Genomic DNA, 72,089 nt, shown 5'->3' with positions numbered 1-72,089 from the left:
GTAGTCAGCGTTTTGGGGTGATAACAGGGGGGTGATGGTTAGAAGAATGCAGGTGGTCTGACTGTTTAAATGATGTTACATGGGTGAGTATAAATTGCCATTACAATCTCATTGTGCAGCATGGGAGCTCTCTGCTTATCAGGAGAGCTGCAGCTGGTCAGACTTGCATTACATGCTGCGTGACTGCCCGATCTGTGTTGATGGTACCAATGTTTATGCTGTTGCACGTCGGACGGATATGAGAAGGCAGCAGTGGGCGTCCTTATGCCCGGTTGTGCTTTGGAAAGCATTAGCATATTTTAGCAACTGCGATCCGTGAAAGAGTGCAGTTGCAATTGCATTATTGTCTGTCTCTGAATTAGGCCTTATGTTCGGATTTCATAAACTGCATCTTATTGGCTATCTGGCTCTCATGCGTTTTGGATAGCCAATAAGATAAATCTGAACTTATTTGCCGAAAAGAACCAAGTCAAAACTGAACCTCCCATCTCTAATTGTTACTACTGTTGGCTGTGATAAAATTATAAACAACATATTGTTATTAATATCATTTAATACCATTAATATTTTATAACAATACGATCAGATGGTAGATGATAGAGCATGGGAGAGAGCAATAGAGAACTTTAGGGAGAGTAGTAGGAAAGTGAGTATAGCAAACTGTACAGCACAATATTAGTAACTTGTGAATTGATACACGTTGGCATGGTTGTGGCACGCTGACCATGACCAGATTGAGCCTATTTAGTATTAATTTTTGGGGTGCCCTCCCTCCCAGAGACATTAATTTATTGCCACGCACACATCTGCCTGTGTTGGGTGCTATAGTGGAAATACGTTCCAACAAATCAGGATGAACTAGCTGATCACGGCACAGTGGAACAGTAACTTGAAAATGGCATCCCGATGCTGGGGTACAGTTGTTTTCTCATATAACCAAGCTTGAGGCAGGGCCAAATTTATTTTTATTTGACCAGCCAAATGGCAGTGGTCGCGCCTTCCCCTAACACTCACCTGGAGGCCACGTAACCCTGCACACAATTGGGTTTTATTATTTGCTACTTACGACCCTTGAGTATGATGTGATGATACTGTATATACCAAATAGAATAGTAAAAGTTTTATCAAAATTGGTTCAGTAGCATTTGATTTACTCAGAACAAACAAACAGATAGGCAGACAAAAATTTTACAATTGCAGACAAAATTATAATTATGGATTGATATTAAAACAAGCTTTTTTTTTTTTTTTTTTTAGAAATTTGAGTATTTGGATAAAATAATATGATTTCTTGTACAAAGTGTGAGATAAGACTATTGTATATAATGCAAATTAGTTGATATCTGCCATAATATTTTAGATTTCAGTGGCAGAAGTGTTAATGTAACAGTCCATTACTCTGCCAGCATCTTCCTACAGATCTGTCCCATAATTACGGATGTTACTTCGCCCCATAAGCTTCATTTACACGAATTTGTGTCTAATGATTTCCCCCGGCAGTGTTACAAGCTAAGAAAGGGACTGAAGTGAAAAAAAGGCATCATTAAAATCTCCTCTTTTAATGAGTCAAAATATATTTGCATTTAACCTCTCACAGTGCAGATGCACCCTGGCAGTTCATACATGTGTACATCAGCATATCATGGGTTAACAACCATCTGCCCAGCCTATATGTTTGCTACCTCTGTATCACATGACCAGTTTCCATCTTGCCCCCCTTCTTCTGACACCCCTTCTGTCTCTCACATTACTCTGCCATCTCATTTTCAACTATTGATCCATTTCCTCCCACTGCCCTCCAGCCCGGGGACTCTCTGTTCCGCTGACACCAAGGAAATGTATGTGTTTTCTCCTTACCTTGCAGGGGTGAAAGGAAACCTTCTGGAGTGATACACAAGAATATATGACAGCGTTCTTTATTGTAAGCATAATACAAAAAAAGTACAAAGCAAAATATGCAAGTTCTTTGTAAAGTTTGGTTTCATGGGCATTAATTAAGTTTTTATGGCTGACCTACCAATTTCTTTTGTCACAGATGTTGACAATATTAATTTAAGTATTACATGGGTTCTACGTTTTTTCTGTTTGATTACTAAACCCATTTTGCTTTATGAACTATTGAGTTTTCTTCTCTTTTCCTGACACTTCTATTTACCTTTCAGCTTTCAGGCCTCGCAAAATCAGCATGAACAGCCAGTTTTATGTCCGATTTGAACATATGGGTCAGAACGTAAAAGCCTGAAAATTGTCAAAAGTCACATGTTTCTAAGAATTCTCAAGCGATTTGTGAATTGTCACATAAAGATGCCTCACCGCAATTCGCTGTCCCAATTTTTCCAGTGCTCGGAATAGAAAATGTTGGATGTAATAAAAAAAACTAGCCAAAATAATAGAGATCCACTTGCAACTATCTCACATGGCCAGTGATGTGTGGTGAGGTCAATGGCTGGGGAGGCACTGGCTGATTAACACCCCCCCTTAAAAAAACAACAATGTAGGGTTCCCTCTATATAACAGTAACCGGCACCAAGCTGAACCAGCCAGGTGGATAATGCCATAGCAGGGCATACACTGAGTGTGGGGTCACACTGCCATCACATTAACCACCCTTAAACTAGTCAGCCCAGGACTGGAACTCAGAAAGTGGGGATCCCAAAAAAATAAATGGCGTCCCCCCTCCCGAGCAACAACCAGCACTGGGCTAAAAGCCCAGTGCTATGCCCTGGTGGCAGTGGGTGGGATGTTCATTGTATAACATTGTTCTTTACAGGTGACCTACAGCAAGCCTGCCCCAGCATGCCGGCACTTGGAGAACCACAAGTGCCTACATGCCTGGACATTAAGGGCCCACTGGCACATGTAGTCTGCCTGTAAAGAAAATATTAAAATAAATACGATACACTTTAATATTTTAGTAAAAGTTTATTATACAGTATCTTCTCCTGGGGGGCGGTGTCTTTTCAGCTCTTTTGCATGGCCGCCACCTCCTTAGGGCTTCTGGCATCTTCACCTGGGGGGTGGCGGCCTTTAAGCTCTTTTGCATTGTCCCCGCCTCCCCAGGGCTTCCGAAGTCTTCTGTCTTCGGGAGCTCTTGCACGTTCCCTCCCCATTGGCGGACTGCAAGCCGCTGCCTCGCGCTGGCTTATAAAAGCCAGCCGAGGGGGTGGGGTGATGACATTGCAAGCTGTGATTGTCTTGCGGTGGCCATCTTGAATTTCAAAAATGACGCTGATGCACCATTTTTGAAATTGGCACAGTTGCTGAACTCTGCAGAATGGCTGGCAGGGACTGGATAATCTTGGATCCAGGCCTGCCGCCATGCCAGCTACATTCGCCATGTGCCGCCATCACTAACGCCCGCACCTCCGCCAGGTCCCGCAGCCGCTAATGCCCGCACCTCTGCCTTGTCCCCGCCGGAATGGGATTGAAATGCCGGCAGCTGTTTAGCCGCCAGTTCAAATCCCGACAGCGGCTGTCCGACAGGATCAAGATCCCAACAGAGGCAGGTAAGTACCCTAACCCCCCCTGTCCCCCCCTAACACTAACCTTCCCCTAGTGCCTAACCTTAACATACCCCCAGGGGTGCCTAACCCTAACCCCCCCTTACCGCTCCCTAAACCTAACCCTCCCGGGTGGTGCCAAACCCTGACCTCCCCCTGGGGATGCCTAACCCTAACCCTCCCCACTAGGGGTGCCTTATCCTAATCTCCCCCCCCAAACCTAACCCTAACCCCACTAGACTCCCTAATCCTATCCCCCCCCCCATGGCTAACGCTAAGGGCGCCCCAGAATTACCTTAGTTCGGGATGTTGTCCTCTGCGTTCCGGTGTCAGGATTATGATAGGCATCGATATTTCAACACCTATCATAGCTCCCTAGCCGGAATTCCGCTGTTGGGATTGTGACCGGCGGCCTTGCGGCTGCCGGTCATGACTACATTCCCTCCCCGCCGCATACCCACCCAATGATGACAGCAGATCCGTTCACTGGATCTGCTGTCCAATCACATCTGCCTGACTGACACGGGTGTGTTTTTATGAAATCACATCCCTGTCAATGAGGCATTTGTATAGGAGTCGCTTTTCCCTATATTTTCAATGGGCTTTTGCAGCCCATGAATGGCCTTGCCCCCCGCTTCCCCTGCATTTTTTATATTCTGAGTAGCAGCAGCAGTCTGCCTTTGGTGGGGAAACCCCTCCTGGAATTTGCACCAGTCTGCGGGGTGTTTACAGCGCCCCCTTCCCAGTGCACAGCAAAAAGGTGTTTTTGCATGGTCCAGTCCCCCTCGATTTTACCATGCCCTCTTTCCCTGGGCCCAGGCTGGTTCTGTACGGCCCTGCATACATCCGTGATCCTGACTTGGCAAAATGGAAACCAGATGCATGATTGTGACTTGCTCAGTGAGAAACCCACATGTGAATGACAGGCTAAAGGTGCATACACACGGGACGATCTGTACCACCAACGAAATGAAAGATATCTTTCAGTGAGTCATCGTGCCACATCTCTGAACATGCAAAGTTGACGATATCGTCCAGATTGGCCTGCATGTATGGACGATCATAGATATCATTATCGTTCATACGGGAATGCGCATCGTTGGTATTTCACTGAATAAAAATGACCGATATGAATGATATATCGTTGAACGATATCGTTATCGTTCATATCGTAACGATATATCTGTCCATGTGTACGCACCTTAAGGCAGTCATTGTTTACCAATGCATTAGCTTTGTTTTGATTATTTGGAACATACAGTACTGCTTCTAAACAATAATAGCAAAGTCGCTATAATGCTAAAGAATGACTACATTTGTCCCATGGATTTTCGCACTACCAGCTCAACCATCCAGCACTAGTGCTGATTGCACTTTGGTGCGGAAGAAACAAATTATTTTATATAATTTATTATTATTTTTTTAAAAGCCACAAACCTGCTGGAATAGGCCATGAACATATGTGAGTTTTAAACCTGACACATATTGCCAGTAGCTTGGCTTCTGAGTCTCCATATTGGACAGGTTTAACTATATGGTATTCAGGTCTAACTATATGGTAATCAAGCCAAACAGCCATATAGTATGGGACACTATTAATGTAGTCGTCTGATGATCGCATCCATCATTCCTGACTGAAATCTGATAGATCAATGAGGTATTCAGTATTGGCAGTTGTTTTGGGCCATACACAACTATTTTTGGCCAGTTAGCTCTACATTGACCATTTGGCGATTGAAATTACAATGTACAGTATTTTGTCATCTTGAAAAGCAGATCTACAACAACAAAAGTAATAGCAATAATAATAATAATATTGTAGCAGATGTGTAAGGTGAGAAGATGGTGAAATGCAAACATTACCACTATACATTACACAGTGCATCAATGCGCAAAATCAAAGCTCTTAAAAAAATGACAACAGCTCTAAGACATGTAGAAACTAGATATGTTTTAAGTATATATGCAAATGACCATGTACAGTCAGGTGCATAAATATTGGGACATTGACAGAATTTTCATATTTTGGCCTCTATTCACCACCACAATAAATTTGAAATGAAACAAACAAGATGTGCTTTACCTGCAGACTTTCAGATTTAATTTGAGGGTAATTACATCCAAATCAGGTGAACGGTGTAGGAATTACAACGGTTTCTATATGTGCCTCCCACTTTTTAAGGGGCCAAAAGTAATGGGACAAACTAAACAATCCTGAATCTAACTTTCACTTTTTAATACTATGGTAGAATGTAAATATTTGCACCTTACATTACATACAGTATATAGGCGGGGAGAATCTATATAAAAATGATGTCATCAAGTTGGAATGTAATGGCATTGATATGAACTTCCATAGGGGTATGGCATAGCACTCATCTACAGTTTCCAAACACATCTCTTATTTCTCATACTTACTCATACATACTGCACCAACTCATGATGAAAACACAGACACACATGAAAATCACCCAACATTACAACATTATCCCATACTTACTTAAAAAACCAGGTGTGCTGAGAAAACAAATTGGCATACTTTTGAAAGTACCAGCAGCTCTCAAAACAGGTTCTGCACCTGCTAATAGGACAATATATACAAAAAATATGGGAGCGCTTGTAGATTCAAGAGGGACCACACAAATTAATTAAAACATTTATTAAATGACAAACATGTAAAAATAGTAAAATGATATCCACAAATACGATGCACACTAGAGATCATGGAGCAAATAGATATAATGTAGCATATTAGACCACTTGACGGCCTTTTCCTTGTAGATCTGCAGTCTGCAGTGATTACACTATAGTTCTCTATAGGATGTGTGGCTGTGGGGCAGCAAGAAAATTAGCAGGGGGTACACGGACGTAATAGTATGGAAAGTCACCTGTATGATGTGCCAAATATGGACGTTTGTAGACGATCAGACTAGTACCTGATGTCACGCCGGGATCTGTTCCAGACGTGGACCAAGCGCGTAGCTGGTATAGCTGGTTACAAACAAGGCAAAGGGAGACATGGCCACCGGCTGATGGTGATCTTTTCCTGAATGTGAAGACTGCAGGTTTCCGTGTGAAACTTTATGCTTGGAGCAGAGCCGCGTGTGCGTGCTTTCTCTCTGAGCGCACCAGAAGGAGACACAATGTCCGCATGCAGAAGCCGTGTCCAGCATGCTTAAAGTGTTGTCGCTTCCCAATGGCTCCAGACAAGCAGACCGTGGGATAAAATATCTGTGTGCAAGGTATAAATCCTTAACGCGTTTCTCCGGGGTTATACTATTCCCGGTTTCATCAGAAGGTGAGTATTTGGCACATCATACAGGTGACTTTCCATACCATTACATCCGTGTACCCCCTGCTAATTTTGTTGCTGCCCCATAGCCACACATCCTATAGAGAACTATAGTGTAATCACTGCAATACTGTAATACTTGCTTACTTTCCCAGGAGTCGCGAGGAGGCTCACGATTTTGTCGGGTTACCCCCCTGCAGATCTCCCGCATCCTACCTACTTCCTAGTGATGGGGAGATTTTCCAAGAAATTTTTGGGTCCGTAGGGAGGAGGCAGGGCTAAATTACACAAATCGCGTGGTTTTACTGTAAAGGAGGTGGGGTCTAATGACTGCTATCATCTGGCCCTGCCCCCAGAAGTTGAAAGCAGCAGGTCCTCTCCGGCTGCTCCCGGAAAAGACAACTGAAAAGTTGGTAAGTATGCATTATCCACAACCGAAAATGTATAACCGTATAGAAGAAAGGAACACTGCCCACAGGGGTGTACAGGTCAAATGCAGAGAAAAAAAGAGAGTACATCCCAAAAAGCACAAAAGTAAAGATAAAAAGAAAAAGGTAATCTATATAAAAAAATCAAGAGCTGAGAAAAATTACTTTATCATGTTGGTGAGCGCATGCATGTCAGCCCTGACATGCACAGTGCATACCTATCACCAAGTTATATTCATTTTGTTTTTATATACGTACTCTGATCAGCACTGCAACCCTGCCCCATCCCTCTATACAAATACACATTAAAAAGAGCAAGACATAGGAGGGTGAATAGAGAGAGAGAGGATACAGAGTAGTAGGAGAGAAATAAAGAGGGGAACAGGATAAGAGAAGAAGGGTATCACAGGGAGAAACAGAATTAGATGAAAACTGGGAGAAGGATAAGAAGAGGTGGGGGAGCGCCATAGAAAAAGAGTGAGAGTGTGAGAAGAAACAAACCCAGGCGGTGCTGGGGACAACAGCTAGTTTCTAATAAAAAGGTTCCATGTCATTTGACAACTATTGTGTTTATTTTGTAATGTTATAGTGGCACTTTTGTATAATGGTGCTGTAGTTTAAACGCTGCATGTTAATTTCGTTATTATTTTACTAGTAAAATCCAGCTCCCGACCCCATCACCCCTTTCCCCAAACCCATCCCACTGTTTATTTTATCCCGCCCCTGTTTCCAGCACACTGTGGTCCTTTGTACTAACCAGCTAGTCTGTCCGAACGGACCCCGATAATTAATGTCCTTACTTCCTACGGCTGCCAGAGCAATTCATCATTGCTCCGGTGCAGTGACAGCTGATGCGATGTCAGCTGCCTCCGCTAGCGGCTTCACTGCTCCTTTTCGGGGCAGCGAATCCTTTCACTGCTCATGTTGGATGGGAGTGATGGGAGTGCGCATGTGCGACCTACAGGTCACGCATACGCACAAGAGCCCTGACGTCCAGCGGAGGGCCTCTTCGCAACTCGGACCTTCTTCCCATAGGGAAGCAGCGGGTTGCGATCATGCTCCCGCAGTCAAGCTCCAAAAATATAATATTTTCGGAGCTTGATGAATACTGTCCCCATACTAGTGTGTGGGGACAGCGGGCCATTCTGCAAGAGGAAGGTAAGTAGGAGATCTCTGTGATATCGCCTGCATTACCTTCAGGATGAATGGCCCGAACACTTTATTTTCACAATTGCAGGTGAAATTGTGCATTTTCACCTGCTTTTGTGAAAATTAAGTGATGATGTATAGGCCCCTGTGTTTCCTTTCTAAACTCATACTTTACTAATTTGAGGTCAAGTAAAACAAATTTGACTTGAGAATGTTTTTATTTGCTCAAGTTTTTGAGCTACACTAATTGCGCTATATGTACTTCAATAATATAGTCATAGTGAAAAGCAATTTTAAAATAATCAGATATTTGCATGATACAACATAAATAACAATCAAGTCAATCGATATCATATAAGAACACAAAACAAAACAACATACAGCAACCGAAAATACTATCTCAAATAGTTGCCTATTCATGAGGGTGTATGCCTACAATGACTTAGCATTCCTGTATTCAGGTTTGCCAACCTATATATTCTCTTGATGCCAAAATTCCCTGGTATTTAACAAAATACGCCTACATCATCATAGATGGGCTGTATCTCTGAACCCAGAGCTAACTGAGAGTTCGTTCTTCTCTTGCAGAAATCATTTAGGGCTCTATTTATTAACATTATTTTTACTAAAATAAAGTGAAAAGGGGTGTTTTCACACCCTTTTCACATTATTTTAGTATCACCTATAGTTATTACAGGGCAATTGGAGTAGAATTCGTAAAATTCCACTCCAACCCCTAAGTATCACTTATTTTTAGTAAGCAGATCACATTTCCCATAATTGTAATGGGAAATGTGATCCGACCAAAGTTACTAAAAATAAATTGTAAAAAAATACCGGGGAAAGTCCTTTGATAATAACGCCACCTGGAGGTGGCGTTATCCAGGGTCTCCCCCAGTTACCGGACTCCTACTCTGCTCTAAAAGGCAGAGCAGAGCCTGGAGCAAGTCCCAGTGATCAGCTGTGTGATCTAAACAGACCACACGCTGATAAGCTGCAAAAAAAAAATAGTCAAAAAAAATATTCACTTACCTGGCTCCAGGGACCGGTGGTCAGGGCTCTGGTGATGTTCTCCCTCTGGTCAGCTGGTCTCCCATGCTGCACTGCGGCCCAGTCATCAGGTGATCGGGTCCCAGTGTAGTATGGGATATCAGCTGACCGGAGACATGGAAGACATCACCGGAGCACCGATGACTGCAGGTAAGTGCTATTAAGGGAGGGTGGGGTTGCGGTGGCAGGGCTTAGTGTTGGGGGCGGGGCTTAGCGGCGGGGGGTAGCAGCGGTGGCCGGTCGGCGCATGCGCGGGGCACTAGTCACAGTATTTTTTTGCGAAAATATCGTGACTAGAGTGTGGAGGGGATTCGCAGGGACAGAGCTTTCTCGCAAGCTCTGTCCCTGCAAGGGATTTGTAGTAAAACCCTGTGATATTGCCTGAATTCGCAATGCGTATTCAGTCGATAATATCACACTACAATCTGCATTACAAATGCGGATTGTAGTAAATAGAGCCCTTAGTAGTAACTATTTCCACATTGGAAACATTTTTACTGATGCTCAGTTATTGTACACTCCTTTTTTCTTGTTATTTGAAACCTGCAAAATACAACAAGGTGCAGGCTATTTGTACCTGACCTCCTGGACAAGTGGCCTGATTCTGAATGCACGCAAATCGTACACATCGCAGTCACTTTTCACCAATGGCTGAATGAGAGTTACTGGGTGGCAACTGGGCATTCACACGTAAGAGAATTGTCTCATGGGCGTGTTACAGGTGAGTAGCCAGAGTTGCAACCTATGCTGAGTGGTGCATATGGATTGTGCACGCCATTTTCAGATTAATCGACTCCACCTAGCATGGGGCAAGTGTAATTACTGTTAGTGTCATAACAGAGTTTTCTTGCACCGGGAACTACAGCACTGCCAGGAGAATCCTTAGGACGCTCCAGGCGACTGCACATGCTGCAGGGTGCATGTCTGGAGTGTCCAAAGTACGATCCGGGCGGCACTGCAGCAGCGATTCTGGCTGCAGGGATCAGTCACCCGACTAGCCAGATGCAGGAGCCGTGGGATAGAAACTGTGCCGTCCACAGAGCTCTGTGCGGCAACACCGCTCGCACACAACTAGTTATGGCCCTGAGTGCTGTTACTAGTGATGATGGCTGTTATCTCGGCTGGAGGTCTGGGGGCAATGCGATTGCATAGATGCATCTCAGAATATGGGCAGATAGACACATAAGACTTACGATTAAAGTAGGCTTCTGAAACTGTAACCACATTACGTACACCTCTCCATCAGATGCTGTGTCTTCATTATTGTCTGTTTTGTTGGAGGTTACCACCATCTAATTATGAGATGGCTTTCCTGCATCCTGCTCTCCCCACAGCTCATACACATTGTTGTGGCGAGCAAAAGATATGTATTAATCCTGAATTTTATTTTTTCCCCCTGGACTGGATCATGGCAGCGGGCACCATTAGGTTATTACCGTACATGCCGTTAAAGCACAGACAATCTGTAACCTAAAAAAAAAAGAATCAAATCCTTTCTCATCAAACTTTTTTCTGCATTTAAAAACATACAATTTTTAGCTATCATTCTGTATGTTCCGGTCAAAAAAGGAAAAATTAATGGTAAGTATTATTCTCTAATAGCTCTACACTGCAGTGGGAACCAATGTGATTTTACAACACAGTTTCATAATAAAACAAATGAACAAGAAAGTTGTGATACATTTCAGTGATAAATGGATGTAATACATTGTGATGAACACTAACTTATGCTGTAGGCAATGTGATCTGGAAACTGTATGCTCAGTTCTGCAGTTTCAGTTGCAGCTCTGGTAGATGGAGCTCTGAGACTGGCTGTGATGGTGTTAGAGGGAGATGATATTGTTGCTGGTAATCCATTGTACAGCACAGGTAGTAGTTCCTCAAGGAAACACAGGACCAGATACCTTTATTTTTTTTTTTCAACAAACAAAATCAAACATACATCAAAATAACATGACACCATATGCTGGCCATACACGCTACAATTATCGGGGCGATCCGCCTGATATCGGCGGATCGCCCCGATAATTGTAGCGTGTGTGCGGGCGACCGAGGGTTAAATATTGCTCGGTCGGGCATGCAGGATTGTCCAGCATACCCGTCCGATGAGATATTTACCCGGTAACTGTCGGCCGCATCGGGCAGTGTATGCACAGCGCGGCCGACAGACAGACATTTCCTGTGTTCCTTCCTACGGAAGGAACAGGGAAATGTCTCCTCCCCCGGGGGCGGAGCGCGGATGTCGGGCTATACACTGTGAGATTTCTCTCACAATGTATGCCGGCGACATCTGCGGCTGGCTGCCGGCCAGATAAAATGTCTGTCGGTCTGACAAACATTATATCTGGCTGTGTATGCCCAGCAATAGTAATAATAATGAGCCAGATTCTCCATTAATAAACATAAGTACAAAAGAGAAAATTGGAATCACATGACATGCCCCACACCAGTAGCCAACCTTGTCTCCGCCCAATACTCACTCCACCCAAATCATCTCATTGGATTAGTGGCCAAAGAAAAGTAGGAGTGTCCCGCGGTTTCTAATTTTCAGTGTGCTTGTACCTTAGACTCAATAGATTCTAGAATTGGCACAACTACTGAACACCAATAATAGGCAATCAGTGCTTTAGTCACTATTAAAATATGTCCTATCACATACCTATCGCCAGAGGTGATATTCCCTTGGTATACATATAATAGTGCCAAAAGGGGATTCGGAGCTCAAAACACAGACTATAAATACCCCAGACTGATCAGTCATTTACTTGTAGATGGACACAAATTTATTTCATTGGAGTACTCTCTCGCTATGCATGCTGTAAGTGGCGGGATGTATCGCATGCAAAATACGATGCATGATACATCCCACTCGCTGACTGCTTTGTGCAGTAGAGTTCAAGCAGCACCACAATCCCAGTTGCTGCCTCAGCCTACAGACAAGTTCAGTGAAGACCAGAGAGTCCTAACGCCGCCATTTTACCGAAGAAAGTGGCAATGATCATGAAAGTGCACAGAGGCATTGCTGTAATTAGTGCTATTTGTAACAGATAAGTTATAAGTACTGAAATAGGTGCACTATAAGAAAATGTCCCCAATTGTCCAGCACATAGAACGAGGTACGCTATATGAAAATGGCTGTTTATCTCCTACACTGAAGACTGATGTCACCAAACAGCTATAAAAGAAAGGTATCTACGTCTGCTTTGGGGTGAGTCATAGTTGCAACATCTGTGAGAACTTGGGAGACTCCCATATTGGGAGACCTCCCAGGAAGGTAGGCTAACCTCCTCAGTGCCGAAACAGGGCTCACTGCCGCCTCCGCCACCAAACGTGATGTCATGTGACAGGGCGAGGACCGCTAGCAATAAAGTACTGAGATGCCAGGACAGTTCGAGCAGAACTGCAGAAGTGGTATTGGCTGCAGGGTGTCTTTCTAGATGCAGGAGCCGTGGGATAGTGACTGTGTCGCTCATAGGACCCTGCTCCCTGGGTTACGCTCCCTGTATTCTCTAACTACTGACTCAGCACAAGGCATGTGTTAAAAGTAATTTTTAAACGTTAATCTAGTTGGCATTGTAAAAAATTGCTGCTTGAAATCTTAGTGCTAAATCACTGAATCCTCGGCACATTGCAAATCTCGCACCTTATTACGTTTGGGCCTCTGTCAGTCTAATATACCTTACCTATGTTGCTTATTTGTTCTGGAAACTTGAGCAAAGGATTTACATTTTTCTATTTTTATGTCTGGTTTTCCTTCCATAGTCAACACACGATGGCCTCTATTTACTACAATTCGCATGTAAAATGCGGTTGCAGTGTGATATTTTCGACTAAATTCGCATTGTGAAATTAGGAAATATCACATGGATGTAACATCCACATACAGGAACAGAGCTTGCGATAAAACTCTGTCCCACTTTGCACACTTCTCATGGTATTTTCTCAAAAGAAAATACCGCTACCACTCCCCTGTGACCCACCCCCCTCTCTCCTCCGGTCACCTGGTCGCCAGAGCTCCTCGTCTGTGACCCTGTTCAGCTGTGCTGTAAAATGTCGGTTTACAGCACAGCTGACTGGGATCACAATGCAGGAGCTCCAGCGACTAGCTGTCCAGAGGGGAACACTCACTGATCACCGAGGTGTCAACTGTGGGAGAGGGGGTGCGGGGGTCCCTGGGGAGAGGTAGTAGTAACTGACGCATGGCTTGGAGCAATTTTTCACAAGTAGTACTCCAATTACCGTTTAATACATTCATGTGATACTAAAATAATGTGAATTTTAGTAAAAATAAAGTTAATAAATATTCCCCTATGCAGGGGCTTAGGGAGGACGACCATGCCCGGGTATAGGGGGCGTGGCCTAGCTACAATTTTTTTTTGCAGCGCCACAGAGGGCCCAACAGGCATAGGAGACTGCCAGGGCCGGCCCTAGGCATAGGTATTTTAGGCAAATTCCTAGGGGCACCTGGAATGCCTAGGGGCAGGGCCGGCTCCAGGCATATTCCACCTGAGCGGCCGCACAAGGGCGCCACCTACAGAGGGCGCGCCGATTTTCTGCCGGCATTATCCCTGGCTGTCACTGTCATGCTGGGCTCTGCTCAGCCCACCCACCCCGCTGATGCTGCTGCTGCGCTTTCGCTACCACTGACATTGGAGGCCTGGACGAGGTGAAGAGGGCGTCCGTGGTGCGGAGAAGACTGTAAGTGAATGCCGCTCATGGCTCATCCCCCCATCACATCATGGGCTCAGGCTGGATGCTGGCACTGGCAGCCAGGCTGTGTGTGTGTGTGTGACTAATGTGCTGGCGTGCTGCACCCCACCACATACATACAGCCTGCCTGTCAGTGCCAGCAGCCAGCCAATGAATAAAAAAACAGTGCCAGCATCCATTCAGTGACGGGAGAGGGCTGGGGGAAGCACAGCTAGTGAGGCTCCCCCCAGCCTGACATTATTTGGAGGCGTGCCATGCAGGCACGCCACCAAATAACGCTGCATAGGGGACGTGGCCTACGGTAATTAAATGACAGGCGTCGAGATCCCGATGCCTGTCATTTTACCTAAGCCGGGAGCCCAAAACCCGGCTTACCAATCGAAGGTAAGCCGGGCGCCGGGTGCGGACAGCCGCAGGGGGGAGGGTTAGGTTAGGGGCTCCCTGGGGGGGACTTAGGGTTAGGTACCCCCCGGGAGGATTAGGTTTAGGCTAGGCGAAGGGGGGGTTAGGGTTAGGCACCCCCAGGGGGAGGTTTGGGTTAGGAACCCTCCCCCGGGAGGCTTAGGTTTAGGCAGCGGGGAAGGGGGGATTAGGTTTAGGCACTTAGAGGGGGGTTAGGCACTTGGGGGGGAGGTTAGGGTTAGGCACCCCTAAGGGAGGGTTAGGGTTAGGGGGGGTTAGGTTAGTTTATACTTACCTTTAGAGCAGTCAGGATCTTCACCTCTGCCGGGCTTCAGCTGTCGGGATTTGAACATCATACCGATCCCGTCCGAGGGGTGATGGGTGCTATGCTGTAATCTGTGCTGTGAGGGGTGCTGTGCTGGTTGAGGGGTGATGGGTGCTGTGCTATGAAGGGTACTGTGCTTGGTGAGTGGTGTTGTACTGGGAGAGGGTTGCTGTGCTGAGAGAGGGGTATTGGGTGAGGGGTGATGGATGTTGTGATCTGTGCTGTGCTGGGAGAGTGGTGCTATACTGGGTGAGGGGTGCTGTGCTGTAATCTGTGCTGTGCTGGGAGAGTGGTGCTGGGTGAGGGGTGCTGTGCTGTAATCTGTGCTGTGCTGGGAGAGTGGTGCTGGGTGAGTGGTGTTGTGCTGTAATCTGTACTGTGAGGGGTACTGTGCTGGGTGAGGTGTACTGTAATCTGTATTGTGAGGGCACTGTGCTGGCTGACGGGTGCTGTACTGCAATCTGAACTGTGAGGGGTACTGTGCTGGGTGAGGGGTGCTGTAATCTGTGCTGTGAGGGGTGCTGTGCTGGGAGAGGGGTGCTCTGCTGTAATCTGTGTTGCTAGAGGTACTGTGTTGGATGATGGGTGCTGTGCAGTGAGGGAAGAGGAGTACTGTGAGGGGAGAATGTGCCCTATAGAATGCCTTCTGAGGTGGGGGTATAAGGAAATTTCCCCTAACACCTGTACCTTTTTCTTTAGTTCTAGCAGTTTGCTGTGAGGGGAGAGGGGTGCTGTGAGGGGAGAGCCTGGGATTATCTGATGGGGGCACCAGCCAAAATCTTGCCTAAGGCACCTAATTGGTTAGGGCCGGCTCTGGAGACTGCTGCTGCAAGGGATCTGTGGGAGTGTCATTGGCATGTAGCTAAGGATCTGTGAGAGTTGTGCTTATGGAGAATGCAAACTTGTTTCAGACGAATCTCTTGCACCTGATGATGGTTATGGCGGATGGAGTGAAATCAATGGGCGGCTTGGCTCCCCTCTTGAAGCCACGTGGATTCTCGCATTGACTGTATGGCATCTCGCAATAGCATAATGTAGTGCATCTGGCTTCCGCGACCTCATAAAAAGTAACTTCAACTCAGAATCAGCCCCATCTGTCTCTAAAAAGACACTAATAAACTTCAATCCTAAAACTAGACTTCGGTTAGACCCAGTGGTCTTTAAATAAAACTAAGTTAATGAGCTTCAGAGCATACGGCCTGATTCAGAGATGTATGCTATAGCACAGCTGCTGCTTCTCTTTGTACGCTGTGCTAAAGTGTGCAAAAATTGTAGGAGGCGTCTTAAGTTAAAAGACAATCACTGCCGGCTTCTCTGATCCTATGATACGTCAAAGATGCAGCCATCAGATCAACTGCATGGGCCATCTGACATTTGAGTAACCCTAAAGCTGGCCACACATCTAAAGATTATCTGTCCAACCAGCCAACTAGTTGATTGGTTGGAATGAAAATCTGGTAAGGTATACAGTCAGCAATTTTCTCCCAAACGCTGGAAAATGGACCAAAACTGTTGTTTGAACAAATAGTTTAGATCAAACATTTAACAAACTTGTCTGAATGACCATTTTCATCTGTTTTCTGGCATTTAGGAGCAAATTGCTGATCATCATTTACTCCTATTCCTTACCAGATTTTCATTCCAACCAATCAACAAGTTGGCTGGTTGGATGCAAGTTGGTCTAGTGTGTGGCCAGCTTTAGGTTACTCAGGATGTCTAGCAAAATCACGCTGCCAGGGTCAGTGAAGCTGCGCCCATGGACGTAGCCACTGGCTTTGGCACACTTAGAAAATGGGGCTGGCAGACCCCCATTTTCTGGAATGATCTCAGTCACCGTTCCCAAATGCTGTCAATCATGCTGCTACTTTGGGGCATTGCGAGAAAAACAGACACAAAAACAGATCTGAACATGCGCAGTGTGGCGCCTGCACATGCACAGATCTTTAAACATAGGAGATTTACATAAATATCCAATTTACATAAATCTTGGAATGAGGCCCACTGCCTGTTGGACAGCATTAGTATAAAAGCAACCGTGCACATTGTTTTGAGAGGGAATTTCAGACACTACACTATATATAGTGGCATATATTTCAGTTATTGGGTTTTAGACTCAGTTTCTTACAATTACAAAATCTTATTGCTGCTTATTGAGGCAATATGAAATTAAGGAAGCCCTGATGTATCAAAAAACACATGCAAAGACAGGGACTCTAAAAGGAGCCTGCCCCAGTGAAGTGTTATAAGTGAAGTGATCGCTAATGCGGGACACTGGGCCTGATACTGACCTGCTCGCAAGCGCTGAGTGCTCGCAAGCGGGTCGATGGTGCCCAAGTGCGCATGCGCACGACGGAGGTGGCTCCGTCGTGCGCATGCGCGAGACCCAAATAACGACGTCCAAGCCGTCGTTATGGTTCTCGCACCAAAGGGGGTGTGCTGTCGATGGTGATTGACAGCACGCCCCCTTTGGTGGGCGTGCCGGGGTGTGGCTGCCCAGACGGAGGCGTTCCCATGGGAACGCCTACCGTCTGGGTCCGGCCCCACTGACATCACTAGTAATGTCAGTGGGAGTGCCAAAAGCACTCCTGGGCTTGCGGCAGCGAGACCCTACCGCAGGGTTTCATCGCAAGCCCGATGGTCGCGATGGTCTTGACCATCGCGACCATCATTTTGGCCGCTCGCTATAGCTGTGGGTGGTCACACACAGATATGCGAGCGGCCAGGAGGCCGCTCCAAAAAGGAGCAGGGACGGCCCTGATTCAGAGCGAATGCTCTGTCAGAGTGTCCGGCTCTGAATCAGGGCCACAGTCTGCTGACCACCATTGCTGGGAAGGGATGGCATTAGTTACTGGATCCAAGCTCTAGAATGCAAGTTAATTATTACATGAGACAAATTCAGTAGTCTGGTTAGGGAAACATACATTTATTTGAAAATCAGCAAAACGATTTAACTATTGCTTTTCTTTGGGATGTCTGATTAAAGGCATACTTATCTACTCTCCCAGAAGTTTCGGGAGGCTCCAGAATTTTCGGGTAGCCTCCTGCAACCTCTGAATAGTGTCCCGATCTCCCTCATCCCACCCACTTCCTAGTGAAGTGGGCACGATGGGGAAATAATTGCTTCTCCCAGAGAGGAGATATAAAAAGATGGCAAGTATGAATAAAGCTGGTTCAGTGGAAGTAATCTGATCAATATTATATCTTGTAAACCTCATTATTGCCTGTAAAATATCATGTTCATAGGTTTTTTAATTGAATGCCTTACATTACACGTGTCTGTTGCTTGCTGTCAATGTTAGGAATTTTTGGTAGTTGTTAGAGGAGGAGCATGACAAGAGCTATTGCTTTGCCTCGTCTAGTTTAATTTCTATTATTTGTCAAAGAGACATGTTATTTAGAGAGCCAGATGCTGCTGGGTTTTCTAAATGTGAGGCATTATGTACCAAGTGCTTGCAGTAAGGTGTGTTAGCTCCGAATTCCTCCTCATGCTAAAGATTCATGTATGCATAACTCGGTCTCTGGACCAATAAAGCCAATTTGCCCGGTTGCTAATTAAAGTTGCTTAGTGCTATCACGGATGACACTTACTATTATCAGTTTAAGGGATAAAGCCAAATAGAGAAATGTGTGTATATTAGGGGTGAGCGGGTTCGGATTTCTGAAATCCGAACCCCCCGAGCCCCCCCGATCCGAGGCCAATCCGAGTCAGGCACGACTTTTCCCACCTGACTCGGATCTGAAATCGAGGCAAAACGTCATCATGCCGCCTTCCGGGTCTCGCGGGTTTTGGATTCTATATAAGGTACCCGCGTCGGCGCCATTTTCTCACTCGGCTGTGGACAGTGAAGAGGGAGGGTGGGAGTTAGGGCTGGCTGGGCTCTGTAGTGTAGTGTAGTGTAGTGTTGTGCTGTGCTGTGCTGCTGTTGTCCATAGGGGCTGTGTCCACTCCTCCAAAGTCCATAGGGGCTGGCTGTGTTGTGCTGTGCTGCTGTTGTCCATAGGGGCTGTGTCCACTCCTCCAAAGTCCATTGGGGCTGGCTGTGTTGTGCTGTGCTGTGCTGCTGTTGTCCGTAGGGGCTGTGTCCACTCCTCCAAAGTCCATAGGGACTGGCTGTGTTGTACTGTGTTGCTGTTGTCCATAGGGGCTGTGTCCACTCCTCCAAAGTCCATAAGGGCTGGCTGTGTTGTGCTGTGTTGCTGTTGTCCATAGGGGCTGTGTCCACTCCTCCAAATTCCATAGGGGCTGGCTGGACTGTGTTGTGCAGTCAGTTGTCCATAGGGGCTGTGACCACTCCAAAGTCCTGTGCAGTGTCCCAGTCCTAAAGGGGTGCTGTAGTGTTGTCCAGGGGGTGCTCTGTCCATCAGGGGTGCTCCCCCCAAGTGCAAAAAAATAAATATTTTTTCTGTGTTTGTGAATTGTGTGCGCAGTAGCCGCACGTGCATCAACAAAGTAGCGCCAAGCGTGCGCCTGTGTCCCATAAGTAAAGGGCCGGCTGGCTTGTCCATTTAAAGGGTGCTGTAACCCCCAAAGGGCACTCCAAACAATATAAAAAAAAATGTTTTTGTGTTTGTGAATTGTGTGCGCAGCAGCCGCACATGCATCAACAAGGTAGCGCCAAGCGTGCGCCTGTGTCATAGGTAAAGGGCCGGCTGGCTTGACCGTTAAAGGGTGCTGTAACCCCCAAAGTGCACTCCAAACAAAATAAAAAAATATTTTATGTGTTTATGAATTGTGTGCACTGTGGCTGCACGCGCATCAACAAAGGAGCAGCGCCAAGCTGTCTGTTAAAGGGTGGTGTAACCCCCAAAGTGCACTCCAACAAAAATAAAACATTTTCTTCTGTGTTTGTGAATTGTCTGCACTGTACGTGCATCCTCAAAGCAGCAGCGCCAAGCGTTCGTCTGTCAGTTAAAAGGTGGTGTAACCCCCAAAGTGCGCTCCACAAAGAATAAAAAATTCTTCTTTTTTTTCTGTCTTTGTGAATTGTGTGGGCTGTAGCTGCACGTGCATCAACAAAGGAGTAGCGCCAAGCGTGCGCCTGTGTCCCATAAGTAAAGAGCCGGCTGGCTCATTTCATAAAGGGTGGTGTAACCCACAAAGTGCACTAGTCTCCAACAAAAATAAAAAAAATTTTTCTGTGTTTGTGTGCGCCTTAGCCGCACGTATATATCAATATAACATAAATGGAGGACCAAACTTTCTCCGATAAAAATAAAATAGGGAAAGATCAAGAACCACTTCCTCCTAGTGCTGAAGCTGCTTCCACTAGTCATGACATAGACGATAACATGCCATTAACGTCGTCTGCCAAGGCCGATGCCCAATGTCATAGTAGAGGGCACATACAATCCCAAATGACAAAGTTCTGGAAAATGACCTTGAAAAAAACATTTAAATCATCTGAGGAGAAACGTAAACTTGCCAATATTCCATTTACGACATGGAGTGGCAAGGAACGGCTAAGGTCTTTCCCTATGTTCATGACTAGTGGTTCAGCTTCACATGATGATGGAAGCCCTCCTCCCGCTAAAAAAATCAAACAAGTTAAGCTGGCAAAAGCACAGCGAAGAACTGTGCATTCTAAGAAGATATCACAAATCCCCAAGGAGAGTCCAAGTGTGGTGGTGGTTGCGACGCCTGACCTTCCCAGCACTGGACGGGAAGAGGTGGCTCTTTCCACCATTTGCACGCCCCCTGCAAGTGCTGAAAGGAGCACCCACAGTCCACTTGCTGATATGCAAATTGAAGATGTAACTGTTGAAGTACAACAGGATGAGGATACTGGTGTAACTGGCGCTGAGGAGGAAGTTGGCGAGGAGGATGCTGATGGTGATGTGGTTTGTTTAAATCAGGCTCCGGGGGAGACAGTTGTTGTCCGTGGGATGATACAGCCCATCACGGTCATGCCTGGGCAGAAGACCAAGCATTCCACCTCTTTGGTCTGGAAATATTTTTATCCAAATCCGGACAACAACTGTCTTGCCATATGTACCATATGTAAAGGTGAAATAAGTAGGGGTATGGACGTTAACCACCTAGGAACATCCTCCCTTATACGTCATCTGCAGTGCGTTCATAAAAAGTTACTGTCAAGTTCAGAAACTTTGGCTAAGACGTAAGTAGTCCAGGGACACCTTAATCCCTTTGTCCTTTTGTATCCAAGCGCCTGCAAACCACACCGTCAACTCCCTCCTCATCAATTTCTTCCTTAGTCAGGATCAGAAGTAGTATTGCAGGCCATGTCACTGACTGACTCTCCTATCCGGGATTCCTCCGGAGGATCCTGCTTTGCTATGCCTACTGCTGATGCTGCTGCTGTTGCTGCTGGGAGTCGTTCATCATCCCAGAGAGGAAGTAGGAACACCACTATGTTTACTAAACAATTGACCCTCCAACAGTCCTTAGCGAGGAGGATGAAGTACGACAGCAGTCATCCTGAAGCAAAACGGATAACTGAGGCCTTGACTGCTATGTTGGTGTTAGACGTGCGTCCAGTATCTGCCATTAGTGCAGTGGGATTTAGACAAGTGATGGAGGTAGTGTGTCACCGGTACCAAATCCCGTCTAGATTCCACTTCACTAGGCAGGGGATACCGAGAATGTACAGAGACGTCAGAAAAAGTGTCCACAGTGTCTTTAAAAATGCGGTTGTACCCAATGTCCACTTAACCACGGACATGTGGACAAGTGGAACAGGGCAGACTAAGGACTATATGACTGGGACAGCCCACTGAGTAGATGTATCGCCTTACGCAGCAACAACAGCAGCGTCACCAGTAGCAGTATCTCAGAAACGCCAGCTCGTTCCAAGGCAGGCTACGCTGTGTATCACCGGTTTCAGTAAGAGGCACACCACCGACAACCTCTTAGAGAAACTGAGGGAAATCATCGCCCAGTGGCTTATCCCACTTAGACTTTCCTGGGGATTTGTGATATCTGACAACGGCAATAATATTGTGCAGGTATTACATCTGGGCAAATTCCAGCACGTCCCATGTTTTGCTCACACAATAAATTTGGTGGTGCAGAATTTTCTGAAAAATGACAGGGGCGTGCAGGAGACGCTTTGGGTGGCCTGAAAAATTTCTGGCCACTTTTGCCATTCAGCGACTGCGTGCCAAAGACTGGAGCGCCAGCAAACACTCTTGAACCTGCCCAGCCATCACCTGAAGCAAGAGGTTGTGACGCGGTGGACCTCAACCCTCTATATGCTTTAGAGGATGGAGGAGCAGCAAAAGGCCATTCAAGCCTATACATCCACCTATGACATAGGCAAAGGAGGGGGTATGCAGCTGACTCAAGCGCAGTGGAGAATGATTTCCGTGTTGTGCAAGGTTCTCCAGCCCTTCGAACTTGCCACGCGTGAAGTCAGTTCAGACACTGCCAGCTTGAGTCAGGTCATTCCCCTCATCAAGCTTTTGCAGAAGCAGCTGGAGAAACTGAAGGAGGAGCTAATACGGAGCGATTCCGCTCGGCATGTGGGACTTGTGGATGAAGCCCTTCATTCGCTTTGCAGGATTTGAGGGTGGTCAATCTGTTGAAATCAGACCACTACATTTTGGCCACCGTGCTCGATCCTAGGCTTAAAACCTCTCTCTCTCTCTGGTCGACACAAGCCTGCAGAGGTGCAACGACCTGCTGATGAAAACACTGTCAGCTGAAGCGGAACGAGACACATCAACAGCTCCTTCTTCATTTTCTCCTGCAACTGGGGCTGCCAGGAAACAACTTAGGTATCCTAAGCAACACGCTGACGGTGATGCAGGGCAGGCAGGACCAAGTTTGGACATCTGGAGGACCTGGCAAAAATTTCTGACATGTCTACTGTCACTGCATATGATACTGTCACCATTGACAGAATGGTGGAGGATTACATCGGTGACAGCATCCAAGTAGGCATGTCAGACAGTCCATACCTGTACTGGCAGGAAAAAGAGGCAATTTGGAGGCCCCTGTACAAACTGGCTCTGTTTTACCTAAGTTTCCCCCCATCCAGTGTGTACTCCGAAAGAGTGTTTAGTGCAGCCGGGAACCTTGTCATCGAAATGCGTAGGAGGTTGCTTCCACAAAATGTGGAGAAGATGATGTTCATCGAAATGAATTATCAATTCTTCCAGGGAGACCAGCCTCCAGAACATACAGAGGGACCTGTGGTGGTGTATTCCAGCGGGGACAAATTAATACTCTGTGAGGATGAGAATGTACACAACACTGAAGAGGGTGAGGAATCGGTGGATGAGGAGGATGAGGATGGCATCTTGCCTCTGTAGGGCCAGTTTGTGCAGGGACTGATTAATTGCCAGCTTGTTTTGTGGGGGCCCAAACGAACCAATCATTTCAGCCACAGTCATGTGGCAGACCCTGGTGCTGAAATGATTGGTTTGTTAAAGTGTGCATGTCCTGTTTATACAACATAAGGGTGGGTCAGAGGGCCCAAGGACAATTCCATCTTGCACCTCTTTTTCTTCTTTGCATTATGTACTGTTTGGGGCCTAGTTTTTCAAACTGCCATCCTGTCTGCCACTGCAGTGTCACTCCTTGATGGGCCACGTGTTTGCGTCGCCCACTTTTGTTGCTTAGCATAGTCATCCAGCTACCTTGGTGCAACCTTTTGGCCTAAAAACAATATTGTGAGGTGTGAGGTGTTCAGAATGACTGGAAATGAGTGGAAATTAATGTTATTGAGGTTAATAATAGCATAGGAGCAGAAAAACCCACAAATTCTGTGATTTTAGCTGTTTTTATGCTTTTTTTAAAAAAAAAATACAGATCCAAAACACAAAACCCAGAACCCAAAACACGGAAGGGTGGTTTTGTCAAAACCAATCCAGATCCAAAACACAAAGAAAGATCCAGATCCAAAACCAAAACACAAAACACGAAACACGACCCCTAATATATATATATATATATATATATATATATATATGTATATATAATGTCCAAGGGTGGCACTCCCAACAATCTGTGTGCAAAGGATCAGGTGCCCTCCAATAAAATACAACAGCAATTGTCTCCAAATATATATCCAGTCAGGCGGCACTCCGAGAAAAAAGACATTGCACAGGTATGTGAACTAATCACCAACGTTTCGGAGCCATTTATTGCCCCATCATCAAGGTCAAAAGATATACACATATTATGAGCAAATTTATACTCACATATGCCCGGGAACAGGTCGCCGAATGATGACGTCTGACCACCTGACCATCACATCGGCATCTGTAACAGCCGCGTCAGCGCTGGGAGGAGGGGAGCCACCCGCAGCAAGCGTTCCCATTGCCCGGGCAACGCACAGTCGCGAATCTGTACAAATTTAAAAACAGAGAGAATACACTTTCAATTTAAATACAAAGGCTGAACATTAAAAGGCACAGTAAATGCAAAAAATTGCAGTCTAATAGTACAAAATAGGACAATTGATAGGCAGAAGAGAATCACATATAAACATAGAGTAAACACCAAAAAGGATAAGCATAAGTTTAAGCACCAAAAAAGATAAATTTAAAGCCAAGAATACTTTGGTCAAGGCATAAACATGTTAATAGCAGGGAAAACACCTGATAAATAGTGACTCAGTAGAAATTACCATAATTTGATCGTAACTACATTTAGCACAATATGGATGTAAGAATCAAAGTAATAATGACAGACCAGTGGGTACTTAAACACACAGATTGTGTCACACAGTGGCGCTAAAGATTAAAAGTACTTTCCAAGTTCTTTAATACAAGCCAATTCCCAGAAGAATTCTGTTTCTCAGATGGGGAATATTGCTGAGATTTCTTCCATATATTAGATATCTCAAAGAGAAGAGGATAAAAAGACTAATAGTGCAATATTGTCATAAAAATTAATCACACATTTATTTATACATAACGAACTCACATTTAAATATGAAAAAACCAGCATATATCACCAACTGGTGAATTCTTTAGTGGTCCACAGAATAAAGGTGTTTGTGATAGTATCCATACAGCTTCTGAGGAAGAACCTAACGGTTTGAAACGCGTTAAGCTACTTAAGGATACAAGGACTCCGCAGGTGGTGGTGAAAAGCTGGCAACCCCCGGTTTTTGGAACTCTGCTGCAGGTTTCCGGGACATGCTGTGGAAGACCTAAAACGAGTGAGATCTAAGGGGATCCTGGCAACACCTTTATTCTGTGGACCACTAAAGAATTCACCAGTTGGTGATATATGCTGGTTTTTTTATATTTAAATGTGAGTTTGTTATGTATAAATAAATGTGTGATTAATTTTTATGACAATATTGCACTATTAGTCTTTTTATCCTCTTCTCTTTGAGATATCTAATATATGGAAGAAATCTCAGCAATATTCCCCATCTGAGAAACAGAATTCTTCTGGGAATTGGCTTGTATTAAAGAACTTGGAAAGTACTTTTAATCTTTAGCACCACTGTGTGACACAATCTGTGTGTTTAAGGACTATTATTAAGCTTGGTGAAGGCTTACTCTGTGCCACACGGGCAGCTTGTGATTTGTATTGCGCACTTTTTGGATTAATTTTTATTTTCTTGAAGACCAGTGGGTACGTCTCTAATGTACATACCAAGAGCATATAGGTGTTTAAGTACCCCCGAGAGGTTTCTACAGGAAACAGAATAGACCAAGGTTCTCATTGAGACCTCTAGGTGCCAAAACATCCAATCTGAAAACCAGCGTGATTCACACTGGAGTAGCATAAGTGATCTATCACCCCCACGGAGGGGTTTAGGTATGTGATCTATGATCATGTAGCGTAACATTGCGAGATTGTGTCCACAGGTGGAGAAATGACGTGCCACCGGTTGGTCACTGCCGCTAGTGGTTATGGCAGCATGAATGGCCGACCTGTGTAGCGCCATCCGCTCCCTTAAGGTTCTATCCGTTTTCCCCACATATATGAGTCCGCAGGGACAAGTAATTACATAAATAATAAATTTGGTGGTACACGTTACAAGGTGACGAATATTGATCTTACGTCCGCTATACAGATGGTGAAAGGTGTCACCCACAGACAGGGAGTGGCACATCAGACAATTGAGACATCTAAAACATGTCTAACTGTGTAACTGTTCCCTGTCAACTCTACTCATATCCGTCTTGACAACAAGGCATGATACAAGTATTGTGTCAGCTCAAGTCAGGATTTGTGCCAACAATGGGCCATAATGTCCTGACAGAATTCCTAATGCTGTCACTATGATTCTGAAAGTGATTGACCCAAGGCAACCTACGTTCAATCATTTCCCTTGGTTTTCTAGATTTCAATAACTGTGATCTGGGAAAGGCAAGAGCTTTGTTCTTAGCCTGCAATAAAACATCTTCAGCATAACCTCTCTCACGGAACTTCATATACATTAGTTCCATCTGTTTCAAAGCAGTAGCTTCATCGCTGCAAATCCTGCGAGACCGGATAAACTGAGAAAAAGATAGGCCGTATTTTAATGGTCTAGGATGACAACTCCCATAATGTAAAATTATGTTCCTATCAGTAGGTTTACTGAATAATTAGGTAACTAGTCTACCCTCGACCAATCTAAGGTTAACATCCAAGTAATTAACCGTAAGTTTATCGATATTGAATGTAAATTTTATGGGACTTGCAGACTGGTTATGTTGTTCCATAAAACTGAGAAATTCATGCTCAGTGCCAACCCAAATAAGAAAAATATCATCTATATATCTGGCATAGAATAAAATTCTGCCAGATATATAGACGTCCTGAAAGAATATTTCATATTCTGCCTGAAACATATAAGCATTAGCGTAGGATGGGGCCACACTTGACCCCATTGCTACACCACTGAGTTGCAGGAACAATTTATCCTTATGCATGATAAAAAAATTTGTGAGTATCATTTCTAACAAATCAATTGTTTCTAATGTTCAACCTTTGTATTTAAATGTCATAAGTGTATTCTTTCTGTTTTTACATTTGTACAGATTTGTTCGAAGCTGTGCATTGCCCGGGCAACAGGGATGCATGCTGCGGGCGACTCCTCTCCTCCCAGCGCTGATGCGACTGTTACAGATGCCGATGTGATGGTCAGACGTCATCATGCGTCGACCTGTTCCCGGGCACCAGACGGCGCAAGTCTCATGCGGTGATATGTGAGTATAAATTTGCTCTAAATATGTGTATATCTTTTGACCTTGATGGTGGGGCAATAAATGGCTCTGAAACATTGGTGATTTGTTCACATACCTGTGCAGTGTCTTGTTTCTCGGAGTGCCGCCTGACTGGATATATATATATATATATAATGTATATTTCCCTCTATTTGTATATTTGTATGAACCAGAGCACAGCTACAATGACATTCTATGTTACACACACATGTTCAGATTTGGGCTTAAGTTCCTCTTTCTACATCTCTATTAAGTGAAACTTGAGTTCTATTCAGATGTGCAGAGGTCAAAAATAGACACATGAGATCCGCACAGAAAGAATGCTCCTCAGCATATATCATTATCACATATCTTTATCCTATTGTGACCATCAGAGATGATTCCTGAGTTAAAATTCTCTAAAGACTTGCATATATAGTCTCCTGTAACCACTTTCCTTCATCTATTTAGAAAGACACAATTCTTCAACTGTCTCAGGAGACTTTTTTTGTAAAATAAAATATCTTCCAACTATCATGCATTCCAATACCAGTGTCAGTCGTCATTCTTTGGTGTTGTGGCTGGTTGGCTTCTGTGATCTGTACATCCCTGTATTATAGTGTGTGATGTATAGGTTAATCATATGGGTCTTTACTTAATAACCGTTTCTTTTTCCTAGGAAAAACTATTCTTGTATTTATTTTATAAAGGCATATACCTGATATACAAAGGCAGTATACGAGGAAAACAGATCTAAAAAGGAAAATAAATAAACTCATTTTGCAGTTGATGAAGATAATGAAATAACAAATGGGAAGGGCTTAGATCTGTTGTTTATTTTTCTGATTCAAAATTATATGCACTGTACAGCACATTTTCAATGTATATTTTATAATGATGTTCAGTGAAATTTATATGGATATCACAACTATTTTTCCATAGAGTGAGCTAACATATTGTGAAGTACAATTAAATATAAATTATAGATTGCAATAAAACAGTTATTTCAAAGGATGGATTGTACTGTAATATGGAACCTTGTCGCTGGACCCTAATGTAACCCCAATGGTTGTTGTAGCCCACCAGTATCAGTGAAGGGGTTAATGTCAGCTACCGAAAATATATAAATATATATCACATCACATCGATGCAATACATAGTGATGTTTTTTAGCCATTTATGTACACTTACCTGTCTGGTGTCGTTCTCTGGTAAACAGCTCCTCCGGAATCCCATGCTAGGGGTGTGCGCCGACCCCCGTGTTTTGGTTTTGGATCTGTATCTCCTTCAAGGTTTTGGATCTGCATTTGGTTTTAAAAAACCTCCCTTGCATGTATTGGTTTTGGATCTGTATTTTTTTTCCAAAAAATGATATAAACAGCTAAAACCACATAATTTGGGTCGGTTTTTTTCCTACAGTATCATTAACCTTGATGCCAACTATTTTCAGGCATTTCCAACCACCTCACAGCTCACAATATTGATTTCACTACTTTTCACCAATAAAGGCCAAAGGCTGCAGTGAGCTGGCTGGCTAAAATAAGTGACAGAGCAGCGGCACAAACGCACGGCAGTTTAAAAAAATATAGGACATCTATGAAACATTGCCACAAAGCAGTGGCAGACAGGATGGCAGTTTAATAAACTATAATAATGTCAGTTGGCATGCCACAAATTGTGCAAAATGTAAAGAAAAGAGGTGCAAGATGGAATTGTCCTTGGGCCCTCCCAAACACTCTTATGTGGGATATCAAAAAGGACATGCACAGTTTAACAACCAAGGACTTTAGTGACAAGCACTGAAACTTTCGTGGCTGAAGTCCTTGGTTTGTTTGGGCCCTCACATAACATTTTTTTGAAGGACTACCTTCAATTATTAAGGAGGAGGTTGATAATGAGGTGGTGGAGATTGCATGTGCTGGTCCAAACTGCTAGTAGCTAATACTGGACTGCTTGTTATTAATTTACAAATTATTATAATTTTGTTAAACAAAATGCATGAACTCGCTGCAAATGACATAACAGGGAGGAGGTGCCTAGATGGTTAACGTCCCTTCCTCTGCTAACTTTGGCTTTACAAATGGTACAGATGCCTTCACAACTGTTGTCAGAATTTAGATTAATATAATTCCATACCCAAGATGTGGCTTTTCTGGCTTTCTTTTTATCACGAGCAAGAACTGCTGCCACTGGTGGCTGATTTACGCAAACAAGATCCTCATCATCAACATCCTCATTAGCGTCCGATAGGACACAAATTTTCCCCTCATTCACCTTTTGCACTTCCTCCACACTATCATCCTGATTTTCTATTATTTCACCACCTAATACTAGCACAGCCATCATGGCGTCAGTGATCCGCTGTGCAACTGGGTGACAGCTGTTATACTTACTTCCTCTATCAAAGGATTGTTTAGTAGTCAATTATTTTTTTTTTAATTACTACTAGTAGTAGTCTTCATGGTCCCTTCCTGGGATGAATATCCACCCCCAGCAGCATCAGCAGCAACAGGTGTAGCACCCAAGGATCCTTCTGAGGAATTACGGATAGGAGAGGAGTGGGTCATGCTTATGAAATTGGATGCAGCAGGACTACTTCTGATCATGATTGAGGATGTTGATGATGCAAGTGTTGGTGGTGGAGATTGCAGGTGCTTTGATCTAACAGAGAGAAGGGAGCAGCTAGGTGACGCTGCACTGATTGTTACTTTTTTAGCCAAAGTTTCTGAATTTTGCAAACCCTTTGGAATTTGATGAATGCACTGCAAGTGACGTAACAGGGAGGAGGTTCTTAGATGGTTAAGGTCCTTACCTCTACTCACTCTTGCTTGGCAAATGTTACAGATGGCTTGACAACTGTTGTCTGGATTTGGGTGGAAATAATTCCACACATGAGAAGTGGATGTTTTTGTCTTTTGCCCCAGCATGACAATGGGCTTTTTCATACCCAGGCAACAACTGTCTGATTTGCACAAACAACATCCTCAGCATCAACATCCTCATCGTCCTTGTTAGCGCCATCTACAGAAATATCCTCCTCATCCTCCTGCTGCAATTCCACAGAAGCATCCTCGATTTCTACGTCAGCATGTTGATTTGTGCTGCTCATCCCCACATTTGCAGAGGGCACACAAATGGTGGAAGGAGGATCCTTTTCAAGTACAGTATTAGAAAGGTGAGGCTCACATATGGCAACCATGAACACACTTGGACTCTCCTTGGGGATCTGTGACTTTTTTGAGCACACAGTTGGTTCATGTGCCTTAGTGATTTTTAGTGATTTTTTTTGACACTTCTACAGGGAGAAGGGCTTATATTGTCATAAGATGCAGAACCACCAGTCATAAATAGAGGCCAAGGCCTTATCCTTTCCTTGCCACTTCATGTAGTAAATGGCATATTGCCAATTTTTTGTTTCTCTGCAGCTAACTTAGCTTTTTTTTTTACTTTAACACTGTAAAACATTGCTTGTTTGCTTTTAAATGCCCTAACTTAAGACCTTGGGCATCAGACTTCATAGATGACGTTGACAGCCTTGCATCGTCATCATGACTGCTGGCAGCAGCTACAAGACTGGTATGTGGTTCCTGCTCTCCTCTCATTTGATCGTCTTCCATATCAACAAACTTACACTGTGGTCTGACCGGCCGTGTCACCGAACAATATTTTTTTTAACACTGGGGAAGAGCACCCCTGAATGAAGCAGCAGCCCCTTGATGAACAACACAGACAGCACCACTGCCGAGCGTGGGCAGACCACCTGCAGAGTCACAAATACATGGACAATAAACTGCTGCAGTGTCACCGAACAATAATAGCGCAGCTAAGTTGCTAATGCACACACACGCACAAACAAAAAAAGAAAGAGAAAAAGCACTTTTATTTTTTTTTACACTGGGGAAGAGAACCCCTAATTGACAGAGCACCTCCCCTGGACAACACCACCCCTTTATGGACTGCAGTCCTAGCCTGATGGACAAAAACACAGCAGCAGCCACAGTTAATTGACAGGACAAGTGACACAGCAGCTGCAGCACCCACTGAAGGAAGCCTCACTTTATATACTGCAGCCTAAGCCCCTTATGGACAACACAGCAGCAGCCTTCAGCCCAAGACCCCGACTGGACACACACACTGAGTGACTGACAGTGACTACATGTCTGCTAGCTTCTCTCTCCACAGCCCGAGTGAAAATGGCGCAGATCGCGGGGACCTATATAATCTAAAAGCTGCGAGAATCCGACAGCGTGAGGATGACATTTTGCCTCATTTTAAGATCCGTGTCACGTGGGAAAACCTGAGCCGGTTTTGGATCCGACTCGGAATTGCAATGTTCGGGTGGGACATCTATAGTCTGTACACTTCATCAATAGACTCACCAGGGGCGGGATGCATGACACATTGCACTCGGGATGCGATCCATCCCCCCCAGTTGGTAACACTGGTATGCATGACGATCACCGCAAAGGAACGATTATGTTTCTCATTGTATAACACTTATGAAATGACATCAGTGTTTACTTTTAACACAAAAAATATCTTTGTTGCATAAAAAATGAATATGTATATGTTTGGAAATATGTTGACCAGTTGGTGTTCAAGGATATTCTTACGTGCAACATAATGGCACTTTCTATGTGAACATTCTTCACTGTGCTGGGCAGTAGGAAAGCAGAGAGATGGTGCATGGGATAAAGTTACCTTTAATTTCTCAAGCAGTAAAGTAGTTTTTGCCAGCTATATAGCCGAGATGTAGTTAAATGGCTGGCGGACAGGATGCCGGCCGCCGAAATACAGACGCCAGCATCCCATCACCGGAGGTAATGCCGACACCGATATCCCGAAGTACAGCAGGATACCAGCGTCGGCATACCGTACGTTGGAATGCAGAACGTTAGGACACTGGTAAGTACAGCTCTGTTCCCAGGGATCGAGGGGTTAGGTTTAGTCACCCCCGGGGGAGGTTAGGGTTAGGCCCCCCCCCAGAGGGTTATGGTGCGGGAAGGGGGGCTTAGGGATAGGCACCACTGAGGGCAGGGTAGGGTTAGGCACTAGGGGGGAGGATAGGATTGGGCACCAAACACGGAGGGTTAGGGTTAGGGGGGGGAGAGGGGTAGGAATAACCTACTTACCTCCCCTGTCGGGATCTTCAGCCTTCGGGCTTCCATTGTCGGGATTTGAACCTATTCAGCCGCCGTTATATCATACCCATTCCATATAGCCAACATCTTGTTATAAGACAAGGACAAAATGGAACAGACAAACAGGCAGGACATGCCAATACATATATTTGCATGTGCAAATTAAAAATAAATAAATACTCAGCTTAAACAATGGCTAGCTTGTAATTGTGTTGACCCAGGTTGGGGAAACAAAGTGAGTTGTGGCAGCTTACAACTCACGGAAAATTAGATAGATTAGGCATCCACACCGAACGCTAGTTACATGGGGATGTAAATGACATTTACCCCTTTCCCGTTAGCTGACAATGGGGAACAGGCATATGTGTTTAATTGTTTCAATTTCTTCAAGAGTCCTCAAATATCACACTGCTGGTTGTTGTCCCTCAATATTAGTGATAGGCCAGGGTCATGACTTTACACAGTGCAAGATGCTAGAAGTCCTGACGGAGGCCGTGTCCAGTCTAGACCAGTCTAGAGAATCAGAAAGGGTCCTGGTTTAGTGCCAGGGGGAGTCTGTAATCATTGTAGTTGTTCGCGAAATGTCCTTATCTGTTCCAGATGCCTAGTTTTTTTTACCTAGCTGCTATTCCTATCTTGCAGCCTATTGCATAGAGCCAATGGAGACTTATTCATGCTTTTGATCCATAGTTCACCAAGTACCCAGAACTTGTCAAGATCAGGGGCATATCTACCCATTGGCCAGGATGGCACTCGCCTGGTGCGCCAGCCAAGGAGGGGTGCCGTCCGGTGGTGCAATTCACGGCCAGGGGATAGAATCAGTATGGGACTGCCAGCACTGGAAGCCCGGTTACGCCCCTGCCTTTTACCTACAGTAGATGTCATTGTCTAGAGCCGGGTAGCTGCTGCTGCCGCTTTCTGGAGGCTCCCTGGTAGACACAATGAATAAAGATTTTGTTTTTTTTTACACAAGGCATGCGTGATATCATGATGTTGCTTGTGCCGCATCGCTGCACTGAAGAGGAGCCGACTGCAGCCAGAAGATGTGGTAAGTATGTGTGTGGGCTGCGGGGGCTGGATGCAGCTGGCCCAGGGCTGTAGAGACAGAAGGGGGACTGGCTTGGGAGAAAGAAGGAGGCTGGCTGGGGAAATAGAGGGAGGCTGGCTAGGGAAATTTAAGGAGGATGGCTGGGGACACAGAAGGAAAATGGTTGCGGACACACAAGGAGGATGACTGGGGACACACAAGGAGGATGGTTGGGGACACACAAGGAGGGTGGCTGGGGACACATAGGAAGGGTGGCTTGGGAGAAAGAAGGAGGATGGCTGGGGATACATAAGGAGGATGGCTGCAGAGACAGAAGGTGGAAGGCTGGGGAGACAGAAGGTGGAAGGCTGGGGAGACAGAAGGGGGATGGCTGGGGAGACAGAAGGGGAATGGCTGGGGAGACAGAAGGGGAATGGCTGGGGAGACAGAATGGGTGCTGCCTAATGAAACAGAAGGTGGTGCTGGCTGATGAAACATGGGGGCTGGCTGGGGAGACAGAAGAGGAATGGCTGGGGAGACAGAAGGGGAATGGCTGGGGAGACAGAAGAAGGGGAATGGCTGGGGAGACAGAAGGGGAATGGCTGGGGAGACAGAAGGGGGATGGCTGGGGAGACAGAAGGGGAATGGCTGGGGAGACAGAATGGGTGCTGCCTAATGAAACAGAAGGTGGTGCTGGCTGATGAAACATGGGGGCTGGCTGGGGAGACAGAGGGGCTGGGGAGAGGTTATAAGTACAGAGTGTAATTATACAGAAAATATGGAGGGCGCCAGTTCATTACTTTGCCAGGGGCACTCGGACCCCTAGATACACCCCTGGTCAAGATAAAAGTTAAAAATCACCAAATGTAAAATAGCCTTTTGCAGATTACATCTTCTTAACCTTACTAGACTCCTGGGGGTATATTTACTTAGGTGCGGGTTTTTAGAAATGGAGATGTCGCCCATAGCAGCCAATCAGATTCTAACTATTTTCTTCTAGAAGGTGCTAGATAAATGTTAAGTAGAATCTGATTGGTTGCTATGGGCAACATCTCCACTTCTAAAAACCTGCACTTTAGTAAATATACCCCAAGAACTCAAAGGTGGTGAAGAGTCTGCATTGTAAACAATGGCTAACAGTCCAGTGAAAGCTCCGGATATTAAGTAAATATACCCCCTTACCTCTATCCCTAATCTCTTCAAATAACTGACTGATCACCAAACCATATGAAAAAATTCTAAAGCTCAACTGTCAAATTTACGATTTCCAATTGAAACTGGACTGGATAAACTATTTTCATTTTTCCATAACCAAATGTTATGAATTTTGTTTTCAAGACAATTTTCTTTCTCTGATTAACAAAAGCTATTGGGATCAACCACATGGATAAGGAAAATCAACACAATCAAAAATACATTAACTACCTACTCCACATTAAGTTAAACAATTGGCAACCTCCCAAAGACCTGTAATAAATTAACTTGGAATAGTGATGAGGGCTACTGTCCTAAGTGGTTTGGGCCTCCATCCAAACTACAATGCCACCTGCCTAAATTAATTTTTATCTTGGCACATGTCACTGGATACTTTAAAATGGGTCAATATAAAAAAATGGTTTATTAAAATTCCTAGATGTATGTTAAACCAACTTTAGTATACCTACCTGTGTCCTACTTATATCCTTCCAATCACATTCATTAATCAAGAGGGAGGCCACTACCTGCAGGGTGTAAGCAGCAAAGTCCAATCTTCCTTGCAGGGTACCTGTTGAACCCCTGTCCCTCATTAGACTCTGAACCCTTTGGCTAGGTTGTGCTAAACTGTACTGGTTTCATCAGAAGCTCATCACTTTGGTGAGTTCCCTAACATCTAGACAGTTTGTGTTAGATTTCCTATTAAGTTTCAGACAACTAGGAGCTATAACAGCTTTAAGTCTTCTAGTTTTTATTTTTTTAATCAAACGGGGTTTGGCTGGGAAGGCTGCAGTATAATCCAATTTTTTGTGTAGAATGCTATATTTTCCTTGCAAATTAATCATGAGAAGGAAAAGTAATTTGTCTTATTGTGTGGTTTATGTTGCATTTGTTTCTAGTTCTTGTGCTTTTTTGATACTGATACTGACCATTGTGGACACTCCATAAGGGGCACTACAACTACTGGGGGCACTGCATAAGGGGCACTATCACTTCTGGGGCACTGCATAAGAGGCACTATCACTACTGTGGGTACTGCATAAGGGTCACTACCACTACTGAGGGCACTGCATAAGGGGCACTACCACTACTGGGGGAACTGCATAAGGGGCACTACCACTCCTGGGGGAACTGCATAAGGGGCACTACCACTACTGGGGGAACTGCATAAGGGGCACCACTACTGTGGGCACTGCATAAAGGGCACTACCACTACTGGGGGAACTGCATAAGGGACACTACCACTACTAGAGGCACTGCATAAGGGGCATTACTACTGTGGGCACTACTTAAGGGGCACTACCACTACTGGGGGAACTACATATGGGGCATCACAACTGGGGGCACTGCATAAGGGGCACCACTACTGGGATCACTGCATAAGGGGCACTACCAGTACTGTGGGCACTGCATAAGGGGCACTGCTACAATGGGCATTGTATAAGGGGCACTACTGCTGTGGGCATAATGTGTAAGGGACACTACTGCTGTGGGCATTGTATAAGGGGCACTGCTACTGTGGGCTTTATGTGTATTAGGGGCACTATTACTGTGGGCATTGTGTATAAGGGGCACAAATGTAGGCATTGTGTAAATGGGGCACTGCTGTGTGTCATACATGAATAAGAGACACTACTATGTGGTGTGATGTGAATCAGGGGTGAATCAAGATTGTGCTACTGTGTGGCGTAATTTGAATTGGGAATACTATTGTGTGACCATGCCCCTTTTTTAAGGCCATGCCCCTTTTCTTTAAAAAAACACTTCTCTAGGACCACTTTAAGCACTGCTCTGCAGGACTTGAGAAACAGAAGCAAAGGGCTGGTCCCAATTGCCTTTGGGGCCACATCCAGCCCGCGGGACGTATTTAGCACACCCCTGCTCTAGTGGCCCTATTCCCAGCCTTTGGTACTATGCATGGCTGGATTATTCATTGAACAACCTAGGCTCCTGCTTAGGGACCAGTGGGCAGTAAGAAGCTCAGATTACCCTAACCCATTTTTGTGTTGTTATTTTTTTAAGGAAATGGGGGCTAACACCAGCATGTTGCCTATGACCTCATAGGGACTTAAACTGATTTTTGGACTGTGTAGTAGGTCATTGCATTATATATATATATATATATATATATATATATATATATATGACACTTAGCCTGTCCATTAGCAGATAAATTTGAACGTTGAATGATTTATTGTTCAGTCGTTCAATTTATCTGCTAATGGACAGGCTCTGAACGATAAAAATGCGCACTCCCGCGGCCAACAAATTTGGTCTTTTGTCTCTCCAACATGTTGGTCAATTATCGTTTATTGCTGACAGATATTAGAAATATCTGTCGTGGTAAACGACGAACGATTTTTTAAATGAAAATGAATAGAAACATTAAAAAAAATCCGCTCCCAGAATGATGTCATGCAATATCGTTCGTCGTTTGCAAAAATTTGTCATGTACATGACAGATATCTGTCACCGCAGCCCCAGGAATTTTCAAGGGATAAATCTTTTGTCTTTCATTTTACAGAAAGATCTGCTAATGGATAGGCCCCTTTAAAGTTATGTAATATTCTGGACAAACTTGGTGCTATTAAATATGCTATTTGTTATGGCTAGATCAAATTTTAGAGAGTTGGAGGCCTGTATAATAAGTATAACTATTTTTCTTTATTATTTTACTGGTCAATAAAATGTATGTGCTTGTCATTAAAATATATTGCCAGCTGGTAATATATACAACAAAAATAATAAAAAAGGGGTAAATTTACTAAAGTGAGAGTTTTTAGAAGTGAATTTTAAAAGTGATGTTGCCCATAGCAACCAATCAGATTCTAGTAAACATTTAACTAGCAAGATAATATGTAAAATCTGATTGGTTGCTATGGGTAACATCACTTTTAAAACTCACTTCTAAAAACTCTCACTTTAGTAAATTTACCCCCAACAGTCAGTGGTGGAGGGTTTATAACTCAGAGTTTACAGCCCCAGGATCGGAATGCTTTGCAATTAATGAGTCCACCATGAAATTCCTTTTCAAACCAAGGAAAAATGTGAGGTAATCTGTCCTTCAATTGAAGCTTGGCTGAAATTAGACTACAACACGACAATGATACTAAGCACATCAGAACAGGACAATAACTGTGTAACAGATGGAGCTGCCCAGGCCATAATGCTGAGGGGGCGGCACTGACACAACCCATTAGCGCCTGTATCAGGCTTGCCAACTTTCTGGCTGCCCCTTCCGGGAGGGAGCAGCCGATCGGCATTACAGGGGAGCGTGGCCATCGCGAGGAGGTGGGGCCGGCCAGACTATGTGTGTTTGTGGGCGGAGCGGGGGGCAGGGCCACACGATTGTGTCATTTTGGCCCCGCCCCTGCGACACAATGCCGATATTACAGGCATTATGAAGCAGGGGGCGGAGCCAAAATGACGTGATTCGGCGTGGCTCGCGTCACGGCCCCCCCGCTGCGGGGGTTTCTAAGGTAAGTGCAGGGGGGATAAGAGGGGTGGGCGGCAGCCGGGAGGATTGCCTGGCTTCCCGGGAGGTCGGGAGCTGCACCCAATTTTCGAGAGGCTTCCGACCAAATTGGGAGGGTAGGCAAGTATGACCTGTATTGAGTTTGTGGGGTGTCGCCCAGCGATCCACCCCGGTTATCCTGAGGGCACATCCGGCACCAACTTTCTACTCCAGGACCCCACTTCAGTGATGTCATGACACGGGCGAGGTGTGGCAACTGCCGACACATGAGGCAGAAGTGCCCTGCTATAGCACTGCGCCAGAAAATCCACAACCGAATGGCTGAAAAATAAAAAGTATTAATGGTCAACCTCATTGTCAAGAAGTCAACAGCAGTGCGATGCTGTAACAGACATTGAGTGAGCTGTGCATAAATTAATGCCCTCAAGCATCAATGAACATAATCAGTGTTGCAAGAAGGAGAGGGCCAAAATTCCTCATATATAATGTAAGAGACTGAAATAGTCATCCAGGAAAAGATGATTTCATTACTGCTAAATATGGCTCTACAACACTACTGAATAATGGGACGTTTTTACTTTTTTACACATAATTTCTTCATGAGTTAGATACAGCACGAGACACATATGAGTTAGATATATATGAGACAGCTAGACAGGCAGACATAATGTATGGAGCGTATTGGTTATGGAGGGCCTTAGCTGGGTGCCGTTACTAAAGCTGCCCAGTTTCTTACTTAAGTAGTCCAAGAAAATAATATGAATTGTAGAATATGTCTGCTTCCAATGTTTTTTTTATTAATAAATATATTCAGTGAATGCAGGTACCCACAATTATATTTATAACATAATTATGGTTAAAAATTGTGAAACCTATTTCTCCCATTTCATTTTGCTTCCGGCAGCGTTATATGGACCCTCAGTGGAGTACAGCCTTATATTGTACTCCTGTGTTCACTCTCCCTCTCTCAAACTTCTGTGTGTCGCTCATATTGTTCCCTCCCCCACCTCTCCCCCTGTGAGATTTTGGCAGAGGGATGCATTTCCCAGGTAAGCGCGTTATCACTGGCAAGCGCACACCTGGGAAAGCTAGAGGAACATGCTATCCCTGAGGCCAGACTCACTTTCTTGGCCTCCGATCTTTCAGCAACATTTTGACAACTGTATGTGAAATAGCTGGGCCCAGGGGCTGCATTTTTTTACATTTTGTTTTAATAATGGACCTGTCTATCTGGAAAGTATTTCATCTCTGCTCTCAATGACCCTTTCTCTACATGTCATAAAGAAACTTCTCTACATGTCATAAAGAAACATCATTAAAGGTTTAACCCTAGATGTGCTAAACAAACGCCATCAATATCGGTTTTACCACACTTACTTATATTTTTTGACAGTTTTTATCATCGAATCATATCTATCTTTATGTATAGTGATAGGTTAGCTGAAAAAGGACTGCGCAATTACCATTCTTTACTAATATAAATACAGTATATGGCTGATCAGCACGGATGGGAGTTGCAAAGATAAATCAATATATTTAGTAGATGTTGCCAGAGGCCATATACAAAATATTACATTCATGTTGTCTGATGGTAGATTTAAAAAAAAACAAGAAACCTTTATTTGCCACCTAATGCATAAATGCTTACAGAGATGGGCAGACCAGGAGAGGAGTACCCTGGAGCGCTGGCACAGGGCAAGTATAGCGTGGCAGGGGCAGGAGGCAGACACAGAGTAAGACTGGTCCAAAGCTACTAGTTTGCAATATAAAGAGGTGGACATCAGGTAGAAATATAATTAAGTCTATATGGAGAAACATTTTAATTGTAGACTATGATTTAAAAAAAAAATGTTGCACACCCCAAACCACCAAATGCTATACAATACAAACATATTTTTTAGAAGGACTGTCAAAGATTTAGCGGGCATTTTAGAAGGTAAATGATCATTTTGCTACGCTTTATAGTTTTTATCTGACATTCATGATCAGACCTAGATATACATTTGATCTGAAGATAATGTCACTATGGGAAAAGTGATCATCTTTAGGTGAATCAATGAATTGCTTGTTAAGCATGATAGAGAGGTGTACAGAGTAGTCCTTTCTCATGTATTTCTATCACTAACTCTGTATAGGTCTTCCAGGCACCAGAGAGATATTTGTCCCTTATAACATTAATTTGGAGGTGACAAGTGTTGGGGCTGACTATTCATCTCCCTCTGATGTTCAACGCTACTGACGGAGTTAACACTATGTCACACACTAGGGCCCCAAGACACTCCGTTATAAATGAGCTCAAATCAAAAGGGAAAATTGAAATCTAACTCAGACGTTCTTCCCTGAAGGCTCATGCCAGGGCCAGAGGGCAGAATCACTCACCGGCATTGCTGCCTGACACCTTCCCAATCACAAGTGTGATTGGAGATATTAACCACTATAGTGCCAACCTACAGACACGATTACCTGCAGCTCCTGGAGTCACTGATGCTGGAGTGATGTTTTACATCAAACCTCAACTCACATCTACGAGAGAAGCAATCACTTAATATTACTGATACTGAGGGAAATACATTTGTAAAACCAGAAGTCAACTTACTTGGCAATAGCATCTATTGCAATTTACTGTTAAATTCAATGCAGTCTTCTTAATTGCTTCTGTTGATAAATATAGAAGTAGAATTTTCATAGCCCCAATGCAAAATTTCTACATTTATCCCCCTTTTTTGTAATCATTCCAAGCAAGAGAAACATAATTGGCAAAATTCTGCATTTCACTTAGTAAATTATTCCATAACCAAGACCTACTTTTCAGGTTTTTAATTATTATTTTTTAAAGTAATATATTCAAAACTGGGTGCCACTGCACCCTGGGATGGAGCAGGGCACTTGCACCGGTTCCATGGAAATGTGGTACAGTACCAAATCAATTTATTTGTGATCAGTGGCGGATTTTACTTAGGGGCCCAGGCTAGCAGTGGTAATGACTTCTCATTGGAAGCACTCCCTGCTGATCACAGCCAGCCAGGCAGTCCCAGGGGGAGGTACTTTTTCCTCTGAGACAGCCAGTCCGGACTGCAATAGTAGAGAGAGTGCTTCCCATGGGTAGCCACTGCCCTGCTATTACAGCAGCCCTATTTGTCTCACAGGGGCTGCAGCTGAAGCAGCCCCTAAAAGCCAGCCTGTCTGCAAGCAGCTGCGGGCTTAGGCCACGCCCCCTTATTTAGGCTCCAACCCGCACGACTGCCACACTTAAGTCTCGCTTCCCTGTGACATCAGCTATCAACCACCTGGATGGCAGGGAGGAGACGGCTGCATAGACTGCAGTCTATGATGTGCAGACCCCTGGCCAGACAGGTATGGAGCTGCCGCTGTCAATGTGATATTGAAAAACAAGAGCTGGTGGCTGACAATCATAAAATACGTGGACAAACACAAGCGCAACCCTGTCCACTTCCACATAACTGAACCTGAGGATGACAGGTAAGCATAATTCACTTGCTTATGCTGAATTTATCAATGAGAAACCTTTGGCTGAGGACTGTTGTGAAAAAATGCTGTTACTATAGACAGGAGAAAAGGCAGGATTTGTAAGGGATATATATATATATATAAAACCGCAACCCCCCCTGTAAATAATATTTCTCCCTCTCTCTCTCTCTTTAACTCTCTCTCTCTATCTCTCTCTATATATAAATATTTATATATATATATACAGCAGGTAAAATAAGTATTGCACACATCAACATTTTTCTCAGTAATTATATTTGTAGTGGGGCTATTGTAATGAAATTTTCACCAAATGTCAGCAACAACCCATACAATCCACACAGGCAAAGGAATCAAACCATAGATGTCCATAAATTAAGTTATGTGAAATGACACAGGGAAAAAGTATTGAACACATGAAGAAAGGGAGGTGCACAAAGGCATGAAAGGCCAAGACACCAGTTGAAATCTATCAGTAATTAGAAAGCAACCCTGCCCCTTGTCAGTATAAATTAATATAAGCTGGTTCAGTCCCAACTGATGGCCTATAAAAAGGTGTCACATTACCAAGGTGTCACACAAGAAACATCATCTGATGGGTACAAGCAAAGAGCTCTCTCAAGACCTTTGCAACCTTATTGTTGCAAAACATACCGATGGCATTGGTTACAGAAGGATTTCTAAACCTCTGAATGTTCCAGTGAGCACTGTTGGGGCCATAATCCGGAAGTGGAAAGAACATAATTTCACCATAGACCAGCCATGACCAGGTTCTCGGTCAGATTTCTGACTGAGGAGTGAAAAGAATTATCAGAAGAGTTGTCCAAGAGCCAAGGACAACTTGTGGAGCGTTTCATAATGACCTGGAATTAGCAGGTACAATTGTTTCAAAGAAAAGAATAAGTAATGCACTCAGCCCCCATGGCCTGTATGCACGCTCACCACGCAAGACTCCATTGCTGAAGAAAAAGCATGGTGAAGCTCATTTAAAGTTTGCTGCACAACATTTGGACAAGCCTGTGAAATACTGGGAGAATATAGGCCCTCATTCAGAGGCACTCGCAAGAAGTGAACGCTTGTTCTGAATGAGGGCGGCCGCTGGTATTTTTAAGTGCTGCCTCCTGGTCGCTAGCTAAGCTGTGGGTTACCACCCACAGCTTTAGCGACCGACCAGGTTGATGGTCACGATGGTCAAGACCATCGCGACCATCGGGGCTTATGACGAGACCCTTAGGTTGGGTCTCGGCAACCGCAAGCCCCAGGGAGCTTCCTGCTCTGATCGAGCAGGAAGCTCCCCACTGACATCACTACTGATGTCAGTGTGGCTGCCCACAAAACGGCAGGTATTCCTTAAGGAACGCCTCTGTTTGTGAAACCACCCCCCCACCATGCCTACAAAACTGGCCAAGCTGTCGATCAACATTGACAGCCGGCCCTTTTGTAGTGAGCTCCGGAGCGAGAGAGTTTCTCGCTCCGGGGCTTGCGCACGCGCAGTGCGGCCGCTGTGAGTACGCAGGGCCTAAACATCGACCCGGTTGCGAGCGCTCAGCGCTTGCGACCGGGTCTGAATGAGGACCATAGTCTGGTCAGATGAGACTAAAATTTAACTCTTTGGATACCATAATACACAATATGTTTGGAGGAGAAATGACACTGCACATCATCCCAAAAACAACATGCCAACAGAGAAGTTTGGAGGTGGGAACATCATGGTGTGGGGCTGTTTTTCGGCATAAGACAGTAGCAGACGCAGGAAGGGTTTCCAAATGCTTGATTTTAGACTGAGTGACCAGTCCATGAAGAGGGCCTAATTAGCACTTAAACAACTTAAATATGCGTCATACAAAATGTATTGTGTGTCATAATTCCAGCATTTACAGGACCAACGATCACAGTAAGCCATTACATGTGGCAGTAGGGCCATCCTGCCTGAGCTAAATATTTTTTTATTTCAGATGTAGGCTCCATTACAGAGCATTGGAGCAAGTCTGGGAATCTGGTGGAGCAGCAGAAGAACCTAGTACTGCCCCTGGACATATACTGTATATACATACTGGTCTCCTTATGCACTGGATAGTGTATTATTATATGGTATTAATAATTAACCCTATTGATCGTCTATAGCAGTGCACCTTTAACAGTGCATGTTTTCCTGATCTCCTAGTTGATGCACAGGTGTATTTATTACTGGCTGACACATGTTAAAAGATCCACAGGTTGTGCTAATTATTATTATTTATTTGTGATACTGAGAAGAACATGCAGCACTAGTAAAATTCTATATTACTATTTATATTGTGGTCATGGTGTGGGCTGGGGAGGGGGATTTCCAGGCAACCGGAAACCTCCCCCTGCGTTTGCCTATTTCCGGTGCTGACATACTTCATATGATTGAAGGAAGGATGAATGGAAAATGTACCGAGACATTCTTGATACAAATCTGCTGCTGAGGGTGGACATTTCAGCAAGACAATGATCCCAATAGAGATGAGCGGGTTCGGATCTAAGAGATCCGAACCCACCTGAATTTGGGGGATCCGGGGCGATCCGAGTGCAGTTCAGATCTCCCTGCCTGCCCGGATCCCTGACCCAAGGCAAAACCTTGCAACCCCTCTGTCAAGTCGCGAGGTTTTCAGCGGGCTTAACACTGATTGACTGAGACTGCCGTCTGTCACGGCTCTCAACCAGTCAGCGTTAAGCCCATTGAAAACAGCACAAAAGAAGAAAAGACGATAGCGCCCATCATCCCCCGCCGCCGGCACCCCCCGCTGCCGACACCACCGGCACTCCCACTGGCAGCATCCCCCGCTGCCAACACCACCACTGCCGACACTCCTGCACTGCTGCCCAACGTACTGGGGACACAGTCAGCAACCCCCATACTGCTGACACTGCCAACACTCCCACACTGAGGACACCACCAGCACCCCTGCACTGCCGACACAGTCAGCAAACCTGCACTGAGGACACCGCTGGCACCCCTACTCTGCCGATACCCTGCATTGAGAACACCCCTGCACTGCCGACACAGCCAGCAAACCTGCACTAAAGACACCGCTGGCACCCCCGCACTGCCGACACAGCCAGCAAACCTGCACTAAGACACCGCTGGCACCCCCGCACTGCCGACACAGCCAGCAAACCTGCACTAAAGACACCCCTGCACTGCCGTCATCACCGGTACCCTTCACTGAGGACACTGCCAGCACCGCAGCACTGCCATTCCATGTACTGGGGAGGACACCATCAGCAACCCTGCTCTGCCGACACTGCTGTCACAGTAAGTGCACTATTGGTGTATCCAACCCACACTGTATAACCCACTGTATCTGTGTTGGAAATTAGAAACTGAACTGCCACATGTTAGTGCGGCCCACTGTGTCACTTAGCTTAGTCAGCCAGCTAGCTGGATGCAACCTTTTGGCCTTACCTAGATGAAGCAAATAATATTGTGAGGTGGTCAAAATTAATTGGAAATTAATGGAAATAAATGTTATTGAGGTTAATTATACTGTAGGAACAAAAACAGATTTTATGTGATTTTAGCTGTTTTTATGATTTTTTAAGAAAAAATCCAGATCCAAAACCAAAACACGAAAGCAAAACACGGAGGTGAGGTTTTGGCAAAACCAATCCAGATCCAAAACCAGGGTAGATCCATATCCAAAACCAAAACACGGGGGTCGGCGCACATCTCTAGATCCCAAACACACAGCCAAGGACACTCCCAATTGGTTAGCCGAGAAAAAAAAATAAAGCTGCTAGAATGCCCAGGAAATCACCTGAATTTAATCCAATTGAAAATCTACGGAAAGAACTTAAAATCAGAGGGGTCGATTCAGACCCGGACGCTAAACCGCGGACGCACGCTATGGACGATTGTTGCCCGTCTGCGCATGCGTATGCATCACAGGGTGCGTGCGCGAACCAGTAGCACAAAGACTGAGCGCTACTCTGAGTGATAGATAGTGCTGTTTGTGGGTGGTAACAGGGGAAGGTGCTTGTGAACGGGTAGTGGTGCTGCAAACGCAGGCGTGTCTGGGCATCTAAACAGCATTTTATGGGTGTGCATAATTAGCATGGAGGCGTCATTGTACACGTCACTTGGTTATATTTCAGCCTGCAGTACTTGCGGTGGTGTAGGGTCTACCTTAAGTGCTGCGTGCAGCACCGATGGCTCTTGATGGTTCTGATTAATCACACACTTCCTGGAGATGATGTGTGTTAAGAAAGAAAAGTGGGTGTCTTGCGCTCACTCTGCCATCGCTCTCTAAGACATAGAGGGCATCCTTACACCAGACAGTGGGATCGCAGAATTTGCATACCCAGCCCCTTTTGGATGCAAGCAACCGCGGCTTAGCGTCTGGGTCTGAATCAACCCCAGAGTTCATAGAAGAGGCCCACGGTACCTTCAAGATTTGAAGACTGTGTGTGTGGAAGAAAGGGCCAAAATCACACCTGAGCAGTGGCGTAACTAGGGCAGGGCAGGGCAAGCGGGGTGCGTGCCCTGGGCGCCGTGGGACCGGCGGCGCGGGGAGGCGCCGCCGGCCATGGTCCGGCCTAGTTAGCCACCAGTGTAGCGCCGACCGCAGTGAGTGCGGTCAGCGCTACACATTTACCCAGGACCGGCGCTAGGCTTCCAGCGCCGGTCCTGTGCTGCACAACTGAGCCCGTTCCCTCCTCCTGAGCGCTTGCCCAATAGTGCTAGGAGGCGGGCTCAGGCTGTGCATAACACACGCATCGCCGCCAGCGCTGGCACCCCCGCACTGCCGACACAGCCAGCAAACCTGCACTAAGACACCGCTGGCACCCCCGCACTGCCGACACAGCCAGCAAACCTGCACTAAAGACACCCCTGCACTGCCGTCATCACCGGTACCCTTCACTGAGGACACTGCCAGCACCGCAGCACTGCCATTCCATGTACTGGGGAGGACACCATCAGCAACCCTGCTCTGCCGACACTGCTGTCACAGTAAGTGCACTATTGGTGTATCCAACCCACACTGTATAACCCACTGTATCTGTGTTGGAAATTAGAAACTGAACTGCCACATGTTAGTGCGGCCCACTGTGTCACTTAGCTTAGTCAGCCAGCTAGCTGGATGCAACCTTTTGGCCTTACCTAGATGAAGCAAATAATATTGTGAGGTGGTCAAAATTAATTGGAAATTAATGGAAATAAATGTTATTGAGGTTAATTATACTGTAGGAACAAAAACAGATTTTATGTGATTTTAGCTGTTTTTATGATTTTTTAAGAAAAAATCCAGATCCAAAACCAAAACACGAAAGCAAAACACGGAGGTGAGGTTTTGGCAAAACCAATCCAGATCCAAAACCAGGGTAGATCCATATCCAAAACCAAAACACGGGGGTCGGCGCACATCTCTAGATCCCAAACACACAGCCAAGGACACTCCCAATTGGTTAGCCGAGAAAAAAAAATAAAGCTGCTAGAATGCCCAGGAAATCACCTGAATTTAATCCAATTGAAAATCTATGGAAAGAACTTAAAATCAGAGGGGTCGATTCAGACCCGGACGCTAAACCGCGGACGCACGCTATGGACGATTGTTGCCCGTCTGCGCATGCGTATGCATCACAGGGTGCGTGCGCGAACCAGTCACTGTGAACATGAATCGTGTGCTTGTAGCACAAAGACTGAGCGCTACTCTGAGTGATAGATAGTGCTGTTTGTGGGTGGTAACAGGGGAAGGTGCTTGTGAACGGGTAGTGGTGCTGCAAACGCAGGCGTGTCTGGGCATCTAAACAGCATTTTATGGGTGTGCATAATTAGCATGGAGGCGTCATTGTACACGTCACTTGGTTATATTTCAGCCTGCAGTACTTGCGGTGGTGTAGGGTCTACCTTAAGTGCTGCGTGCAGCACCGATGGCTCTTGATGGTTCTGATTAATCACACACTTCCTGGAGATGATGTGTGTTAAGAAAGAAAAGTGGGTGTCTTGCGCTCACTCTGCCATCGCTCTCTAAGACATAGAGGGCATCCTTACACCAGACAGTGGGATCGCAGAATTTGCATACCCAGCCCCTTTTGGATGCAAGCAACCGCGGCTTAGCGTCTGGGTCTGAATCAACCCCAGAGTTCATAGAAGAGGCCCACGGTACCTTCAAGATTTGAAGACTGTGTGTGTGGAAGAAAGGGCCAAAATCACACCTGAGCAGTGGCGTAACTAGGGCAGGGCAGGGCAAGCGGGGTGCGTGCCCTGGGCGCCGTGGGACCGGCGGCGCGGGGAGGCGCCGCCGGCCATGGTCCGGCCTAGTTAGCCACCAGTGTAGCGCCGACCGCAGTGAGTGCGGTCAGCGCTACACATTTACCCAGGACCGGCGCTAGGCTTCCAGCGCCGGTCCTGTGCTGCACAACTGAGCCCGTTCCCTCCTCCTGAGCGCTTGCCCAATAGTGCTAGGAGGCGGGCTCAGGCTGTGCATAACACACGCATCGCCGCCAGCGCTGGCGGCGATGCGTGTGTTAAACAGCAGCCAATGAGAGTCAGATAGACTTTCATTGACTGGTGCAGCACCCACTGCAAGAGTCGGGCTTCAGTCCGGCTCCTGCAGTGGGTAATGGGACAGACGTCATGACGTCATGACGTCTGTCCCATAATGCTGAGCGCGCCAGCCCGGGAGGACTGGCGGGAGGCGGCGGTAGGAGCGGTGTCGCGGACCGGAACAGCAGCAGCGTGGATTCAGGTAAGTATATTTTTATATATATTTTTTTTAAACCTGTCTGCACTACTGGAGGCACAACGGGGGAGGGGGGTGGCTACTACTGGGGGGACCTCTACTGGGGGTGGGGGCACAACGGGGGAGGGGTGGCTACTACTGGGGGCACCATTATTGGGAGGACCTCTACTGGGGGGGGCTACTACTGGGGACACTTAATCGGGAGGGGGAACCTCTACTGGGGACTACTACTTGGGGGGGGGAACTACCACTGGGGGCATTATAAAAGGGGCCTACTACTAGAGGCACTGCACTAGGGGGACCACTACTGGGGGCAATAATAGGAAGGGCCACTACAGGGGGCACTGGATAGGGGGGATCACTACTGGGTGCCTGCATAAGGAGGACCACTACTGGGAAATCTGCATGGGGGGGACTACTGCTGGAGGCACTATATAAAGGGCACTGCATAGGGGGGACTACTACTGGGGGCACTATATAAAGGGCACTGCATAAGGGGATACCGCTACTGGGCAGTGCATTGTGGGGACTGCTACTGGGGGCACTGCATAAGGGGGAACACTACATGGGGCACTGCATTTGGGGGGGCCACTACTGGGGGTACTGTATAAGGGGCACTACTATGGGCCTGCATAAGAGGGACCACAACTGCATACTGGGGGTACTGTATAAGGGGTACTACTGGGGTTAAGGTGCATATGGATAGGAATGTTCAGCGTGAAAATAAAGGGGTGTGTCATGTTGACACATCCCATTTTTAAGTGACCACGCCCATTTTTTGCCACGCGAGCCTTAGGCGCGAGCACATCGGGGGGGAGGGGGGGCTCCCTTTTCAAAATGTTGCCCTGGGCTCCAAATACCCTAGTTATGCCACTGCACCTGAGCAATGCATGCGACTAGTTTCTCCATACAGGAGGCGTCTTGAAGCTGTCATTACCAACAAAGGCTTTTATACGAAGTATGAAATACATTTCAGTAAGTGTGCTCAATAGTTTTTCCCTGTGTCATTTCACATTATTACATATAACCTCATATATGGACATCTATGGTTTTATTTCTTTGCATGTGTGGATAGCATGGGTTGCTACTGACATTTGGTGAAAATTTCATTCCAATAGCCCCATTACAAATATATTAACTGAGAAAAATGTTGATGTTGTCAATACTTATTTCACCATAAATATATATATATATATATACACACTAGCATATACAGTATCTTTATATATATATATATATATATATATATATATATGATGAGACAATAAAGGCTTGAGACGTTGACTTACATTCTTTACCATCTGTGAATTGGTATTATAGTTCTGAGTGCCACCTTATATATATATATAAGAAATATCTGTGAATTTCTCAGATGAAGGCACTCACTTAAAAGATTTTAAGTGAGTGCCTTCATCTGAGAAATTCACAGATATTTCTTATATTTTGGAACCCAAGGGTTTGGAGAGCACCCTGAACATATAACTTTTTAAGGTGTGAGTGCAGTATATTGGACTATATATATATATATATATATATATATATATACACACATACATACAATTACTACACACACACTTACATAGAATTACATATACCCGCACATATACAAATATATACACGTACATGTATGTACAGTACACACATACATGCATACAAATACACACACACACAAATACATACACATGCATATTTAAACATCTGTACCTGGAATTTCCCCTCTGACTGGCACACTTCTGCTGCATAACAGTGCAGCCAAGTGCGACCACTTTGGAGCACAGTGCAACTGAGTGTTGCCCACTCCTGCCGCTGCTGAGTGCCCGCAGCTCCCCTCGGACATTGAAAATCACAGAGAGCTCTGATCAGAGCAGAGCCCTCTGTCTGAGCTGCCGTGCATGTACGGCAGCTCATATCGTGGCTCAACATCACTGTAGAGACGGAGACAGAGCTATCTCCATCTCAAAAAAAAAAACTCAGCTCGCCATGGAGGGGTTTCTGGGTACTTAGAAACCCCCCTGCGTGCGCTACTGATAGCGTGTTGTGATCTAAGAAAGTTTGGGAACCACTGGACTAGATAGTAAAGCTGATCTGGCAAATTGCCACTAGGTGGCAATATAATACCAACATATAGATCTTGTGACCAGGCCCCATTCACATTTTATCTTCAGAAAAATGTCCAGTTTCTATCTTAATAAATGTAAAAAACTACAATTCAAACATAGAAAATCTTATCAGTTTTACACAGCTTGTTAGATTAAAAAAAGGAAAATATATTTTTCACTCATAAAACAAAAACTAAGATATGTTGACATTTATTATAAGTAATCGTAATATGTCCACAAAGTTTTCTTAATTATTCATTGTGCACTGCTTGTTGTTACAGACTTAGAAATTACATGGGCTTTTGTTGCCAGTGTTCATAGTCACCTACACTAGAATGACCCTGGTCTGTTTTCAGGAACGCATCCTTTCATGCTTGTCTGTTGCTGGTTTACCAATAGTAAAACATATGTCTGAAATCTACTACAGCTATTTTGCAATTCCAGGAAGAGTACATTGCCACTTACCTTGGGGAACTATTTGTTAAATGTGTCAGCAACCCAAATGTGTTTTACACCAATTTGCAGTGTTACATGGATACATGTGATTCCTTTTCCCTGTGGGTGCCCACTTGCTACATACTGCTTTGTATAAAAGCTATTTGTGTGCCTTAAGTCTTTGGGTGAGAGCCTCAAAAAGTGCAGAATTTTAATCCCGGGATTGGAGGCAGCAATTCCAAGGTTTTTGGTTTAGTGAAATTGAAAAAAATATCAAATGTCAGACAGAAGCTGGGGTGGTTGAGTTGCAGGCGCCTGCCTCTCACCATCACGGCTTCCGTCTGACACATTTTCCTTGGTCTCACTCGCGGCCATTTTGTTATTTTTTAGAGCATGCGCATTGTGAATAGGAGTATACCCAAAATATTGTACACTTTGAAGCACTACACTGTATTTATAAATATTGTATACTTTGAAGCACTGCACTTTATTTATAAATATTGTACACTTTGGGGCACTACACTGTATTTATAAATATTGTACACTTTGAAGCACTATACTTTATTTATAAATATTGTACACTTTGGGGCACTGCACTGTATTTATAAATATTGTACACTTTGGGGCACTGCACTGTATTTATAAATATTGTATACTTTGAAGCACTGCACTTTATTTATAAATATTGTACACTTTGGGGCACTACACTGTATTTATAAATATTGTACACTTTGAAGCACTATACTTTATTTATAAATATTGTACACTTTGGGGCACTGCACTGTATTTATAAATATTGTACACTTTGGGGCACTGCACTGTATTTATAAATATTGTACACTTTGAAGCACTATACTTTATTTATAAATATTGTACTCTTTGGGGCACTGCACTGTATTTATAAATATTGTACACTTTGAAGCACTATACTTTATTTATAAATATTGTACACTTTGAAGCACTATACTTTATTTATAAATATTGTACTCTTTGGGGCACTGCACTGTATTTATAAATATTGTACACTTTGAAGCACTATACTTTATTTATAAATATTGTACACTTTGAAGCACTGCACTTTATTTATAAATATTGTACTCTTTGGGGCACTACACTGTATTTATAAATATTGTATACTTTGAAGCACTGCACTTTATTTATAAATATTGTACACTTTGGGGCACTACACTTTATTTATAAATATTGTACACTTTGAAGCACTATACTTTATTTATAAATATTGTACACTTTGGGACACTGCACTGTATTTATAAATATTTTACACTTTGAAGCACTACACTGTATTTATAAATATTGTACACTTTGAAGCACTGTACTTTATTCATAAATATTGTACTCTTTGGGGGACTGCACTGTATTTATAAATATTGTACACTTTATAGCACTGTACCTTATTTATTAATATTGTACCCTTTGGGGCACTACACTTTATTTATAAATATTGTACACTTTATAGCACTGTACTTTATTTATTAATATTGTACCCTTTGGGGCACTACACTTTATTTATAAATATTGTACACTTTGAAGCACTGTACTTTATTTATAAATATTGTACCCTTTGGGGCACTACACTTTATTTATAAATATTGTACCCTTTGGGGCACGGCACTGTATTTATAAATATTGTACACTTTGAAGCACTACACTTTATTTATAAATATTGTACACTTTGGGGCGCTCTGTTGAAGCAGAGAGTGTATTTTCAGTAGCCGGCATTATCTGCACCAAAGTATGCTCACGTCTGAGAAATGAAACTATTAATAGGCTCTGTTACCTCCGCTCGTATAGCAAGGACTTGCACAATACATAAGAATTTGCGATGTTATCAGATATTCATTGGACATTCTCATTAATTAGTTAAATAACTTAGTTTTATTAAGCAAGTAGTTGTCACACTTTATTTATAGTCACTCAGTATGACCTTAGAAAACAGACAGAATAATAATAGTTTCTTTGTACAATTCAACCCCGGGAATCCTAGGATAGAGATTTATTCAATCCCGAAACCCAGAATTACAAAAATGGGGTTGGATTGGCTTGCCTAATACTTAGAGAGAGGAATGACCTGTGAATTAGCATACCAGTGAAAGTGTTAAGACTAATGTGCTTGATATAGTAAACGAAAAGGGTCTTATTATCATTTGAAATTTCAAAGAACTAGAATTTTGTGAGCACCTAAAGTAGTTCCTTAAATGTTATGGCAAAGGTATGGTTATTTTGAAAGTAAGCAAATTAGACCATTGTGTCAAATATGGACTGGTGTGACATCTTGCAGGTAACAGTGTTGGTGATGAGTACATGTTGGAAGAAAAGATTTTGGTAATAGAAACATATTTTGATTTGTACAGCTGCAATGTCCATATCCCTCAGCTCAGATATGAGTAGTTACTCAATATTCCTTTTTACTGACTCTCCTCCTGGAATCACTGAAATCTAAAGCTGGGTACACACCATACGATGCGTGTACCCAGCAACTGAAAGACGTGATGTAACGATACGCTGTACACACTACACGATCCAGTGTACATCGGCGTGTTATATATTGTTACATAGTAAATGTAGCAGCATGGCGTCATTCATTGCATTATCTCAACTGCTGGTCACAACAGCAGATAGGGTGATGTGATGATCGACCAACACGAAAGACCGATCTGGTGTACACACGGCATGATCCGTACATTATATTGTTCCGATCTGTGACAGAACAATATATCGTACGAAGGATCATATAGTGTAGCAACATTAAGTCTGCTTAGAGACTGTCTGTCGGCGAGTCTCCTTTTTACACAGCAAAAAAGTAAATACAAAATGTGACAGTTCCAACTATACCACAACAACACAAATAATATTTCAAACTATTAAAACCGCCACTGTATGGTGTCAACTTTATGAAATAGGATATTGGTGACTAAATGTCTGAAGAGCTTCTGCATTAGAGGTGAATTTTCAGACTGATTAAACCCCTCTCTTCCTCTTTACCAATGTACTATTATTTGTGTTTATGTTTTTTGTATCTCTAGAAAAATGAGAGCACAGGGTCAAGGTCTCCTCACTCCCATCCTCCCTGCTGCAGCTACAGGCAAGCTCCCACTGAAAGGGGTTCACCTCTACAGTCAGGAGAGGGCCTGGGGGTCTGGCGAAGAGGAGCTGTCAGTCACAGCTGCCCACCTCGTTAAGGGCAGCTTCTGTCACACTAACTATAAGCTTTAGGGCAAATAGTTGGATTGTTAATGCAAAGATCAAGGAAGGATTGCATATTTACTGGTGCTTGTGATACTTTATTAACTAGGAGAATTCCATGGAAGCACAGAGCCATCACGAGAGCCATCACTTTCACATTTGCAAAAAAAAAGAAATAGACTAAACGACTGTACAATCTGCTCTGTGGGCTGTGAGTATAGTGTGTACCTTCCTCACCACACTAGCTATAAGACATGGAACAATTTACCAAGATTTGTCTTTCAGGCTGAAGTGATTTCATTCAGATTATACTAGGAAGAATATCAGTTCTTATATGGAATATGGGCATGATTCAGAGTTGGGAATAGAGGGAGAGATAGCACTTAACTGTGAACCTGGACAAACCATGTTGCAATGCAAGGGGTGTAAATACATACATTTTTCCATGTAGGGTAAATACTGGCTGCTTTTACATGTAGCCCACAAATACTGCACAGCTTTATTATTACTCTACAATTTAGATGTCAGTTTGGAAACACTCCTCCCAAATCTAACTCTCTCTGCACATTTACATCTGCCCCACCTGCAGTGCAACATGGTTTCACCAAGATGATCAGTTGAGAAAGATATCTCTCTCTATTCCCAACTCTGAATCAGGCCCTATGTTGCAATCACCAAAACTGTAATGTATTTAGAGATTGTGCTACTCTGGGCTACTATTAAAGTTCATCATGTCCCAGTTTTCCCAGAACAGACGTTTTTTTGCCATATAAACCTTGCGGTGCATTATTATAACTGAATCAGTGGTAATATAGTATTGAGCAACATTCATGGCCAAGTGATCTCCTGTCCCCTCCCACTGACCCCTAACTGTGGTTTATTTTATCTATGGTCATTGATAATATCATTGCCATGATAGAATGATGTCTTTAAAATTTCACAGGATTTGTTCTTTTAAGCCTCCACTTTGTGTGAGAGTTATTCCAGCTCGGGAATCACATGCCTACGAGCTGTGAATGTGTCTTCCACACGCACTCTCCCCAAAGATAGACAGAGAGGGGTCTGTGTTATTGTCCTGCTTCTTCCTGACTAAAAGCAAAGATGTCACTTTGCCCTGGGCCATCCAGCATCATGTGCCCATGTGTTAGAAATTAAATAAGTTTGCTGTGTTCAGAAGACATCCTGATTCTCTCCTGGTCCACAGCTGTCTTTGTCACGCTGTCCTTCCTTTTAACTTTACTTCCAAATTATTATGCTATCATTGTCATTGTGCTTTTTAAACACAGTCACTCATGAGAAATAGGGTAATGCAATGGGTATATGGCAGTTGTGAAAATGCACTATAGACATAATATAGATGACTATTTTATTTCGCTAAAGTATAGAATATTGGTTTCCAAAAATGCACCCACTCCCCTACTTTTTAATTATTCCTAACATAGGAACTTGCAATATAACATGTATTAAAAGCTGACTTAAATTTTGTACATGAGACACCTTATCCGTATATGTTGTATGATAATGTGGAAGTAGTACACTATGGGGCGGGGCTGATGTTTAGTTGAACCATTGCCGCCGTGGCGTAACTTGCAAGAGTTCGCACTGTGCATGTGTAGAAAATGAGCGCACACAAATGCAGCTAAGTAGAGTATACATATTGTACACTTTGACTCATATGACTGAAGTAAGGTTGGTCTATGTTCCTACATAGACAAAATTCAGTGAGGGTATGTTCACGAAGTGACGAGCTATGCAGACCTACTGATATAACAAGTGCACCTGTTATCTTTTTGCACCTACCATCTGAAGGTGGAAGTACATGCTGATGATGATGATGCTGATGATGATGATGATGAGATGTCAGAAGATAGTAGCATACAGTACTTTGCATATGCAGAGTGGTACACACCGCAGTGTATCTAGCGTACAGAAATATGCTGTGATTGCAGGAACATTTCTTTTGAGCAATTTACTACCATGATAAATGGTTTCAGGAAACGCAGACTCAGGTATCAGTTTTATATTCTGCCATTCTAAATACATAATGGCTGGGTTACTTGCAAAAGTTATATCTTATGCTGATAGCCATTCTAAAAAGTATTGCTGTTCACTCACTGTGCTTGCATTACATAGTTATATTTGGCAATAGATAACATGATCACTCCTCGGGACACATAGGCAGGACAATGGCAATGAAAGAAACGTGTTTCCTTGGCCGCATAAAAGGATATTATTTTGTTCAAGCCAATTCCTCATGGGTAGGGACGAGATTCAGTTTCAGATTGTGACTCTGGCCATTTTGATTGTATCAAACCAACATTTTTCATTTATTAATTATTTCTAAAAGAAATTGTAACTGAATTGTTGGAACTCCATGCAAGGTCATTTATAGAAACACAAATCTTACTATCTGTGCCTTTTACATTTATTGAAGTAAAGGTCCAGTTCATTGTTTAGGTAGCGCAGGGGATTTCTCTGAAATATCCTGTTAACCTGTGGATCTACTCATTTTTAAATTCAACAAGCTCCGAAAATACATAATTTGCTAAATTGACGGTGTCGTTAAATATCATCTAAGGAATGGTGTAAATAGCCCAGATCCTCTTGTAATCCTCTTTTTCAGCCATGAAAAGAAATGACAGGAATGCATTGTTGTAAACTTTTACTTTTTTGGTATGGTAAGGATGTGCCCCGGGTTGGCCCTATAATAAGTTGATCACCATACTCTGAGCGCTGTTCTAGTCATTCACCAATACATTGTGGAGAAGTTGAACCACTATTCTTGAACACTAATCAACGTGGCTGCTAACTGCGTGGCTATGCATGGCGGTTGAGAAGCATACAGAGGCCTGGCTGGACCGAAAATTTTATAAATGAGCCAATCAGGGGCACATATTCCCCAGCCCTTTGCTGCTAGGTAACCCATCCTGTTCTACCACTGACTCAGGGGCCCTGAGTAATAGCTGCAGCAAACAAAATGGTTGTAGCATAATATGGCCTGAGTTGAATGGACTCATAAACGTTCACCAATGGCAGCCAGGGAGGATGCTACTAGAAATCTCAATATTTGAAGGTTTCACTTTACTTGTTAGGGAAGCAATGTAGTGCCACTCTTAGGATTTACAGTGTCACTGATACAACAAATTATTGCTTTCCTTGACTAACACATTACAAAGTATCCTTAAACTAGACAATGTGCCAGAAGTGTATTCATGTTATTTTAAGGAACAGAAACAAAAAAGATAAGGCTGGTATGCACCAATGCTTAAGAGCAACTCCATTTTCTTCCAATATGTCAATAATTCTCTGCAAGAAAAAAGAAATAAGAGTACAACGTTCGTTTCCTTAGTGTTTAAAAATAATCTGCTTCTATTGACTCGCCATGTCTATAAAACATGTCAGGCCTGATTAAAGTCTACTGTTTCACACCGAAAAGTAAGTGATACTCCTTCATTGCAAAGCACAATAGTATCATTATATGACAATGGAACTTTGACAAGCACATAATATATCCATAAAGGATGCACTTAACCAAAGAACAGGGAGCGCGAGAGGCAGCTGCTGAGAAGGTCAGAGGTCATTCTTTCTAACAGTCTGATTCCTTTGCTTAGAATCACAATGTTGCCTCAACCAAACTCAGATAATGTCACACTCTACTCCATTATTATTGCATAAACTCACAGATATACTATGTATCATTAATACATGAAGGAAATCTGGTGTTATCCCCTGATCTGCAGTTACAATGAATAGTTTGCGCTAATGTAATGAACAATAAAGTTTTCAATCAAATTGCAACATTTTTATTGCAGCAGGTATTTGTTCTAAACTAAGTGATATAAGGCGTGTCTGCTCTGTGTATCTAAAGCCAGACAAAACTGCACCAATATCTATAAACTGGCAAAATATTGGCCCATGTGACCCCCAAAAAACGACCAGACTAAACTTAATCTAATCATTTTTTGAACATGCCAGAAAACCTGGATGGTAGACAACTGCTGTTTGCCTGGATGTGCAGTAATTTGCTAGAAGTGCTAACATGCTGCTTGGCTTCTGTGCTGGATGGTCAGATCCGTCCAATTTACCCACACACGTGAGACCAAATTGGAAACTGATCCTGATTTAAACCAGCAACGACGATATATTCTTCATTGCTGAAGTATAATTTCAGCCTGACTCCTATTTTCACTGTATCAACTTTTTATAAAATGAATATTTCATATTGAATATACTGTACTGTTTGTGGGGCAGTTTACATAATTGAATAGAAATGAGCTATGTAATTTCATATGATTCATTATTTTTCAGGTTATAGCCATTTCCAGTGAGGTGCTCATGCAGACAACTTGTACATTTTTTCCCTGCACAAAATGTGTCTTTTTACACCGTGCATATGTATCAAATCAGTGTACATTGTACATACTGACCAAGTCGCATTTGGTACTTACGACTCCTTGTGCAATGGGGGCTGAAACAGGGGTGGGGGGAGGCGCATTGATGCGGTCAAAGTACAATGAGAACACTCACGCAAAATGTGTTCCATGCTGAGTACCAAACAGAGTATCAAATCTCTGTCTGGAGGCTTATCAACTGCAGGTGCTCAAACTCTGGCGCAAGTTGCATACTGATGATGATGGTGAACTGCACCAAATATGATTAGCTGAATACAACTACATCCCTCCCGTTTATGCTAATATTCTCATAATGTTTCTGTGATCTATTTGCAGGCTTACAGTGAAACGAGTGGTGAGATCACAGTTATAAAAAAAGTTTCCTAGTTAGCTTGTGAAGGGCAGGCTACCTATTATTGTTCCATGCGACTTTATTACCTATAATGACACTGTCTGGCCATGCACTGTATGCACTGCACACTGATTTTCAAGGCTTTTCTAATTTTTCGTTTTACTAATGTAAGCATATTTTGTTACTACTACTGTGAAGCCACACCTCCTGTCATATTCCAGGAGCATATGCACCTGTTGTCTGCTAGAGTAAAGAGGTGCATTTTGCTAGGCATTAATTTTTTTGGAGGGGGGGGGAGTTCAGAGCGTATATTATTGTCGAAGCTGGATAATTGGCTGAGACAAGATCAGTTTAAAATTGAAGCGTGCACGATGCCATCTTGCGAATGGCAGCTAGACTCCATTTTAGAAACAAGAATCTACAAGACGCCATTTTGCGACCAGCGTCATTTTAAGTTACAACTCACAAGCTAAGTACAGATGGCAATGTTTTTGATAATCTACCAAGGGCAACTAGAAGAACAGCCTCCTGAGAAAAAGTAAATAGAATAGACAATGAGTGTTTTACATACAAATTGGGAATCCCTGTATGCAGACAAGTATAGTTGTGGCAATTGTAATATAACCCAGGCATTGATCTACACAATTGAATTTGTCTGATTCCTAAACAGGTTTTAGTCCCACACCCAGACAGAATGGCCCCAGCTTCACAGCTGGGGGTAGCACATTTGCATTCACACAAGAGTCTGGGAGAACACAGGACTTTTCTTTTGAGCCTGGGAAAGGTGGGGGCTGCGAGAGAGGGGGGGGCATGTGTAACTATAAGGCTCAGCATTCCACACTGCTAGGTGTTCACTTAGTAAGTGAGATTTAAGTGCACTATTTCTCATACACACATTAATACGCACAATTGCGCTGGTAACTAATCGCATATTAGCGAATGCATAAGACCTTGTATGAAAACACTGTTTTATTAGCTTCATGTGCACGCATCTGCCCCAAGTTAACTAGCGTCTTTACATCACACCCCGCATACTTACACATTACATATTCACATAAAAGGTTTAATAAGCTTTAAGGTATAAGATTTAAGTTTGCTCAGTTAGTATAAATGCTGTGAAATAAAGATTATTTGGTAACTAAGGTTTTATACATGCTAAGTAAGCCGTGTTTGGTTTTGTACTGCTGCGTACTCTTTCAACAGAATTCCGGTATTATCAGTGTGGAGATCGCATCATGCATTCTCAACTTATGGACCGCAGAGACTTCAAGCAACAAAATGTATATTATATGAACAACTGTTAGGATGTTGCATGGGGCGGGAGGGCAGCAACCCCCAGTTGTTGGAGGCTGGGTTGAGTCTATTTGAATCAGCCTGTTAAACTCTGTAACAGATGCTTCCCCCTTGAGGACCAATGGCATCAGCAACAAACTTCTCTATTGTGTTGTCTATTTCTGGGGGGTATATATGTGTGCTCCAACACTGGGTTCTTAGTCTTCGTGCTGAATGCTGATAGACAAGGGGTTTCTTGCTGATGCCTAACATCTGGTCCGGAAGCGCTGCGTATGTATACTGTACTTGGGTCTGTATAATTCCTTTGCACTGAATTGTGTCTGGATCAATAGCGTGTAACTGACTGTACTTTTACCTGAATAATACTTGTGCTTTGGAACCACAGATTCAAGGTCTTAAGTCTTTATTTACTGTATGACTGCGTACGCAAATTAGCGTCATCCTTAGAGGTTTATAGGTAGGATATTAGAAGGTATAAGCAGGGGTATATAGAGGTTCTGATCCAGTATCGTTAGTATGTTTGGGATTAGACGCATAAAACTTAGCATCAGCTCCTCTATGTCAAAAAGATATGTGGGCATTTAATCTGCAGCCTGAATCCCCGTTCTGCTGACGCCAACCCGATCAGCGTTCAAAAGTGCTGACCCTTGGACATCGATGATTCATCAGGGAATCAAGGAAATTTAACATGTTAAAAATCCCTGATTCGCCGATTCCGACTATTTTTGGGTCAGAATCGGGCAATGGAGATTGTCCAACATGTTGGATTTCTCCAATCCCCCAACCCTGGCATCAGCAGAACGGGGAATTGCCCTGGGTTTGGTATACAAGATCTACAGTAAAAAGATAGACAATGTCTAGATATCAATGTCGACCATTGCTTAGTAAATGTACCCCTGAGTCAACATTCACAACTACATTTTGGAAGTGGCATAAATACAACTACTCAATAACATTTAGGACTGTTTTCTGCATTTGTGAATGTTTTGTTACAGGAAATGCTACAACTTTAGAAGCTTTGGAAACAGCTAGTGTTCCAACAAAGGAATGTGGTCAGTATCCCGGTGTGCGTGATGCCGGTGCTCAGAATGCAGGCGCCTAAATCCCAACACCTGTCAGAATCCTGGCACTGGCATCCCGACCGCCGGCATCCCAAAGGTAAGTAGCGGGGTTAGGGGGAGGGTTAGGCACTAGGGGGAAGGTTAGTATTAGGCACTAAGGGGGAGAGGGTTAGGTTTAGGGTGCGGGGAGGAGAAGGTTACAAAAAATATATGTATAAAAATTAGGCCAATAAAATACAATAATAACCAATTGTTAGCTATATAGCAGCTCCCAATAGTAGTGCTGGAAACACTACTCAATTAAGATCAACATAAACCAAATGAGTACATATATATATATATATATATATATATATATATATATTATATACCCAAGGGAGTGCTGGATTAATTTATAATAAATTTAATGCATATATAACATAACATGTGAATACATCAATAAAATTAAGTTAAAAGATACAGTATAACTAGTATCCTATATCAACATATTCTCATAGAGATATATCACTGATGACTGGCAAATATTAGTCGCTTGAAAAATGTAATTCAAAGGGTCCTGTGGAAATCCACTAGTGGTATAGAACTTGATTAGCAGAGCCAGTGTTAGTATGATTTGCATCCATATAGTCTTACCACTCTTAGGGAAATCCTGAGCAAAGGCAAAGTCCCCAGATAGTACAGGTGGTAGGCAGGGGCGCCGAGAGGGGGGAGGAGCGGTACAGATTACCCGGGCCCGGGCTTCCTGATGGGCTCGGCTGGGGCCCGGGTCCAGCGCCGCCCCCCCAGCACGCTCAGAGTGCCCCCCCCCTCCCCAGCGCGCATTTTTTTGTTTTTGTCGGGAAGGGGGCATGGCCATGCCTCCCGCAATTAGGACACACCCCCTGTTACCCGGGCCTGCCGCGGCTCTTGGTGGGCCTGGTGGTAGGGCAATCCTCTGTGAATTACGTTCCCCGTCTGATAATCAGGATCGCCGCTTGCCAATGTGATGACGTCAGCAGCAGTGGGAGCAACACATTAGTGCCCAGATATGAGAAGAAGTCACGGCTCTTGCATAAAGAACGGAGGTTTTGCATCCGTAACACCACAATGTATAAGCAGATCCACTTGTCAAGCAGCCAGTATTAAGATCACAAGCTTAACATGTTTCTCCGTTATTAGACCATACAACGGTTTTCTCAGAAGATAGAATTGTGGCTCAGTCAGGCCAGATATTTAAACAGTCAGTGTCCAATCACAGTAGACTGTCATTTTGCATAACAATTAATCCCAAGTGATTATAATTGTTCAAATCACCAGCACAGCTAACAATACAATAAATGCATCATAAAGAACATTTATATTCCCATAGAATGTTTTAATAAAATGCAATGGCATCAGAGAGAATGACATCAAAGAGAGCTCAAGATAAATCCACTTGTTCTAGAGTTAATTAGCAATAAACATCATACTAGATCAGTGGTTATACTGTATCTTTTAACTTAATTTTATTGATGTATTTACATGTTATGTTATATATGCATTAATTTTATTGTCAATTAATCCAGCGCTCCCTTGGGTGTATATATATATATATATATATATGTACTCATTTGGTTTAAGGAGAAGGCTAGGTTTAGGCACTGGGGGTGCGGGTTAGAGGTAGGAAGATAGGGAGGGTAAGGATACCAACCAACAGGTGGTGGTATCCTGACCCTGTCGGGATGCCGGCATTGGGATTTTGACCACAGGGATCCTGAACGCCAGCATCCCGTACCCAATCCCCAACAAATAGCAGATCTGTAGCCATATATATTAGTTCATTTTTAGTGGCAGTTAAAACAGGTGGGCTATATATTAGCCTTATTAATATACGTTAAAGATAAAACAATATCACAGTTGTTATATGCAGTTATAACACTGAGGGCATAATGGTTCTCAGTTGCATCCATAGAATTAACGCGAAGTTGTGCTCTGGGTAAATGCCATACTTGCTTTGCCCAATAATGCTCTTTTCCCATTGATAGCTATAAATAACTCAAAAACAATGGAACTTGTCTCACAAACATGAGAGTGTGGATAATATCTATAGCAAACTGCATGCTCATTTCCTCATCACCTGTGTCTATCATATGCAGAAATGATCTCAGATGCGTGCAGTGCCACATGGAAAATTGCGTAACAGCAACAAAGATGTCAATCCAATCAGGTGTGATTTGCAAGTAGCGAGTTTGTTTCTTGAAACTCAAGAAGAATGTTGGTGTTGCACTTATAAATAATCAATTCAAATATTAAATTAATTAATAACTGGGCATGGCAGAAAATAGAGTCAAGACACCAAATATATGATTAAGAGATCTCTCTTTATATATTATTTAGCATTTGCACCAATATTACAATCACAAATATTTAAAAATACTTCTCAAAAAGAAGTCTATATAGACTAGTCTGGGTAATATGCAGAAAAAACACAACAGCAGCTGCTATATTCCTATTATATACTGTATATAAAAAACGATCCCTGCTGGGAATCACATCCATTTTTCAAATATATGAAAAACGTCCAAAGACACAGTGATCTCACCGGACCATAATAATATAAATCCATCATCTCTGACCTCCAGGTCTTTGCGTAGAGTAAATGTATATTTGAAGTCCTCCGTGTGAAGCGAGGTGAAGCTTGTGGTATAATCACCTCTAGGACTTACAGCAATGTAGGGCTTGTTGGTCTTTACGGGATTGATCAAATGGGCTGCTAAAGTGGTTGCTCCCAATTTTGGAACCGGTGACTCACTGAGTCGCAGCCCTAACGTGTCCGGAGGCTATAATAAAGTCAACTGTGACTGCCTTTACCTGTCCCCGTGTTAATCCAAGTCCAGCATCACCAAGCCGAGTATGGTAATTGTATTGCAGCCGGCTTTCAAGTGATCAGAAATCCGGTTGTTTAAAGCAAAGTCTGGTGGATAAGGAGAACAAAGTAGCAGCTTGTAGCAATGTGTAGCAGTAAGTGATAACCCACTGACGCGTTTCACTTCCAGTCCAGGAAGCTTCATCAAGAGTGAAAGAGTTTTTTTCGTTAGTTTTTTTCATTGGTTGTTTCTTGAAACTCGCAGACTTCATGTTGAAGCGCGCTCCCAAGAATTCTCCAATCCAATTAAAAATGCCTATTCGCACTACTCGCAATGGAGGGGTACGAACTGATTGCCAAATGAGATTTGAGAGAAATGCATGAAAATGTGTGGAGACCATTCTGGACCCCCCCCAAAATGGATCATTTCGTTAGCAGAACCGTATAGAAGGCTGTTTGTGGGCATTAGGCAGTTACTGTAGTTTTTTAAATGGTGTCAAATAATTGTGTTTTTTTTTTAAAATGCAAGAAAATGATAAAAAAAATAAATTTTTCATTTTATCTCAAACGAAAAATGCAAAAAAAAAGTAGGAAAAAGGGTGTTTTTGGGTTACTTTGAGGGCACCTTGAAAAATATTTTTTTTTTTTATAAAGACAATCACTTTTCAACAAAAAAATTATTGTAATTACATTTGGGGTGCCTAAACTAACGAAAAAGTTGATTTGGGGGTAATTGGATGACATTTAGTCCAATAATTACATGTAATTATTGGACTAATTAAGCTAATTGGAAACTTTTTTTAGATCTCTCACCCTCAGGGAGGTGCGAATGGAAAGTTGTGAATTCAGTCTGACTGATTCAGTGCGAGTTGCTAATTGGATTGCAAAATGAATTCGCTGTGCGAATTCGAAGTGAAAATAGCAACTCGCAATTCGCACCTAATTGGATTGACCCCAAAATTACAACTGGTTGGCATGCTAAAAAGCCTATGTAATTTACTAGTTTAAACATCCCAATAAATTAATTTAAACATTTTTTTTTATCTTAGATTTTTTTTTTTTTAAATCTATATTTGGAAAAAAAACATGATTTGCACCTGGCCAGCAGGCTACCAAACCATCTTCACGCCATGGCACAGCAGTTCACATAACACGTTACTTACCTTACTCCAAAAAACTTGTGAAAATAGTCTTTTAAAATCACTCTTGTACCGAGTATACTGGTTGATGCTACTAAAAAAAATCTGCCAAAGACTTTATGCTAGTATACACAATATATTGCACTCCTGTCCTGTTATTCATTGTTTGTACACTGGGTAAATTATACTTTATTGTTTTAGTAATAGCTGTAAAGCAATTGTATACATGTAAATCAAAAGACTGCTCTACGAACATTGCAGCATAGATATCCAAGTAATGCTAATGCAATTTTATTTAATATCTGTCCATTAAAGAGTCTTCAATGCTTTGATAATTAAACCTGCAAAATTCCAACTATTGATAATTATTGTTTGGACTTTGATCCACTAAAAGTAATTGCTGAACAACAATAAAAAAAAGTTTTGTTTATTCTTTTCTGTTTTTGCTGTCCCCAACACCTGTTTGACATATATATATATATTTATATATTTTCTGTAGTCTTTGCTTTAGCCCCACCTCCCATCCACGCCCTGAATAAAGTGACTGTGTCGTTACGGACACACTAACCCCCTGTGAAAGAAAAGAAATGCTTGAGACATAAGTTTTCCTCCTGCCCACCCCAAAACACTATGAATAAATCATTGTTCTATTAAAGCAAAGCAGCTGTTTTCAATCAATGGTTGGCCTATTGCTGAAGAGAAGCTGTGGCACACGGACGGGCTTTAAAATCCTTTCACCTCCTCCGAAGCGTAGCTGTTTATATACCCACAGCCTTTTAGAGAAGAGATTTTTCGCACGAGCGGCGTGTAAATGGCTAATTCAGTGTTTTTTTTTGTCAACAGGGTTAAGTGGGCTAAATGTTTGCTTCGCCCCCCCTAAAAAGGTCTTAGTCTATGGAAAGCTATATTTACATTGTAATGACCAAAGAACAGTTTAAGCGTTGAATAGGCGGCTTACAGGGGGTGGGCATGAGGGGTGACACCAGCATCTCTTCAGCAGGCCTGAGGATTAGATGTAGTGCCAGCTGCACCCAGGATCCCAGCCTTGCCACATATACTGAACTCACTCTAGGATTTGCAAAAGGCCTCTTTGTCCAAATGATTCCTGGTAGAGGCACGACTTTTAGTTATTTGCTTCCATGTTCTGCACAACAAGCACTGTAGGACCTTCAAACAGTCACCATGTTCTGAAATCATGATATAAGAGCACTTGCCATCTGAGCACCATTATTTTTGCATTGCTCATCCACTCAATTAGAAGTACAGTTATTATAACATATTACACACATATGATTCCCAATTAAGCACATACAGCTGGTTACCATAATTTATATAAGATAAGGTGACATTGCAATAGTTTGCAGACATGTTATGGGGTACTATAGAGTGCTTATATAAGAAATAAATCTATGAACTATACAGCTAACTTCTTGTTTTACACCATTAATGACTTATACATCCTGGGGCAGTTTTCATGTTTTTTTTCCCCCAGTGTCTTTCAATGTCAATGTGACAGAGATCTCTATGAATGGGAAGGTCTGGCAACATAAGCCCAGGGTTCAAGCACAAATACGTGTACATTTCCCCACATTTTACAGCAGCAGGCTATAGAGCAGAGGTTCCCAAACTCCACTATTACAATCCTGGTTTTAAGGATATCCATGGTTGAGCACAGGTGACTTAATTAGTATGTCAGTCAATTTGATTTAACCATCTGGACTCAAGCATGGATATCGTTAAAGCCTGGACTGTAATGGCAGAGTTTGGGAACCTCTGCTATAGAGAAATAAAGAGATAACAGCAAACCATGAGCAGACAGTCACTTCATTCTGCAAGCAATCATGATTATGATCATCACATATTTAGGGATGATGCTGCCCTAGGCATGTTGTGTGTGACTATATCCTCATCTAGGAACTGTGCACACCACATGTTCCTGTTCTTTATAAAACGCACCCTCCTCCATTATCTGTACTGGGGAAAAAAAGATGGTTTTAAAGATTTATGGCTGTTACCACATGAGTAAAGACTGGTACACATAATGTCGCACACTCGGCAGATGACATAAACTCTCCGATCCTCGCAGTGATTACCTGATCAGTGTGTATTCCGCGCACACTGAGCTAGAAATCTTCAATGGATCAGGAGGTCGGACATCTTCAATATTATACTGCACATAAGATGCGACCTCCCGATCCGACTGTTTGAAGAAGCATGTTAAGCTATTTATTGGCTAATGCTCCTGCATAAACACCTGTACAATTATTGGGCTGATCAGCCCAATAATTGTACAGGTGTGTATCTAGCTTAAGGCACTTTTCCAACTATCTATTTTCCCCAATTTACTAGAAGCTAAACACAAATATAACTCCTTCATTGAGCTTAGTAATGAATAAGACCACCTTGGGCAAGAAGGACCTTTGATGCACCTTTAACAAAATAGATTCAAAATATAAAAAATCAAAGACAATTAAAAACCAATGAAGGTTTAAAAGTGCTTTAGCCATTCGCAGATATATCGTATGTATGCAATGACAGATGCACTAAATGCATGCTTGCCGAGTTTCTGGATGCCCTCTCTGGGAGGGGGCTGCCAGGTCAGTGTTGCAGGGGGCGTGGCGGTAGTTATGGTGGACGATGCAGGGTGTGGCCCCTCTCCCCGCTATACAATGCAGAAATTTCTATCATTGTACAGCAGGGCCCAGGACTGTGATGACACGATTCAGTGGTCATTCCCCTTTGGGCCGCCCACATTTGACAGGTAAGTGCAGTGGGGAGGGGGTATGCTGCCGGTGAGGGGGTGGCAGCCAAAACGGGAGACTTGCCCTCTCCTGCGGGGGGCCGGGGGCGCCACCCGATATTCGGGAGCCTCCCGGCCATTGCAGTAGAGTCGGCAAGTATGACCGAATGATATATCATTCATCGGCTGTATGAACGATATCTTGTGCAGTGTGTGTACCAGTGGCGGACTGGGCCGGGTGCCATGTGCCCCCCGGGCCGCAGCGTCATGCGGGCCGCGAGCCACGGGCAGTCTGTGTCACTGTGACACAGACTGCACCGCGTGTGTAGCGCTGACCGGACGGAGTTCGGTCAGCACTACACAAGTGACAAACACACAGCCGCCGGCACCGGCAGCTGTGTGTTTGTTTTGATCAGCAGCCAATGAGAGTCTGTCAGACTCTCATTAGCTGCTGCTGCAACCACTGCAGAAGCCGCTCCATCTTCCGGCTCCTGCAGTGGGCAATGGGAGAGGCGTCATAACGTCATATGACGTTTCTCCCATAATGCAGAGCGGCCCGGCCCCGGAAGGACAGACGGAGGAGCGGATGGCGACGGCGGGAGCGGGGATTCAGGTAAGTGTTTTCTTTTTTTTTTTACTACGTGTGTCTACTGGGGGGGGCTGGCACTACAAGGGGGAGACCACTACTGGGGGCACTACAAGAGGGAGGGACTACTACTGGGGGCACTACAAGAGGGAGACCACTACTGGGGGTACTACAAGGGGGAGATCACTTCTGGGGGCACTACAGGGGGGGGCACTACAAGGGGGGACCACTACTGGGGATTATAACTGGGGGCACTTCAAGGGGGGGGACTACAACTGGGGGGAACTACTACTGGGGGCACTACAAGGGGGGGGACTACTACTACAAGGGGGGACTACTACTGGGGCACTACAAGGGGGGGACTACTACTACTATGGGCACTACAAGGGGAGGGGACAACTACTAGGGGCACTACATAGGGGGAGGGGACTACTACTAGGGGCACTACATAGGGGGGAGGGGACTACCACTGGGGGCACTGCATCGTGGGACCACTGCTGGGGGCTGTATAAAAAGGGCAATACTGGGGGTACTGCATAGGGGGGAGACTACAACTGGGGCCACTATTTAAGGGGCACTGCATAAGGGTTACCACTATTGGGGGCACTGCATGGGGTGTGGACTGCTACTGGGGGCACTATATAAGGAGCACTGCATAGGAGGTACCACTATTGGGGGTACTATACTGCATAGGAGGTACCACTACTGGGGGCTTACTACTGGGGGCACAAGGGGCACTGCGCAGAGGGGACCACTACTGGGGGCACTGTATAAGGGGCACTGCATAGGAAGGATCACTACTGGGGGCACTACTGGAGGCCTGTATAAGGGGGTCTTCTCCTGGGGCACAGGGGGGCACTGCATATGGGCACCACGACGGGGCTGTCCCTAATCTTTATATTTACTTTACATTAATCCTATATGGACCCGCCTCCTCCCTGGAACACTTGAGGCGGGGGGGTGCCGTAGCACGCACGTTCTTCGGGCACCCTGGCTACACGCTACTCCTCTGCCAGGGCCGCCTGCATGCATTTGCCCCCCAGGCTAAAAGTTGCCAGCCAGCCCCTGGTGTGTACCCAGCATTAGACAGTGCTGCACAGAGAATATTAACAGTACTCACGCATAACAGTCCCTGCCCCAGTGGAGCTTACAATCCATAGTCCGTACCACATAGACACACTAGTGTTCTTTATTTTTAGTTAGAAATCAACTAACCTGCAAATATGTTTTTAGATTGTGTGAGGAGCCCATGCAAACATAGGGAGAACATACAAACTCCACACTGATAAGGACCTTGTTGGAATCAAACCCATGATGCCAGTGCTATGAGGCAACAATGCACTGTACCATTGTACTTGCCTTGAACCAAAGTGATCCTTCAATTTGCCTTTAATTTCTCTTTTGCTGGCGGGGGCTGCCCTTGTAACAGGCGAGACAGTGATGTCGGCAAAAAGCACCTGTTTTCTGTGGCCATAGAGCTATTGCTGTTATTCTGCAAGCTATTAAAGCATATGATAATAGACCACAGTTACTTCTGTGTATCATAGGCACATGAATACTACAAGATCACTTATCTATAGTCACACATTTTCAACCTATTTAACAATGGCCTTTTGACCACTTTATTTGCTTATGTCAGGTACAACTCATTATCATTACTATATTATAATTGTCATTACTTTGTACTGTCAAACTTTTGACACTGAAGATAAACGAATCATTATTTTCTATTGGGAAACTACTGTTATAGAATTAATTGGAGAAAAAAACATAAATTTGAATTAAAAGTGTTAATAAACCAATGCAGTGAGAAAGATAATTTCCATTGTTCATATTATTTACTCTATATTTCAAAATGTTGTCATTGTTGTGCAGCTTATGTAATGTTTTTCTTTTTGTCATTTTTACAGAATTATTTGGTATGTGTAGACAGTGGGCACTAGCTCATTATTTTTGCTGTTATGCTGTTTTAGCTTATTTACATCATGGAAAACTGACTTTATCTGTTGGGGAAATCAAACTGAAAACTCTGGTGAGACTTTAACCAATTTCAGCCGATTGTGCAGAAAAAACGTTTGAATGAAATCAGTACTTTTTGATGCGGTAAAAGGCAAATAGAATTAAAACCAGAAACTCTACATTTCAGTCCATTGTAATAGGTCCCTACAAAGAAATAAATGATAATAAAGTAAATCAAAAACAGAACAATCAATGACCATAACATCATAGCTATGGTGCCTGCTTAACTTTGCTTCCACTGGTAAGGTCCTTGCTGGCCAATATTAAAGTGCAGCACTGGTTATATTTATCACTTGTGTTTTCCTTAAAACCAAGAAAAGATAAAATGAAATCTTTATAGGGCAGTTGGGATGCCGGCGCCGGAATCCTGACACCAGTCAGAATCCCGGCGCCAGCATTCTGACAGTAAGTATTGGGGTTAAGGGCAGGGTTAGGGTTAGGAATAGAGGTTAGCATTAGGAACTAGGAGGCGGGTTAGGGCTAGGCTTCAAGGGGGGAAGGGTTAGGTATAGACTACGGGGAGGGGAGGGGAGTGTTAGGTTTAGGGTATTTACCAGCAGGTGTCGGTATCCTAACCCAGTTGGGATGCTGTCATTGGGATTCTGACCTCTTTATAGCAGCAGTCTGAGGGGCCTATTCATCATACCTTAATTCATTTTTTCAAACAGTACTATACTTTTAAGTAAGGGAGCCATTCATTAAACTAGTAACATAGGAGATATCACTGATATCTACTGGTTACAGTCCTGCTTCGTTAATTTCCACACTATACAAAAGTATGGGGATGTAGAAATTATGCCATTAAACAAATTCCGAAAATTATGTATTTCCGGAATTTGATGGTGTAACTGTACATGGAGTACAGCCCGCGTAAGGCAGTGGGACTCCCTCCCTCCCCCTTCGGCACTCCGTCCTCGCTGGCTCCCTCCCCCGCTGCTGCATGCTACTGCATGCAGCGTGAAGTGTGTCTCCCCTTTGTCCAGTCCTCTGTGACACTGGTAAGTGCTTAATTAACTGTTTATTTACTTTAAGCGGTTGATTAGTAATATAGAAGAAGCACTGTGCCACCAGGGAACAGACAGAGGGGAGACACAGCAGCAGCAGCATGCAGCAGGGGAGATAACATACAAATAAAAATTTATTTAAATAGTATTTAACACCGCTGCTGTTATGCATGCTGCACATGTGCCGCTTCTGTGAATGGAAAAGGGGTGCATACTCAGCATGCATAACAACAGTGGGCCTGGTTCAATATTGCGTACGCACGCAGTTCAATTGCGATAGTATGCTAATCCATTGCAATCGCAAACTCAGAGCTACATAAGGACGCCCACTTTACATTGCACACACCCGTAATACTTAGCAGAATAGCGAACCATCGCTACAATCGAGTACCATCGCAGTTGCACAAGCACTGACCTTACTCAGAAATTGGTAACAACCACGCACGCTATGAGACCTCACACTGCGTATGCTATCGCAGTGGTTAATTTATGCACCCCCCGCAACAGCGTGCGAACGCACTGGCACACCTGCATTTCCCCGATCATCACAATCACTCTGCGATGGATCTGCGTAGCCTCTGTGATGGCAGTCCCGATCGCAATAGCTAGTTTGTGCACACACACTGCAATGCATACACATGCACAGAACGCAATAATTGGCCGATTCCCTGCGTATTCGCAGCTGTGTACAGTAATGAGTCAGACCCAGTGATAAGTTAGAGCAGGCAGGGAAAAGTATCTATTTTCCGGAAAATGCTGTCTTTGCAAAAAATGATGAATTCCTCCGGTAAATTAGGTACAGTACTCCATACAAGTTCTAAACCTAATTATCTCCAAATAATTTTTAATAATAATGAATAGACTCCTGACTCCTTAAATATTGTGATATGTAAAGCAATATATTTAAAACCAATGTGTCCGTAGTATATAACATTTTTATAA

The sequence above is a fragment of the Taudactylus pleione genome, unplaced genomic scaffold (genome assembly GCF_031769625.1).
Source record: "Taudactylus pleione unplaced genomic scaffold, aTauple2 ptg000007l, whole genome shotgun sequence".
Lineage (NCBI taxonomy): Eukaryota > Metazoa > Chordata > Amphibia > Anura > Myobatrachidae > Taudactylus > Taudactylus pleione.
The sequence above is the reverse complement of the archived record's forward strand: the minus strand, read 5'-3'. Positions refer to the sequence as shown.